The sequence below is a fragment of the Prionailurus viverrinus genome, chromosome A3 (genome assembly GCF_022837055.1).
Source record: "Prionailurus viverrinus isolate Anna chromosome A3, UM_Priviv_1.0, whole genome shotgun sequence".
NCBI lineage: Eukaryota > Metazoa > Chordata > Mammalia > Carnivora > Felidae > Prionailurus > Prionailurus viverrinus.
In genome coordinates this window covers 124,657,887-124,729,975 of record NC_062563.1, presented here as the reverse complement: position 1 = coordinate 124,729,975, position 72,089 = coordinate 124,657,887, and the positions used below count along the sequence as shown (strand labels likewise).

General features: G+C 36.0%; 2 protein-coding genes across 2 annotated transcripts; one reads left to right on the top strand and one right to left on the bottom strand.

The window, feature by feature from the left end:
• Window positions 1–7,257: 7,257 nt before the first annotated feature.
• On the bottom strand, window positions 7,258–7,610 carry LOC125162871 (60S ribosomal protein L36-like). The gene is given in 2 exon segments (XM_047854376.1): window positions 7,258–7,463; window positions 7,466–7,610. Coding segments are annotated over 2 exon segments (351 nt in total).
• Window positions 7,611–28,654: 21,044 nt separating this feature from the next.
• TDRD15 (tudor domain containing 15) lies at window positions 28,655–56,102 on the top strand. The gene is made up of 3 exons (XM_047853202.1): window positions 28,655–34,877; window positions 38,960–39,072; window positions 55,042–56,102. The coding sequence occupies exons 1-2, from the start codon at window positions 28,655–28,657 to the stop codon at window positions 39,016–39,018; spliced, it is 6,282 nt and encodes a 2,093-aa protein (XP_047709158.1). The 3' UTR covers window positions 39,019–39,072; window positions 55,042–56,102.
• Window positions 56,103–72,089: the final 15,987 nt, after the last annotated feature.

The window sequence follows — 72,089 nt, the reverse complement described above, 5'->3', positions numbered from 1 at the left end:
TAAACCCACTCTAGTGCACATTTTTGTATAAGGCATCCATTTTGGAGCCCAGACCCAATGCTAGTAGAACTCAGTATTACATTACAGTCTGATTTACCACAAGGTCTGGCGGCAGAGTCCAGGTATGGTAATCTTGGAATTATCTAATCTGGGAAGGAGCCAACTGGCCTATGGAATACCTGAAAATGAAACACTGTCTACCAGAGATGGGGAAGTATATCCACCTTCGAAACTGTTAAGACACTCTTGAAAACTTAAAACCACACAAATGCCAACAATGTCTTGGTTCCTGTGAAGTTCACTGTCTAGTAATAAAAGGAGATAAAAAATACCAATCTTAAATAATTTAAGTGGTATACTAAGGGTATATCCAGGGCACTGTCAGAACACAGAAGAGGGACACACTTATCCAGCCAGACAATGAGGACCAGGGAAGGTTGCCACTATATCTAGTTATAAGAAGTTCGGAGTACAGTTAATGCATCTTGTCTTGAAGGTGACGCTTGTCCTCCAAATAACTCAGACTCTTCCCAGAACCATTCCAAAGGACTTAGCTCTTCCCATAAATGCTCTATGTATTTATTCATCTCCATCCTCAGTGAATGGAAGAAAGGTCAGAAATTTGTCACTGCTTTGTAACCTAAGGTCTTCTGCCTTGTCTACTGAATGAGTTACTGAATTAATATTCCTCCCTACACAAATTTTTCTTTAAAAAGTCTGTCCTTTCCTGCCTTGCAGTCTGAGCCCCTACTTCTCTGTACATAATTCTTCACAGATCTCTATCTAACCACTTAGACAAACTGTTTAACTTCATTTGACATTATTTTTTCTGGAAGAGTAAAGCAAAATTGCCTTAGATTTTTTTTTGGTTTTACATCATGAAAAATTTTACCCCACTTGCTATTTGCTGTTTTCCTTTTCCCATCTTCTGCATTCTTCCAGGAGGCCTCCTGAATAGTCCATGCTTAAGCTAAAGAAGACTGACAGTTATTTTCAGTACCAAGTCTCACCTAATAACGAAAAACCTAGGCACATTTTCATTTCCTGTAAAGTTAGCTGAGTCAGGTGAGCTGAAAATCAGAGAACGGTCTCTTTCTGGGGCTTCCGGGAAAACTCAAGGCCCTAAAAGTGAATGTTCTCTTCTAATTGCCTGACAGAGCTATTTAACATCCATGACTTAGCGTTTTACATCCTGGACAGGGTCTGACCAGCCTGACTTAATGACAAAGTTAGTTTTGAAAGCCTCTTATCCATTTGTCTTTTCTCATTGGCAATGTCCATGAGTCCATTATTCCTACGGACTAGAGAGGAACTCAGGAATGACAAGGATGGGCCCTTTTGGTTAGTGGCTGGCTAGGATTTTGTAGTGTATCCTCTGAATGCATTCACTGTCCTACAGTGGGTCTCAGGGTGTGGAATGATTTGTTATTGAGTAAGAGCCATGCTTAAAGTTTTCCAGCCCGCGTTTTGATGCAATGCAGGGTCACTTCAATTACCTTGGAAATGCGAGTGCTGGTAACCAGTGTAGAGACTATTTTGGAATAAGATAATAACATTATCTAAAGCCACTTCCAGTTTGATAATAAATATCATGTACTGATTGATATGATGGTGCAGATTTTCTTGTTAGATCTGCTTATGGAGTGAATTACACCAACAGAGGTTTTAACAACATTGTTGAAATACAATTCCCATACCATGCAATTCACCCAATTAAAGTGTATAATTCAATAGATTTAGTATAATCACAGAATTGTATAGTCATCACCACAATCTAATTTTAAAAAATTTTCATCACACCAAAAAGAAACCCCATAATCATTAGCTATAACCAACCAATGTCCTCATTTCACACCAGCCCTAGATAACTGCTAAACTACTTTCTGTATCTATAGATGCCTCTGTTACAGACATTTCATGTAAGTGGAATCATATAGTATGTGGTCTTCTGTGACTGGCTTATTTAATTTAGCATAATGTTTTTAAGGTTCATCCTGTTGTAGAATATATCAGGGCTTCATTCCTTGTTATTGCCAGATAATATTCCATCGATGCATATACATTTGTTTATTCATTCATCGTTTGTTAGACATTTGGATTGTTTCCACTTTTTGGCCATTATGAATAATGCAGCTAGGCAGTGTTGTTTACAAAAGCCAATACATGAAAACAATCTGACTGCCCATGGACAGATGAATGGGTAATGAAGATGTGGTAAATCTACAATGTAATCTTATTCAGCCATAAAAAAGGAAATCCTGTCATTTGCAACAACATGGATGAACCAAGGACATTATGCTAAGTAAAATAAGTCGGACAGAGAAAAATAAATACTGTATGATCTCAGATACATGTGGAATCTGAAAAAGCAAAAAACAAACTCATAGGAAAAGGAAAGATTTGTTGGTTACCAGAGGTGGAAGGGGGATCGAAAGAAGGTCAAAAGGTACAAACTTCCAGTTATAAGTAAGTACTAGGGATGTAATGTACAACATGATGACTATCATTAACACTAATGAGTATATATGGAAGTGGTTAAGAGAATAAATGCTAAGAGTTCCCATCACAAGGAAAACACTTTTTTCTTTCTCATGTTCTTTTTTTTTGTGTGTGTGATTATATGAGACAGTGAATGTTAACTAAGCTTATAATGGTAACCATTTAACCACATATGTAAGTCAAATCATTGTACTCTATACCTTAAACTTATACAGTGCTGTATGTCAGTTATATCTCAATAAAACTGGAAAAAAACAAAGCAGCTATAACACTCATGTTCAAGTGTTTGCATGGACATACACGTCTTCATCTCTTTTGGGTATACATCTAGGAGTGGAATTGCTGGGTCATATGGTAACTCTATGTTTACCCTGTTAAGAACTGAGAACACCAGACAGCAATGGGAATTTTTCCTAAGAAAATGTTAAGGACTGATAATTAAAGGAGATCAAGATTGGGACTGAAGGGGGCTATCTCACCAGACTGCTTTAAGTCTCATAATACAGATATGAAAGGTAGTAACAGAAAATATTACATAGACAATACTTAGAAAGCAAAGCTGCAGGTAAACTTTCCATTAGTCATAAAATCCCAAGAGTTCTTCCGGTTCAGACAGGAAGGTAAGTAGATTTTTCTATTCTTGTAAATTATTTCTACATGGTATGTTTCAGAAGCACTTAGGGTGACATTGTATATAGATTTCACTGCCCAGAGTAGATCTGAATCTTGTAAAGTTGTGCTGTCCAATGTGGTTATATGTGGCTTTTATAATTACATTAGTTAAAATAAAATAACACTTAAAATTCAGGTCCTTAGTTGTACCAGCCACATTTCAAGTGCTCAATAACCACATGTGGCTTGTGGCTACCATCTTGGATGGTTCTCTCATTGTAGAAAGTTCTATTAGACAGGGCTATTCTAAAGCAGTGGTTCTTAAATGGATGGTGATTTCAGCCCCCAGAGAAATATGGCAATTTCTGGAGATATATGGTTATTTTACAACTTATGGAAGGGAGGGTGTGACTGGTATCTACTGAGTAGAGGCCAGGGATAATGCTAAGTATCCTATAATGCTAAGGGCAGCATCCACAACAATTAACCTTCCACAAATATCGGTAGTGTCTAGGTTGAGAAACCCTATTCTGCACCGTATATTCAAACTTGGCTAGCCCTTTTATAAAAGTAATCAAAAGAATTACCTGTTTAGCTTTTAGAAATCCATGTGCATGAGATGTACCCCTAAGATTCTGATTAAGGATGTGTGAAGAGAATCCAGGGATCTGTGTTGTTCAAAGCTTTCCAAGTGATTCTTCTGATTGCCCAGATCCAAGAACCATTGCGTGAAAGTAGACTGGCTCTCAGCTCTTAGTTCAGATGAAAATCACCTGGTAAACATTAGCAATACTCCCAGAATAGATTAATGGCTCCAAGGCCATTACCTCTTCTGTTTAATTTCTTCAATTACCTATCTCTCAATTAATGGGGTCATTAAGCACTTAAGACTTGCATTAATTTCCCTTCTTTAAAAAAATTCCTTCATTCTGTGTAAATCCAGGTTGCAAATGATTACATCTTGTTAATTATTGTACACTTTCTGTTTACAAACAGAACAAATGACCTAGAAAATGTTTGGCAGCTGTCTTTGTTCACTGGTGTTTAATGGAAAATAGCTGAGCAAACACGCACACTGGCCGTGTAGGCGGTCCGGCGCAATGTGTCATGGCCCATTGCTTTGCTACCAACTGACTAAATACATGGAAGTGGGGCTTCATTTTAAACAGTTTGAAGTGGTATACTTTAAGGTCAATATAATTCTGCTGAACTTAGAAAAGTATAAAAATAAATTAATTTTAGTTGTAAGACTTTTTTTTTCTATTTTCCATCATTCTGTAATAAATTACAAAAAGGGAACAGTCCTTGCTCTTAAACCTAAAAGGTAGCAATGAAAATGAAACATCAGCAGAAGTATCTGTAAGAATAGATGTTAAATATTGTAAGAGGATACAAGTTTGAGAGGAAGAGATCCTTCTGGCTGGAGAGAGCTGGGGAGTTTTCATGGAAGTAGCAGCACCTTTAGCTTTCCCTTCACTTATTCAATATGTTTGTGGATTCCTACCTCATGCTGGGTCCACCATATTAAGAGCTAGGGATAAGTAGGCACAATCCGTCTGTTTATGGAGTTTCATTTCCTGGAGGCTAATAAGTCAGCCAACAATTATTTACTGTGTCCCTACTGTGAGCCAAACATACAGACAGGTGATGATGATTCCAAGTGATCAGTGTTAAGGAAGGACACTGTACAATTAATTATGGGTTGGATTTTTATCACACTGAATCCTCCTTTCTAAGCACAGACATATCTCTGACCTCACTTGCAAGGCCAGTATCATAGGGTGCTCACTCACCCTCAGTGATAATTTAATCACGCAGCAGCAGCAGATATTTAATAACATTCTGCCAGGATCTGGTGGATCACTAGGGTTGACTGGCATCCTCCAGGGAATCAGTAAAGAAGTGTAATCAAGAAACTACTGACCTGGGTGCTGGGTGGCTCAGTCGGTTAAGGGTCCAACTCTTGGTTTCAACCCAGGTCATGATCCCTGTGTTCTCAGATGGAGCCCTATGTCAGGCTCCACGCCTAGTGTGGAGCCTGCTTGGGATTATCTCTCTCCCTCTGTTCCTGTCCCCTGCTCACACTCTCTCAATCTCTCTCTCTCTCTTTCTCTGAAATGAAAAAAAAAAAAACAAAACAAACTAATGAACTGATCCTCAGTTTGTTAATACTTCTGATGAAGTTTCTGAGAGAACTAATATGTATTGACTCTTGTCTGTAAATCTGAATTCTGTGTCAATTGTGAGATAATTTCAGGAATATGATTACCATATTGGACACTTTGTAGTGCTGGCTTTATTCAATGTCAAAATAATATGAAATTATAAAACATTTCAAACATCAAAAGTACCAAAAATAATATAACAGATACCTATAGATACTCCCTATAATGCCTAAAAGATCACTTTTTTTTTTTTTTTTTGCCTTCAGTTCCGTCTCTGTCATTTTCTCTGGGACATAAATGAAATAAAACATTAAAGATATAGCTAAAGTCTCTCCTTGCACCACCCCCCCCCATTCTTCCTGCCCAAGGAGACCAATAACTTGAAGCTGATCAATTAGCATTCTAATTCTCATGTATTAAATGAGAATTTAAAATAAAATTTTTAGCTGAAAAATCGAAAGTTTTCTATATATGTAGGCATGAATAAACAATATATACTGTTCTTTGTTTAGTGTTTATATAAGTGTACAATATCGTACATAGCCTTTGGCAACTTATTTTGATTCAAAGTTATATTTTTCAACATATTTAGCTTCATGTTCATTCCTTTTCACTGCTGGACAGGAATCCATCCATTCTACCTTTAGGTCTCTTTTCCCTGGAATATTCTTTATATGGGTTTTCTTTTCTTTTCTAGGTCAGTCCTGCAAGAGGTCTGTCCGCATTATTAGTTTTTTCAGATAGGTATTTATTTATTTATTTGTAGCAATTTATATTTTCTATTTCATTACTTCTTGTTCTTTATTAGTTTTGAATGTCTTAAAAGGTTCCATCTTTATTTTTTTGTCAGTTTTTTTGAAGTACAATTCACATACAGTAAGATTCACTGGTTTCAAATGTATAGTTCAATGAATTTTGACAAACACATGCAGTGGTGTAACCACAAACATGATCAAGAACATTTCTATCACCCCCAAAAGTATTCTCATGACATTTTGCAGTCAATTTCTTCCCTCCTACCCATAAGCCCTGTCAATTACTCATCTGCTTTCTGTTATTACAGCTCTACTTCTTCTAAAATTTCATGTAAATATAAACAATATATAATATTTTGTGCTTGTCTGCTTTCAGTTAGGATGATGCTTTCAATTAAGATGACCCATGTTATTACATGTTACCAGTAGTTTTTTTTTAGTGCTAAATAGTATTCCATTGTCAAAAGTGACCCTCTTTTTTTTTTTTAATTAATTCATTTCAATTCAAGTTAGTTAACATACAGTTTAGTCTTGGTTTCAGGAGTAGAACGCAGTGATTCATCACTTACATAGATTACCCAGTGCTCATCCCAACAAATGTCTTCCTTAATGCTCATCACCTGTTTAGCCCATCCCCCCGAACCTCCCCTCCAGCAACCCTCAGTTTGTTCTCTGTGTTTAAGAGTCTCTTATTGTTCCCTTTCCCTATGTTCATTTGTTGTGTTTCTTAAATTCCACATGAGTGAAATCATATGCTATTTGACTTATTTTGCTTAGTATAATACACTCTAGTTTCATCCATGTTGTTGCAAATGGCAAGATTTCATTCTTTTTGATTGCTCTCAGCACAGAGCACACTGTCAGCTCAGAGCACAGTGGGCCTGGATCTCATGAACCATGAGATCATGACCTGAGCCAAAACCAAAAGTCAGAACCTTAACCAACTGAGCCACCCAGGCGCCCCTCATCATTTATTTAGGTCTTTAATTTCTTTCAGAAACAGTTTTATAATTTCTAGTATACAGGTATTATATATATTTTGTTAAACTTATCTCTAAGTATTTCATATTATTGATGCTACTATAAATATTTAAATTTTCAGTTTCTAATTGTTCAGTGCTAATACACAGAATTTATTTTTTATATTGACTTTGTATTCTGATATTTGCCAAACTTGATTGTTCTTTTTTTCCAAAAAGGCTTTATTACATACAGAGGGGAGGGGTTCAGTCCTTCTTAGCTGCAACTTTCTGCATGGCTACCAGGACTTTGCACAGCAAATCTCTCTTGCTCTTGGCAGGGATGTGTGTCCCCACCCTTTTCTTGATGAACTTGAGAGAGAGCCTGTCCTTGGAGACCTTGAGCTGATTCATGGATCTCCATGGCTCCATGGCCATGGCTCCATGGCTCTATGGCCGCTCATACGGGGCTTGCTGCACACCTCTAAGATCCTGTGCTGCTGGAACTTGGAGTGCTTGGTAAGGCTCTGGTGATGGTGGCTATGCCTCGGCTTGCTCACGTTCTTGGTCACCTTGTGGCCCTTGGTGAGGCCCAGGGCCATAGGATAGTGCAGAGCCATGGTTGCTAGTCCTTAAATGGCTCCTGCGGTGGAAGCACCAAACTTGATTTTTTAAATTCTAATGGTTCATTTGTGGATTCCATAGACAGCTTTACTTCTTTTTTTCCATATATGGATGCATTTATTTCTTTTTCTTGCTCTATTAAGCTGGGTAGAACCTGCATTACATTCATGAATAAAAATGGGAAGCATGAATGTCTCTGCCTTTTTTTCTGACCTTATGAAGAACATATTCAGTCTTTTATCATCAAATATGATATTAGCTGCAGATGCTTTTTATCAAATTGAGGAAGTTCCACTCTATTCCCGATTTGGAGTTTTCATCATGAATGGGAGGTGAATTTTGTCAATGGATTTCTGCCTTTATTAAAATGATTATATGGTTTTTCTACCTTAATTTATTGATTTGGTGAAATACATTGATATTTACTTATTTTTAATGTTTATTTATTTTGAGAGAGAGAGATAGAGCATGTATGTGCATGAGTGGGAGAGGGGCAGAGAGAGAGGGAGACAGAGAATCTCAAGCAGCCTCCAGGGCTGTCAGCAGAGAGCCCAATGTGGGGCTCGATCTCACCAACCATGAGATTGTGTCTTGAGCAGCAATCAAGAGCCAGACAATCAACTGACTCAGCCACCTAGGTGCCTCAATAGATTTTTAACTTTTAAAACCAACTTTGCATTCCCAAGATAAATCCCATGTGGCAGTTTCCCTTTATATATTTCTGGACTTGATATGCTAATATTTTGTTAGGGATTTTTGCATTCATGTTTGTGAAGGATTTGGATTTGTAGTTGTTTTCTAATGGCTTTATCTCATTTTGGTATTAAGGTAATGCTTACCTCATAAAATAAGTTGTTAAGCATATTCTCTTCTATTTGGGGGAAGATTTTACATAAGATTGATTTTTTTTTTAATGTTTATTCATTTTTGAGAGAGACAGTGAGCATGGGCAGGTGAGAGGCAGAGAGACAAGGACACCCCTGTCCAAAGGAGGCTTGCTGCTGATAGCAGAGAACTCACAAACCAGGAGATCATGACCTAAGACAATGTCTGAGGCTTAACCAGCTGAGCCACGCAGGTGCCCCAAGATTGATATTATTTCTTACTAAAATGTTTGGTATCATCCACCATGGGAAACTTATGGATCTAGAATTTTCTTTTGGGGGAAGTTTTAATCTACAAATGCAATTTATTTACATGGCCTAGGGCTAGTCATGCTATTAGTTTCTCTTGAGTGATCTTTGGTAGTTTGTCTTTCAAGGAATTTGTCAATTTCATATAAATGGCACAAATTGTTCCTAGTATTCCTTTATTTTAAACTATGTAGTATTTGTAGTGTTGTCACATTTATCCTTTCTTATTTGTATCTTCTTTCTTATATACTTGATCAGTCTGACTGATCAAGAGTCAGACTTGTGGGAGTTTTGTCAGTTTTATTGGTCTTTTCAATGAACCAGGTTTTAGTTTCACTGCTTATTCTTTGCTATTTATTTTCTGTTTTATTGATTTCTGCTCTGATGTTTACTATTTCCTTCCTAATACCTATGAATTTAATTCATTTAATTCACTTTTTTATTATCTTAAAGTAAAGGTTTATAATATTAAATTGAAAGCATTTAATGATATAAATTTCCTTCAAAGCACTGCTGTAGCTTTGATTCATAAATTTTGATATATTATATGCTATTATCATATATATTACATGCTATACATGCTATATTATATGCTATATATAATATGCTATGTATCATATATATAATGTGCTATATTATATTACATATATTATATGCTATATATCACATATATTATATGATATATGCTGCTTCATAATTTTCATTTAGTTCAATGTATTTTCTAATTTCCCCCATAGTTTCTTCTTAACTCTTATTTGGAAGCATGTGTTTAATTTCCAAATGCTTAGAGCTTTTCCAAATATCTGTTTGTTGATTTCTAATTTAATTCTACTGCGGTCATAACACATACTTTTTATGATTTACTCTTTAAAATTTGTAGAGACTTGTTTTGTGTTCTAGAATATGGCTTATCTTGGTAACTGTTTTGTGTGCACTTGAAAAGATACTGCATTCTGCTGTTGCTAGGTGGAATTTTTATTAAATGGCAAATAGGTCAAATTGATTGATGATAATGGTCAGGTATTCTACACCTTCACTGATTTTCTTTTTACTTTGTCTATTAATGTTAAAATCTCCAACTAAAATTGTGAATTTGTCCATTTGTCCTTTCATTTCTCACAGTTTTTGCTTCAGGTATTTTGAAACACTGTTGTTATTTGCATACACATTAAAGAATATTATGTCCTCTTACCGAATTGACCCTTATATCATTACACAGTTACCCTCTTTATCCTTAGTAATGTTCTTTGTTCTGAAATCTGATTCCTCTCATATTCTTATGCCACTTTAGTTTTCTTTAGATTGTTAAGCATAGTATATATTTTCTGCTTCACTTTTAACCTGCGTTTTTATATTTAAAGTGGGTTTCTCTTAGACAACATATAATCGATTCTTGTTTTTTTATCCAATCTTACAACCTGTGCATTTAATTGGAACGTTTAGACCATTTATACTCAATGTGTTTATTGATATGGCTAGGTTTATATCTAAACACCTGCTATTTGCTTCTTATGTTCCATATGTTTTTTTTTTCTCCCTATTTTCCTGGGTTTTTTTCTTCCTATTTACCTACTTATTTCAATTAGAATTTTCATGGTGTGGTAGATTAATTACAAAAACCCTTTCTTGTCTTTATGCGTTCCCATACCACACACTTTGCAAAATGACTGTGAAGATCTAGCCATCAAGTGGAAGAGTTTATTTTCCTTCCCCTTGAATCAGGGCTGGCCCCATGATTCACAAGGTATATATTTTTTATCTCTTCAATTTCAATCTGTGCATATGGTGCTCCTTTTGTATGTATTTTATAAGTCTCATATAGCTGGATTTTATTTTATATTATTCTTTTATATTGCCTATAGCTATGGTCTGTAACTTTACATTCTAAATCAGTCAATAAACCTATTTGTACTTATATATTCTTACTTTGTCTGAAACTAATCAATTTTATAGTTTCTTTATACCAAATAAGATAATTCTTTTAATTGATTTTAACTTCATATTTAGCTATGCTAAATCTTTTCTTCCAAATCATGTTGACATTGTCAACAGTGTTAATTCTACATAATCATTAAATTTGTTTAAATAGTATTCTACTTTTATTTTGAGGAATCCTCAATTACATATTATTTCACAGATGTGTCATCAGTGATTATTTAAATTTATGCTAATTATTGAATGAGCAGAGATTCTTTTCTTCTCATTTAATCCTTCTGGTATCAGGAATTCTGTTGGCTAACATGGATCAAATCACAATGCCAACCAGTATTTAAGGGGAAGGGAAAAAATTCTCCCACTTGGTGGTAAGATCTGCAGTCTTTGTGCATTTTAACTCTTCTGATACTTACTTGCCCCCAAAAGGTTAGAAATCACTGGTATGTCTTAAAATTGATGGTGTTTTAAAAATGAGTTTGCTACATACACAGTAATGCCAACTTAGCTCACTTCATTAAGTGTTCATTAAGACATTACTCCTTCATTAAGAAATATGCATTGAGTATCTGTGTGCAATACACTGTATTAGGTACAAGAGATACCAGCTGTGAGACAGATGTGATTCTGGTCCTTACCTAACCTACAGTGGGTCTATAGTCCATAGTCACGAGGTCCTGTCAGTTTGATGTTCTACATAATGTTGAATCTGACCCCTCTCTATTTCCTACCTCTGCTCTAGTCTAGCTCAAGCCCTTATGTCTCATATCTGTTGGTTCAACAACCTCTCTCTCTACAGATCCATTTTCTACAAAACTTTGTGATTTGACTTCATCAGTTCTTAAACTTAGTTCCAGGGTGAAATTTAAACTCTATAGAACATCATGCTCTGTCCTTCGTAATCAAGTCCCTGCTACCCATAGGCTGTATCTCTGAACAAGCTTCTCAATTTACTCTTGTGTGCCACTGACCTGATTTTAGTTCTCTGTGCATTTCCTGCTACGTTTCTCTTTTTTGCCCTGGTCTCTATTATTCAGACATACCTCCATGTCCTCTCTCTCTGCCAGGCCAACTCCTCCCTATCCTTTGAGGCTTACTTCACAGCCACCTCCTGGAGCTTAGAAGAAGGGGCAGAGTGGAGGCTTCAGGAAATATTGTGAAAAGGGACTTGAAGGCAATGAGGGTAGAGCTGGCAGCTAGACTGAGGAAGGTCTGGGCAGGAAGGAAATGATGCTGGAGCCATGATGGCAGGATGAAACCTGGGCTTTGGAACAGGAACAGGACAGAGAGCTCCTAAGGATGATGGAGAAAAGAAGAGTGTGGGTTGGTGTGGGAATTCTTAGCCTTCTAGCTGTTTAGGAGGAGGCCATGATGAACCAGGATGGTTCTGGGAAATGGGAGCAGATACAGTGAAATGGAAACAGTGTCCTTCCACACACCATTGACATTGTCCCATGTACCACATCTTGTGATATATATACCACTTATTTGGAAAACATTTCAACGATATCCTTTTTAACAGCCATATAGTAATCCATTATACAATCTGAATCCCTTATTGATAGACCTTTACATGGTTTCTAGTTTATGTTATTTTAAGCAATGATGCCCTGAATGTCCCAGTAGCTAAAATTGCTCCCAGCCACAATAATCTCCTTAAATGAAATGACAAGGGGTGGGAGAGTGGTTGTGGGAAAGGAGAATGCTAGAGCAAAGGATATTAACAATTTTAAGACTTTAACTATGGAGTTTTCAGATCGTCCCAAAGATCACTTCCATTGAAAGTACTTAGCAGTGTCTCCTCCCCCCATGTCCTCATTAACATTGGGTATTATTTGAAAAATAAAAAGGTCAGGTTTAATTGTATATTAAATAAAAAGACATCTTCCTTTAAGAAGTGGCAGAATATAGATATGAGATCTTTACTAACTATGTTCGTGCTGCCTTCTGGTGGCACCTGAAAGACCTGGACAAGGCAAAAAACCCAGTCAAACTGAACTACCTGAACAACTCATCATTGTTAATTAATCTAGGGCTAAAGTAATAGAAAGTGGGTAATAGACACATAGAAAAAAAAATAGACCTGACTCTAGGATATTGGAGGATATGGAAACCAGAGGAGAAAATTCTTACCCACATGATATAGCATGTGGTCTGATACGCAGGAGGCACTCAGAGATGCTTTGCTAAAAAGAATGATAGAAGAAGAAAATTAATGTTTAAATGGCTAGTTGCTGGGGTGCCTGGGTGGCTCAGTTGGTTGAGCATCCAACTTCAGCTCAGGTCAGGATCTTGTGGTTCGTGAGCTGGAGCCCCACAAAAGCTCACTGCTGTCAGTGTGGAGCTGGTTTTGGATCCTATGCCCCTCCCCCCTCCTCTGCTCCTCCCTGCTTGCACTCTCTCTTTCAAACATAAATAAAACATTAAAAAAAAATAAATGGCAAGTTCTCAGGGGGCATTTTGTGCAGCTTCCTTAAAGGGGAGGAGGGAGCTACTATATTTTATGCATTAAAATTTTTTTTTATGTTTTATTTATTTTTGACAGAGAGAGAGACAGAGCATGAGCAGGAGAGGGGCAGAGAGAGAGGCAGACACAGAGTCTGAAACAGGCTCCAGGCTCTGAGCTGTCAGCACAGAGCCCAATGCGGGGCTCAAACTCATAGACCGAGAGATCATGACCTGAGTCTAAGTCGGATGCTCAACCAACTGAGCCACCCAGGCGCCCATATATTTTATGCATTTAACATCCATTTCTCCTATAGGATGGTGAAGACAATAAAGATCAAAGGGATTGAGAAATTTGCCCAGTGCCATAGTCTTCTAAGGTAATTGTTTCACTAAAAGAACGCTCTTAATGGTAGTTGTCTACTCTGGATCTTAGATTGGTTTAGCAAAGCAGGGTCATTTTTACTTTTGTATTGTTCCTGTATGCAAGACACTATGCTCCTTATTAGGGATGAAGGAGGAAAGGACAAGGAAGAGCTGAAAATGCAGATGACACAGGTGTGGCCCTAAAAGGAGTTGCTAACCTACTTCTGTTTTCCAGAGTTCCATCCTATGCTCTGCACACACATTCTGGGTAATCACATCACGCCTGGGGAAGTCAAATACCACCTGTACAGTAATGCGTTTGCCCATTTAATCTTTCCCTTAAGATTCACTGAGGAAGGGGTGCCTGGGTGGCTCAGTTCCTTAGTCTGAGTCTTGATTTCGGTTTAGACCATGATCTCATGGTTTGTGAGTTTGAGCCCTGAGCCCTGCTTGGAATTCTCTCTCCCTCTCTCTCTGCCCCTCCCCTGCTCACTGGTGTCTGAGCACATGCATGTACCCTCTCTCTCAAAATAAATAAACCTAAAAAAAAGATTCACTAAGGAAAAGCAATTTGCTCAGTATGTCTCCTATGAGACTTGATGTTGTAGGATAAACAGACATCAAATAGTCACACAAATGAATATATATTCGTATATTATGATAAGCAAAGGAAAAAGTCCATGTTGCTATAACAAAATATAACTTGGTATTAGTGGTATTTAAACTTTATTGCTCTTATATTCTTAATGCTCTCATATCTATAACGATTGATTGAGGGGCTGACTAGATTCTTCAGTCTCCTTCCCCTCCTCTTCCTCCTTGTCCTTCTTTTTATTTTTAGTGCTAAAATTAGAGACCACTTGACTTGAAAAAAGATTTCTTACCTAGCCTTCTCAGAATTATCTACTTTCTGAATTTCTGGGAAGTTTAACAAAAAGGCCTTATCATAAATTACCAAATTATATGTGTTATTCTTTCATTTAAATGTGACTTAGCAGATATATTTATTTTTTATATTTTTAAATTTTTATTTTTTATTTTATTTTATTTAAAACATTTAAAAAAGTTTATTTATTTTGAGAGACTCTCTCTTTGAGAGAGAAGCGGAGAGAAAGGAGGAGAAAGAAGCTGACAGTGCAGAGCCCAATGTGGGGCTCGAACTCATGAACCATGAGATCATGACCTGAGCCTAAACCAAAAGCCAGACACACCTGTCTGAGCCACCCAGGCACACCATTTAGCAAACATATTTAGAAAATACATTGTTGATGTTAACATTGCTTTCCAAAGGCTTTTTCTTCTTTTTTCATTGAGGTATAACATATATAAAGTGCATTCGTCTTAATTGTAAAGATCAATGAACTTAAAAAAATTTGTTTAATGTTTATTTATCTTTGAGAGAGAGAGAGAGAGAGAGAGAGAGAGAGAGAGAGAAAGAGAGAGAGGAGAGAGGAGAGAGAGAGAGAGCGCGCACATGACCAGGGGAGGGGAAGAGAGGGAGGGAGACACGGAATCTGACCTGTTAACACAGAGCCTGACTCGGGGCTTGAACTCACGGGCCGCAAAATCATAAGCTGAGCTGAAGTTGGACGAGCCACCTAGACACCCCCAGGCCAATGAACTTTTAACATGAAGACACAGGTAGCCATGAAATCTTTGATAACATTTATTTTTATAATGTGTTAGTTTCTATAAAACCCTGGAGTTGAAGATTTGGTGAATTCAATATCTGAAAAGTTCCCACATGTAACCTAGTTGCCAAAGTGAGTTCTCATTTTCAAATCATTTAGCCAAATCTGCCTTCTTTTCCATCAGAACAAGTCTGACTTTATTTTTCATTTCAAATCAACATATTAGTAAGCATCACTATGATAACCATCTTACTTTGTAATTCTAATTGTAAGACAGATTGCTAAATAAGGAAAAGACCCTTGCCACGAGTTTGTAGTCTGGTTGAAATAAAGTGCCTCTGCTTTAAAACTTCTTTCCTACATTTTTGGGTTGGTTTTGCTCTAATAGAACTCTCTCTTGGGAACATTGTATTATTTAAAAATGTCAAAGAGATGAACTAAAAAATGAGAGTTGTTCTTAATACTAGCTACAGTTGTTGGGTAAAATACAGGATGTGCAGTTAAATTTGAATTTCAGAGACTAATAATTTTTCAGTGTTTTAGTATATCTGGGTAATCTGTATATTAAAAAAATTTTGCTATTTGAAATTCAAATGTAACTAGGTTTCTGTATTTTTAATTCCTAAATCTGGCAACTCTACTCTTGTTTTACTCCATATTATATCTGCTTATTAACAACATAACATGCACCAAAACACTCCATTTCTAATGCTTTGCCTTTCAGAAAAATATGAATAACACAGGGAAAGACAAACATGGAAGTTTCACTGATGCTAATATTTTGAATTACTGACTGGTGTTTGAGAGGAATTTATTTTTTTAAAGTTTATTTATATTTGAGAGAGAGAGAGAAAGTGTGAGTTGTAGGGCGGGGGAGAGGCAGAGAGAGAGAGAGAGAGAGAGAGAGAGAGAGAGAATCCCAAGCAGGCTCCACACTGTTAGCATGGAGCCTGATGTAGGGCCAGAACCCACAAAGTGTGGGATCATGACCTGAGCCAAAGTCAGACACTTAAACCGAGCCACCCAGGTGCCCTTGAGAGGAATTCATACTCAAGGGCCAAACCAAACACTATGGTAAATAAAGGTAATAGAGACATACCTTTTTTTTTTTAATAGAGATATAGGAACTAACTATCTGATTCAGGCTTGTGGGTAGCTTGTTTCTCAGGCAGGTAAATATTAGGGAAGACTATATATAAAAGGTGACGATCCAGAAATTGAATCCTCTAAAACTATTATGACAGTGCCCCTTGGGAAGTCTTTGGGTATTTCTAAATACAGAGTAATCCAGTTTGATGACTACTGACCCAGACTCCAGGGAAGTCTGAGAGGAAGCTGAGAAATGAAGGATGAGTAGGAGTAATTTAAGTACAGGGGGTAGATAGTCTGCCAGATGTTCACAGAAATTCCTCCCAGCAGATCTCAGGAAAAATCATATAAGTTAGAAAGGGAAAGGCGATAATTGAAGTTAAAATGTCCCCAGGTCTTTGTATCATTTAAGAGGAGGATGAAGGAATTGACTCATTTCAGAATTCATTCCATTAAATAAATGTTACAAAATGTAGGGCAAACACTAACAGATAGTACCAGAGTGAATAACTGCCAAAGTAGTAGAGAAGAAAACGGCAGGTGTGGGTGTGGGTGGGGTAGAGAAGGATAAGTTAATTTTTTTTCAACCAATCTCAAAGAAAACATTAATGGAGAAACCTAGAAAAAGTATAAAAACCTTAACACTTAAAATGGTAGGAATGAATCACATAATATTAGAAATCACAATCAATGTCAATAGACCAAAGGTAAAAAGAAGCTTCTAAGTCTGAATAAACATTGAACAAACAGAAAACGAGTAAACATTGGGCTACATGTTATTTACAAGAGACACTTAAAACATAAGACACAGAAGATTAATAGGAAAAAGGAGAGAAAACAATAAACAAACCAAAGCAAAAACAACTAAATGAAAGCTGGCATGACTAAATCAATACCATGCAAAATGAACTTTAAGGCAAAACTTTCTGGACTTGAAGAAGTATATTAAAATTGGTAAAATGGTAGATTCATCAGAAAGAAATTTTACACGTTTATGCACTTTATAAAATATATTCAAAATATAGAAAGAAAATACTGGCAGATTTACAAGAAGCTGACAAAAAAAATCACTTTCTATACCTTATACTTGGGCAAAATTAACAACTATTCTAATGGATATATGTTTTAAAAATGACCAGACACTAGGCCATAAAACAAGTACCAAGAAATTTTAAGTAATCAGTATTATATAGACCATAGTCTCTGATCACAATGCAATTAATACAAGTTATAAATTTATATCAAAAATATAACAATATACCTCATGTTATCTAGAAATTTAAAAAAAAAAGTATCTTTGCCCCATAGACTACAAAATAAGTCTCAATAGGAATTAGAAAAATTTTAAACAGAATAATGAAATTATCATATTTTATCATTACCATATATTATTACCATAAAAACTTAAGGGATATAACTAAAACAGCTGTTACAGTACATTTTTTAGGAAATGAGAGGTTAAAATAAAGCCACTAAACATTCAACACAAGAAGCTAAAATAATTAATAGAACAAACTCAAAGAACTTTTTAAAAGGGAAAGAATATGATATAAAAAAGAAATATGAACTAGAGAATAATTAGAACAAGAAAATCCAAGAAGGATTAACAAGATCTGTCAAGAAAAAAAGTGAGAAGATATAAATACAGAATAAAAGAGGAAATGGTCACAGACACAGATTTTATATTATTATTTTTTCTCTTTTTTAAAGCTTTTATTTTGATTCTAGTTAGTTAACATACAGCATTATGATAGTTTCAGGTGTGCAATATAGTGATTCAACAATTCCATATATCACAAGGTGCTCATCGCACTGTATGTTAACTAACTGGAACACATAAGGGTCCATGTAATCCCTTCGAATTGGGGTTTTTGTATTCTTTGGGTAAATACCCAGTAGTGGAATTACTGGATCACATAATATTTCTATCTTTATTTTTTTGAGGAACATCCATACTGTCTTCCACAGGGGCTACACCAGTTTTCATTCCCACCAACAGTGCGTGAGGGTTCCTCTTTCCCCACATCCCCACCAACACTTCTTGTTTCTTGTGTTGTTGATTTTAGCCATTTTGACAGGTGTGAGGTGATAGCTCATTGTAATTTTGAGTGGCATTTCCCTTGATACAAGTGATGATGAGCATCTTTTCATATGCTGTTGGCCGTCTGTACGTCTTCTTTGGAGAAAAGACAGACACAGATTTTAAAATAATGTGGTTGTATTATTAAGACTATATGTTAGGGGTGCCTGGGTGGCTCAGTTGGTTGAGCATCTGACTTCAGCTCAGGTTATGATCTCACAGTCCGTGGGTTCGAGCCCCCTCAACAGGCTGTGTGCTGACAGCTCTGAGCCTGGAGCCTGCTTCGGAATTCGGGTCTCGGAATTCGGGTCTGGGAATTCGGGTCTCCCTCTCTCTCTGCACCTCCCCCACTCTCACTTTGTCTCTCTGTCTCTCTCTCAAAAATAAATAATCATTAAAAAAATTCAAAGACTATGTTAATAAATTAGAAAATCTAGGGGAAATGGAAAAATTGATAGAAAAATAAAATGACAAAATTCATGCAAGGAATAGAAAACTTGACTAAACCTGCAGAAAAGAATTTATACGGAACTCAAGATTTTATCTTCCCCCAAATACCCATACCTAAATGATTTTATAGCTGAGTTCCTATTCTTTCAAGGAACTGTTAATTATTGTGTAATATAAAGTGGTACAGAATGCAGAAAAATAGTGACAGTTGCATAGCTCATTTTATGAAGTTAGTATAATTTTTTAAATTAGATTTTTCTTTTTCTTTTGAAATAATTTCAAATTTGCAGAAAAGATACAAGAAGAATAGAAAGAACATGCTCCCCACCCAATAATCTGAAAGTATATTGCTGACATCATAACCCAATCACCCCCAATACTTTAGCATTTATTTATTACCAGCAAGGATGTTTCCTTGCATCACCCCTATACATTCATTGAGATCAGGAAATTAACACCATAGAATACTACTATCTAGTTAATCAGCGATCCAATTCAAGTTTCTCCAAAACAGAGATACATAATTAAATGCAATAATATACCTAAGTAAGTGATTAATAGGTGCTCAATAAATGGCCATTACTTTCACTAATCTGTAAATTCATTAGGGGCTCCTGAGTGTCTTTCTTGGGCAGCCACAGGGTAGGTCTGCCCACGTACTCCACAGTCCTTACACAACTAGAGAAGTGGGGTGATCCTACCCCAATGTGCCACACCCTCATGACAAATTTACATTCTCTACACCACCTTAGTCTGGCTCTGAGACCCCCTACAAGGCTGTCATGGAGGCTTTAGCCTATCCCAGATAAATAAAGCTGGGAGGTCGTCCACGTGGAGCTTGTAGCTCAGATTGGGCACTGCCCTTCCTGGGCCCCACGCAGCAGTCTCTGCCTTGCCCTGGGGCAGGAGGAATTGTACCCACCTGTGAGTCTCTCACCCCTCCTCTCCTGGTAGTGTCCACGCTCTGCACATGCGCCCTGAGACCTATAAGGCGGGGGCGGGGAGGGGGACGCCAGGCGTCAAGCTTGGTGCCATCTTGCGCTCTGGCGCTCTTCTAAGAGCTGTGGGAGGAAAGGCCTGGCCGGTGCTTCTTTGTAAGTCTGCATTTTTATTGTTAGCCTGCTGACACTCACCTCACCTTTTTCCTTTGAACTGTCGGGGCTTTGGTCCCAGAGGAGTGAGCAGTGGCCCCCTGCCTCCTGTGGGGGATCCTCCAGTCCCCCCTGCCCTCCCTGTCCTCTAATGGCGTCAGCTGTTCAGCTTGCTGTGACAAAATGCCGTTTTCAGGGAGGGTGTCTCTCAGGGTCGTTTCCATAATGGCTGAGACTATGGCCAGGGGTTTTTACTTGTGGAGCCGGAAAGACGCCAAGAGCATGGAAGTGCTCTCTTGAAGAAGCTTATTTTTAGAGTCACGTAATTGTAATACGTTAATACACATTCAGAAATAACTTTACCTTTTGGAATTTTGAAAAACAAATGCAGACCCTTTGCAGCGTGTCAGCTAAGTAGAAGGTAAAATTAACCCCCCTTCTGTTCTTCCATGCCACTCTCCTCGTTTACCCTTCATGCCTTTTGGGCACCTGCAAGCACTTATTCATGTACCGCTGTAGGATATCGTGTTAGTATTCTCTACATGTTGCTCTGACCCTCCTCCCCGCCCCCCCAACTTTATAGGATTCCTAAGACCTATTCACCAGAGCCAATGAAGGTAGATTTATTTTTAAAATAATAATTGAAAGGATAAGAGGTGTTCTATAATTATTCCACCATTAATATACATTTAGGTTGTGTGGTGTGTGTGTTTTATAGCTTTACTGAAGTATAATTGTGGTACAAACCACCCATGAAGTATGCAATTTGGTGATATTTGGAACAGGTACTCATGAAACCACTGTAATCAGGAAGATAAACCTTTCCGTTATCCCCCCCAGTTTCTTCTGGTCCCTGCCCCTAGGCGCACTGATCTGCTTTCTGTCACTATAGTTTGTATTTTCTAGAATTGCATATAAATGGAATACAGTATACATTCTCTTTCTCCGGTTTCTTTCACTCAGAATAATTATTTTGAGATTCATCTATGTTGTATGTATCAATACTTTGTCCCCTTTCATTGGCGATCGTTTTCCATTGTGTGTCCTACAACCATTGTATGGTTCCACTTTGATAAGAGACAAACTGTGGTTATTCAGATTTGAGTATTTTATAGACATTTCTGCAAAAGTGAGTGAAACAAGCTTGATATGTTAAGGAAAATGGACAATATTTATTGATGATAAAATTCATGCTGTAAAGCCAAAATTATAAACTTGGAAAACTTGTGCCTGTCACTGCAACCTTTAGAGCTTCCCAATATCTGTTTTCTGATGAGGTTTGTTGTGATATTTGATTTTTGAAATGTTGGGTAATTGCGGTATGTCAGTATGCAGAAGTTCTGCATAATTCTGAACCAGTATTTTCAAACAAATCAATGTAGTACCTTTAAAATCATTCGTGTTTTAAAGTTCCATTCAAAGTTCGAGATTAAAGGATTTAAAAAAAATTTTTTTTAACGTTTATTTATTTTTGAGACAGAGAGGGACAGAGCATGAACGGGGGAGGGGCAGAGAGAGAGGGAGACACAGAATCGGAAGCAGGCTCCAGGCTCTGAGCCATCAGCCCAGAGCCCGACTCGGGGCTCGAACTCACCGACCGTGAGATCGTGACCTGAGCTGAAGTAGGATGCTTAACCGACTAAGCCACCCAGGCGCCCCCGAGATTAAAGGATTTTAAAGTAAAATTACAAAAAGTTCACTTACATGGTTTTCTGTATTGTATTTCCATACTGTAAGTAATGTCTAAGAAGTCACCCCTCATTGAGTTTTTGTGACTATCAAAGAAGAGTCTCTTCGGCTATGTGAAAAAGCTATTAAAATACTACTCGCTTCTCTAATTAGGCATCTGTGTGTGGCCAGATTTTATTCACATACTTTACCCAAAGCAGCCTATTGCTACACACATTATAGAAGCAGCTGTGAGAATCCAGCTATTTTTCTGTTATACCGACATCAGGACTTGAAAAACTGTAAAGGCATGACCCTCTTCTCACTATATTTTTTGGTTTTGAAAAATATCCTTCATGAAAACATTAATATTTAATGGGTTTATTACGCTTTGAAATGAATACTTTCAAAATGTTTTCTTTTTTTTAAATATATGAAATTTATTGTCAAATTGGTTTCTATACGACACCCAGTGCTCATCCCAAAAGGTGCCCTCCTCAATGCCCATCACCCACTCTCCCCTCCCTCCCACCCCCCATCAGCCCTCAGTTCTCAGTTTTTAAGAGACTCTTCTGCTTTGGCTCTCTTCCACTCTTTTTTTTTTTCCTTCCCCTCCCCCATGGGTTCCTGTTAAGTTAAAAATGTTTTCTTAATATGGTAAACATTGTCAGAAGCTACATAAACACTCTTTGGGGTCTGTCTTGTCTTGGGCAGCTCTAACAAAACACCTTACGCTGGATGACCTAGTAAACACCAGAAACTTCTTTCTCACAGTCCTGCGTGCTGGGAAGTCCAAGATCAAGGTGTTAGCAGATCTGGTGAGCACTTCCTGACTTAACAGATCTCAGATGCCCATGTTCTTGTGATCTCCTCATATGGCAGAGAGAAGTTCTCTTATGACTCCTATAGAGGCATTAATCACATTCCCAAAGGCTCCATACTCATGCCCTCTAGTCCTGATTATCTCCCAAAGGCCCCATGTTCTGATACCATCACATTGGGAGATAGTTTCAATATAACTGGGGGGGGGGCACAAAAACTCAGTCTGTAAGAAGGTCCTCATTTTTAGGAATATAAGCATTCTGAGACCAAATATTTGAAAACCATTGGTTTAATAGAACTGTTTTTGGTGTTTGAGAAAGAGAGGTTAGGGAGGAGTCTAGAAACTTCTAAATTAGGGGAAGGCTATAGTTTAAATGGAGTGGCCAGGGAATGCTTCACCTAAAAGGAAACCTCTGACAAAAACTTGAAGGCCGTTAGGAAGCACACTGACCTCTGAGAGCAATAAACCCAAAACCCAGACTCGGGAAGGTCAAGGAATGGAAAGGCACTGTAACAGGTGTAATGAGTGTAGTAGGAATAAGGTAACAGAAAAACGTGTGCGGAGGGAGAAGGGGAGTCCTGGTGGTAGTGGTTACATGTTGTAGGACTTCTAAGCCATTCTGATGGCTTTAGTTTTCACTTTGAAAATAGCTACTGAAGTTTTTGAACATAGTAGTGCATGCGGCATCCTATATTTTAGACAGGTCCTATGATCCCACTCATGTAGAATTTAAGAAATAAAACAGATGAACATATGGGGGGGGAGAAGGGATGGAAGCAAACCGCAAGAGACTTTTAACGATAGAGAACAAACTATGAGTTGATGGAGGGAGTGGGGTGCGAAATGGGCTAGATGGGTAACAGGTACTAAGGAGCGCACTTGTGATGAGCACTGGGTATTGTATGTACGTGATGAATCACTAAATTCTCCTGAAACCAATATTGCAGTGTATATTAACTAACCAGAATTTAAATTAAAAAGGAAGGGGCACCTGGGTGGCTCAGTCAGCTGAATGTCTGACTCTTGATTTCGGCTCAGGTCTTCATCCAGGCTCTGCGCTGAGCGTGTAGCCTGGTTAAGATTGTCTCTCTTTCCCTCTGCCCCTCTTCCCTGCTCTCTCGTGTGTTCCTTTTTCTCAAAACAAAAATAAAGAGAAAAAAATGTCACTTTACGTCACAAGGTTGATGTGAGGATTAAGTGATTTAAAAAGGTCATTCTGGTTACAATACTGAGAATCATCATGGATGGGTAGGGTTAAGGATAGAAGCAGAAAGACAAGTTAGGAATCTAGGCTGTATCTGCAGAGATGGAAGAAAGTGTGTGTGTGTGTGTGTGTGTGTGTGTGTGTGTGTGTGTGTGTGTGTGTATAATTTTTTAAATGTGCTTTGGACATAAAGCCAGTAGGATTTTCTGGTGGGTTGTGTGTAGGATGCAAAAAAGTGGAATCTAGGATGATTGAAGATAGTTGGCCTGAGCAAATCTTACATGTGGTAGATTATATTGATTTTACTTTTGTTCAAGCTTCATTTTTTTTGCCAGTGACTTTATACATGTTTAACTAGGTTTTGTCTCTTGAAAGCCTTCTTTAGCAAAACAAAATTTCTATTTCCTCTTAATTCTTTTAGGTAGTTTTAAAAAATTCTTTTATCTGTCTGGTAGTTTTGCTTTTAGTAAAGCCATGTTTCATAGCCTTCCCACTATTGACATTTTGGGCTGGAACTGAGTTCTTTTTTGTGGGGGGCTCTTCTGTGCATTCTGTGATAATGCCTAGCACCTGGTTTATATGTGCTACATGCCAGTAGCTACCCCTGCCCTCATCCCTGCCCAGTTATGACAAGCAAATCTATCTCTAGACGTTGCCAAATGTTTATTTACTGTAGGACAAAAAAGGGCCATGGTTGAGGACTAATTCAATAAAGAATGTTAAATGGAAACTCTGAGTTTGAAATATGCAGATTAAAAAAATACTGTTTTATTTCCACTGCATCTGTGTCCTAAAAGACCTGAATCTAGAAATCAATCTGAAAAGAGAGGAGGAGAACCAGGGCACAGATGCTTAATCTGAACCAGTCTTTTGCAACACGGTAACTTTGCCAGGGTACTAGTCAGAGTTTTATCAGAATGATCTTAAATTTTGAAAAAGGGACAATTAGTAAGCTGATTCTATCACAAGGGTGCTTTACCTATTTTTATTTGTATGTTTTTGCATTTGTGTCTTTCACTTTTAGTTCTTGTACATAATTATGTGATTTAGTTGAAAGAGCAGTGTGAAACAGTGGGAGTTGTGTACGTAGAGAACTGGACTGAATCAAAACCTAAATTCAAGCTCCTGAATCCCTTTTATCTTCACTGTTTTTTTTTTTAAGTTTACTTTGAGAGAGAGAGAGAGAGAGAGAGAGAGAGAGAGCGAGCACGTGTGCAAGCTGAAGAGGGGCAGAAAGAGAGGGAGACAGAATCCAAAACAGGGTCCAGGCTCTAAGCTGTGAGCACAGAGCCCAACATGGGGCTCGAACCCAGTCTGTGAGATCATGGCCTGAGCTGAAGTCAGATGCTCAACTGATTGAGCCACCTAGGCACCCAGGTTGACTTCACTGTTTTGAAATGAAAAGTGACAATCTCAGTTAAACTAATGTACTGAAAACCTCTAAAAATATTAAAGTGTTATAATAAGGAGCTATTAATACAAAGAAAGACATTTACATTTCTTTTAGAAGATTTAAAACTTAAAAATTTAAAGTTACATATATGGATCAACTATATTTCTATCAGGTTACACTGGTCTAGACTTTCTGGATGTGAACTCCTAGAAGACAGTTGCCAAAATGGTCAGAGTGACATCTGTAAGATCTATTCTATAGAATTGGGGAATTCTAGTGTGGAAAGTGCTTTCCATATCTATTTTCTTAGTGTTCATAGATAGTATTTTCCACAAACCCTACGGGAATTGTGATGCTGTGAATTTTTAAATTTAATTCAGAAGTTTGAATTTTTGAATTTAGTTTTTAAAAATAGCCTTTTTAAAAAAGAAAACATTAAAATACGATAAATTTAAAAGCAGATACAAGCACTAATTAGCATCATCAGATAAATTTGATTATTTAAGGTGTAGATTTCTTTATCTGAGCCTGTCTGTATCTGATCATATGTTGTGGAACTATTGCATATGTCTGACCTTGATTTTCTCAGTACAGTGCTATCAAACACGATAATAAGGCAAATTATTTTATATGTACGTATAGCCTTATAAGACAAGTGATAATGTTATCATTTGTTGGTTTTATAATTGTATCAATTTATGAAATTATTAGAAAACCACTTATGAATCCAGTTTATGGAAGTTTTATGTTTTCTATTCCTGCATCTTATATTAGGTTAAGAAGGATTTTTGCTGCTGTTGCTGCCAAAAAAAAAAGTTTGAAAGTCCTAATTCAACTCTCTCACTTTAAAGATTTGGTATGATTCTAAGAAACAGTTCCCCAAATCTCACACAATTGAATCTCATAAAACTCCTTTCCTGATGTCTTAATCTTGTATACGCAAAAGTACTTTCCATGAATATGGTAATAGTCTAAAGAATAGAATATTGAGTAAAGATTGTTGGATGTAGAACTTCTTAATTTAAATTAGGTCTTTAAAGGCCCATTCTATAGAACCATTGTTTAAAACCAATCATGTAATTTTCTCTGAATTGTTACAGTTTGACCTTCAGAAACACAAGGGTAGGAGCTTTATCCGTGACATTGGAAACTTTCTTCATGATCCTGATGAGCAAGTATTGAAGAGGCAGGTGAAAGAGACTGACACCCCCAGAACAGGTTATTCTGTCTACGTGCTCAAGAATCTTTCCCAAAGTAGTGCACTTTGGTAATCATCACACAGGACCTACGAATTTACGTGTCAGTTCTTTGGGGCCCAAACACCTTTTTCCTCTTGAGATTTCTTTATAATAAATCCTGTCTTCTCCTGCAGAATTAGCATAGATTCTTATGGCCATCAATTTCTTCAGGCAAAGTAGATGTACTGTTAGTTCTGTCAACTGTGACTATCTGTTTCTCAGACAAGGCCTCCCCAAGTGCTTCAGCAATCTGTTTCTAGATGTTCCTGGCGTTGGGTGAGAGCATATGCAAACCAGGCTCAGATTTTTTTTTTTATCTCCTCCCTTCTGCTGTGAAACTCCACATGAGGCCATTTGTATTGTTTGAGGGAGGGTTAGGCTTCTGGTAGTTTATTCTATTCAACTTCTTTGTGTGTTTGGGCTTTCTTTGGCTTATACTGTATATACGCCTTCATTTAATGAAGGCATCTTGGCAAATCTGCTTCTTATACCTGAAGAGTGGTATGTTTCCTGAAAGACAAGTATTTTTTTCCTTTTCCTATGTTCTCAGGTGAGTGGTCACATCACCCTTTGGGTGCATGCCAGGAAGAATGTTCTTGTGTTCTAGCACAGGATCCTTTCTTGAGTACTTGGTCTTCCCTTTATGTAAGGAATAATAAACCTATAAATTGACTTAAGTCTGGGAATTGGGTAAAGGCCTGTGACTTTAAAGGTTTAAGGTGGTTTAAGGCCTTTCTTGTCCTGAAGACAAAGTTTATTCTTGTTTTTGGTTAATTCTAATGAAAGTCTTTAATGTATTGCCCATTGATTCTTTTATTCCTAGACACTCCAGGATCAAATAAGCATAGGCTATAATTTATAGATCAGACCGTGATGATTACCTCCAAATTAATTATTTAGGAGGAAATAAAAACCATAGTTGTACCCAGATGTTCCTAAATCTTAACTCTTTCTCTAGCCTTGCAGTGGCCTGTTTCAATTTTTGGACTTGGGTTTTAAAGGTTAGAAAGGGCTTCTGTTTATCTTTGAGATCATATTTATACTTGGATAAGTTTTATTTTTTTGTCCTATATGTTTCTCTTTCATGTTTTTACCTTTTTCCTCTGAGTTTTGGGCTTTCTCTCAAAATTCTAGTCCATTTATCTTTATTGTGTGTTCACTTTCCCCATTGCAGTCTTAAATTTCTTCCATGTATTTCTTTGTAATCTCAGTTGTTGCATCTTAATGACTACTTAGTCCTATAAAAGTGTGGTGCTCTCTTTTGGCCTTTTGAAAACAAACCAGACTTTTGAAAAGCAATTTTTTTCTGTTTCCTTCAGCATATTTATTCCTTAGGGGAGCATTTCCTTGGTTTCTTTTAAGTGGTTTTCTCGCTCTCTTTTTTGTTAGGTCCAATGTTTTTCTCATCATGGAAAGAAATTGATAGTTGTGAAGTGTTAACTCCAAGTCAAATAGAAGTTGAACTGAGCTGTGACCTATCACAATAAGTGTTGGTTCTTGCCTGAATCGGGGGAATATTTTATCCCTGAATATTTGTTTTACTATTTTTAGAATTGTAACAATCTAGAGAAAATTAGCTGGAGCCATAGTTAACAGCTTTACCTCTGGGCTAAAGATTTCTTTTCCTTCCACACTTTTTGTGGCCAGCCATGCCAAGGAAAAGGTCTGGATTTACTTAACCTGCCTTAGGGTCTTAATAGGCCTGGTTTTCTTTAATGGTGTCTAGGACTTAGCCTATTGCCCTCCATCAAAGAAGTATACGGGAGTTGTTGTATAATGATGCTGATAGGGTCCAAATGTTACTAATTGATAGAATGGGGAGTGCAAACATCATGTGTCCTGTGGGTTCACCATCTGCCATTGCTGGTGGCATTCACCCCTTTGAGTTCTGTGTTGTTAGAAGAAGTCTGCATGAGGGAAGGTAGTTTTCTCACAGGATTAGAAGGAGGACTTTATTTGGCTTCCTTCTATTACACCACATCTATCCAATATCTAGTAGAAACTTAAGTTTCTAGAAAATAAACATTGCACTCCTGTCTTTTCCAGTGATTGTATGTATGTGTGTGTATATATATATGTATAATATGTATATATAATATATAATATATATAAAATATATAACATAATATACATAGCATATATAGTATGCTATATAATATATATTATATATTACATATAAAATATATAAAAATAAATATATTTATAACATATATATATACATATTTCCTATTTTTTCATGTTCTCAGTTATTTCAGTAGACTTTTTTAAAAGCAGAAGGCAGTGAAGTTATGTTTTGTCTCCATCTTGTCTAACGAAATTTTTTTTTTAACCAATATGTTCAATTTGATAAATACAGGCATATAATGATTTTAAGGTTTATGTCTACATACCAAATTTATGTAAGGCTAGTTTCAGGTCTCTATGTGGCAAATTTCATTTAGTTGTGACAGTTGCCTGTGCAGAAGCTAATTAGTACTTATTATTTGCTTTTTAGAAAATGGATTCCACATCTCTGTTACCAATGTTTTTAGACATGGATCTGACAATATCACATATAGAATGTTTTCCTAAGGACGTTCTAGTGAAATTTAAAGGCAGAAATAATACTGAATGTGAGTTTGACTACCACATATTACAGAGGGAAATTCAGCATATTCCAAAAGTAAAAGCTAATGTGGACATTGATGAATTTTGTTTGGTGGAAGAAAGAGTATCTGGAGAATGGCAGAGAGGAAGAGTCATGGAAAAGAAAAATGAACTCTATACAGTGCTCCTCATAGATCACGGAAAAGAACTAAGAGTTGATAGTACACAGGTTGCTTCAGCCTGTGGCAACTTATTTGAGCTACCACCACGGGTAATATTTGGTATTTTTGCCAACATACTACCAAATGGGGAAAGATGGCCTCTTAAAGCTTTGAATTATTTTAAGTCATTAGTTGGACTACAAGTGAAAGGTTGTGTACAAGCTGTGTTGCCTCTTCAAAGGACTCTTCTAGAAGTACCAAAAATTACATCCCAGGTTCTTGAGTTACAATTAGGCAGACTTATTGATGGGGATTCATTTCGTCTTATTGTGGAAATGTTAAAAGAATTCCCACAAGAAATGCCCGATTTACTACAACATAGAAGACCTGAATTGTTAAGTAAGAATGATCCTCCAGTTGATGTTCAGCATGTTCTGGATAATTTGCAGCCATCTTTGTCAGTAGGCAGTATTGAAAGTATAAAGGTATCCTCTGCATTGAGCCCAAGTAAATTTTATTGTCAACTAATTAAATGGATTCCAGAGTTAGAAAATTTAACAGCGTGTATGACTTTGCATTATGATGCTATCGGTCAAGTAAGTAGTCCCACATGTGATAACTTTGGACTACTTTGTGTTGCCAAAAGAAGAAATGGACAGTGGTATAGAGGAATTCTTCAGCAGCTCTTGCCCAATAATCAGGTGAAAATTTGGTTCATGGATTATGGCAGTACTGAGGCTATACCTTCAATCCACGTAAAGAAACTTAAACAGGATTTTATTTTAGTACCATTATTTTCATTTCCATGTTCTCTGACATATTTAAACAGTCCAGATAGAGATGCCAGAAAATCTCAATTGAGTGTATTTAAACAAGCCTTGTTAGGACAAACAGTATATGCACACATCGATTGGTTCAATAAAGATGAACATGTGTTTTATGTAACACTACAAACTCAGGAGTCTACAATTAATTCTAAGTGTCTGCTGAAGACTATAGGCACACAAGTAATCTGTCCAGTGTCTGAACCAAAAATCTCTAGTATGTTTAAAGAGAACAGTGCTGCTGATGTAAATGGCTTTGCAGTTGAGCATTTTGTTGGAAATACGGAATTGTCAATAGACTATCTAAATAAAAACTCTTTGAAAGTAGGTTTTCCTATTAAAACTGTAGAGATGGAGATAGAGGCTGCCTATATAGCTTTTGTAGTATATGTATTAAACCCATCAAATTTCTGGGTACGTACTAATGAACATCAGAATGAACTTCAAGATATAATGAAAAATATAAACAAATTTTATGATTTGTGTGAAAATAGTGAACTGATTCTAAGAAATCCAGAACCTGGATTATTTTGTTGTGCTAGATACAGCAAGGATGGACATTTTTACAGAGCTGTCATCACTGAAATTAATGGCTGTAAGATTAATGTTTATTTTTTAGATTATGGAAATACTGATTCCATACCATTTTTTGATGTAAAAGTTTTGCTTCCAGAGTTTTGTGAGTTGCCTGCCTTAGCCATGTGCTGTTCACTTGCACATATATTTCCTATTGAAGATTTATGGGTGAAGGCAGCAATTGACTATTTTAAAAAAATTGTCTTGAACAAAGAAATTTTGCTGCAGGTTCTAGCAAAAAAAGATGACAAATACATTGTAAATATTCAGAGTATTGAAGCCTCAGAAATTATTGATGTTGTCCCTCTTATGTTACAAGCTGGATATGCAGAATATTGGGAAGTAGAGCCAGAGTGTTATCCCAAATCTGCAAGTGAATATTCAGTGTTAAATTTAAAATTTAAAAACAAAGTTAATATTAAAGTCCTATCTGCCTTTCTTGAAGGACCTAAACTTTACCATTCAAATAAGCTAAAAGAAAGTAGCTTGTCTTTGGTAAAAACCCCAGCTGTTAATTTCTCAGACTTAAAAAGTCCTTTCACCTTGTCTGTGGGGACTGAGTCACCACGACCTTATAAAGAATATATGTTTAAACCAGGAACAGTCCTTGAAGTTAAGTGTTCTTCTTATTGTGGCCCAGGTGACTTCTCATGCCAGCTTCAATGTAAGTTAGAAGACCTAAAATTACTAATGGAACAAATTCAGAATTACTATAGCATTCATTCAGATCCTTATCAGATTGGGCAGATTGCTTGTGTTGCTAAGTATTCCAAAGATGGGAAGTGGTATAGAGCTGCTGTTTTGACTCAAGTATCACGAAAAGAATTTGACATAGTATTTGTTGATTATGGTTACCAGCAAAGAGTTTTAATTAAAGATCTTTGTGCTATTAACCCACATTTTCTTAGGTTAGAAAGCCAAGCCTTCAGATGTAGTCTTAATCATTTAGTTGAACCCATTAGTTGTAAATCATTCAGTTGGACAAGAGAAGCATGCAGAGACTTTGGGAATTTTATTTCTTCATCTAAAGGATTGACTTGCACCATTTATGCCTTAGTTCTTACACATCCAAACTCTTTATGTCACTTAGTGGATTTGCAATCTCCACTTACTAGTGCAAAAGAATTTCTTATGAATCATGGCTCTGCACAGTATACTACATTATCAAAGCCATTCCCATCTTCAGTTAGTCTTTACAGTTACTGTTATTCTTCCTTTAACATAAAAATTGGAAGTGAGGAAGAAATATACATATCTCACATACATAGTCCCAGAAGGTTTTATTGCCAACTTAGTAGAAATCATAAAGACCTGGAGATGATAGAAACAAAAATCACAGAGATTAGTAATCTCAAAAATTGTCCAAAATATGATCCTAGTAAAATGAGACTGTGCATATCTAAGTATGTAGAGGATGGTCTCTTTTATCGAGCTTTAACAATGCCAACAGATTCATTAACTGACTTTCTGGTCTATTTTGTGGACTTTGGAAATAAGCAATTAGTAGAAGGAAGTACATTGAAGGCTATTTCAGATCAGTTTCCAGAGTTGCTGTTCTCACCTATGCAAGCTATTAAGTGTTTTTTGTCAGATCTTAGAGATGTAGATGTTCCAGCAGAAATCAATAGCTGGTTTAAAGATAATTTTTTGGGAAAACGATTAAGGGCAATAATATTGTCCAGGGAGTCAGATGGCCAGCTTGGTGTAGAATTATATGATGGATATCAACATATAAATCAGAAAATTAAAATGTTGCTTCATGCTTATGGAAAAAAACATTGTGATCAAGCACGCTGTGTGGAAAAGGGTCATAAAATAAGTGATAATAAGAGACTTACTATTTCTTTGAAAGGCAAAACAGAAAACCACTATCCCAATAATATAAATAAGACTCAGGTAGTAACATATTCTGAAAGCAAAACAGATCAGTTAATGAATCCCAGAAGTACATATGCCAAGCTTTTGAAACCATCGGCCTGTTTTAAAATTGAACCTGTGTCAAAAAACAAAGTGAAGTCTTTGAGTGATGGATTCAAAAATAAAGGTGTAAAAATTGTCCCTGGATCTGCACATACTCTTGATGAAAATGATGTGGGCCAGAAATCAGTAAGGGTTGTATCACCATCTTTTATCCAAGAATTAAATCAAGCAGACTTTCAAAACCCATATAATCTTACTAGACCACAGATCAAGGATCTTCCTCAACCCAAAATTTACTTGAATGCCAAAGTTAAAGGATATGTTTCTAGTGTCAGTAATCCAGCAAGTTTCCATATTCAGCTTGTTGATAATGAAAATGTAATCATCAGACTTGCAGATGCTCTAAATGAAAGAAGAACAAAGATAGTGAAAGAGAGAAAATCAGTTAAGCCTGTGGTGGGAGACCTTGTAGTTGCCGAATACTCTGGTGACCATGCCATTTACAGAGCAGTCATTAAGAAAAATTTGCCAGGAAATTCTTTTGAAGTGGAATTTATTGACTATGGTAACACTGCGGTAATAAGCACATCAAAAATTTATGAATTTCAGAGGGAATTCTTAACAATTCCTCAGCTAGGAATCCATTCTTTTCTTAGTGGAGTCAAGTGGAATGAGCCTGATGAAATATGGGACAGTAAAACTGTGGATTATTTTGCATCAAGAGTAAGTAACAAAACAGTTGCATGTGAATTTTTGAAAAAGCATGAGCAGAAATGGGAAGTAAATATCATTTGTGATGGAACATCTGTTATTAATGAACTACTGAAATGGACAGCATGTTCAAAACTTCAGCAAACAGGATTGCAGATGCCAGCGGTTTTCTCTGAAAAAGTGAGTTCTGGTGAGGATAATGAAATTAAGAAAGGAAGATCAAATGAATATGAAGGTTCTATGATCCTTCAACCACCCTACCAACAGCTGGGTAATATTCCTTTTGAAGAGTTAAAACCTGGCCAACTGGAAAAGGCTGAAATACTTTATGTCTCAAAAAGTGGGACATTTTATGTGAAGTTATCAAAAAATAAAAAAATCTTATCAGATTTAACAGTATTAATTACTAAAGAAGTAAAAAAACCTTTATCAATGGGAACTATTAAAAAAGGCCTAGAGTGCTTGGCAAAATCTAAAAAAACCTTGAAATGGTATCGATCAAAAGTAGAAAAGAAGTGTTTTGATAATAAAGTGCTTGTTTTTTTGGTAGATCGTGGTAGGTATGAAATAGTACCTTTAGGTAATACCAAGGTGCTTAGTAATGAACTAAGAAATATTCCAAGACAAGCTGTGGCTTGTAAATGGATTTGGTTTGAAAATTTTAGAAACAGGTCATTTGAGTCTATTGTGTGTTTATTTGGTCATCTGGAAATAAATATTCTTTTCCTGAAATATTTAGACTCTGTGTGGGAAGTAGACATTTTGGTAGATGGCCTGTTACTTTTTGAATATTTAAATTTAAATACAGTTCGTGTTGAAAACAAACTTAGATCTTCAGAAACGATTTTTAATATGGAATCTAAGTCTCCTGTGTCATGTACAATAAGATCATATACTTGGGCCCAACTCCAAAATGGAAAGCGGTATTCTGGTATTGCCACTGCTATTTCTGATCCATCAGATTTCTGTGTTCAGTTAGAAGATTTCTTTGACACAATGAAATCTCTCTTTGTGTTGCTTTCTGATCTACCAGAAAACTTACAAACAGTGCCTCAAGAGTGCATATCTCCTGGTGCTAGTTGTTTGTTCAAATATGAACTGGAAGATCAGTGGAATCGAGTAGAAATTTCTGAAGTCTCTAATCAGTCTTTACTACTTGTGTTGATCGACTATGGATTTTCTGTTTACATACCTTATTCAGATACAAAAAATCTCAAAGTTGTTCCTGTGGAACTTCTGAATTTACCAAGGTTAAGTTATCCTTGTATCTTAGGTGGTATCTTACCTGCTAAGGGGAAGCATTGGAGTGAAGAAGCCAAAAGCTTTTTTCAAGATCAGCTAAGTAAACCAGGCTTAGTTTTTCAGTTGAGGAGGTATAATTTTGAAACAAAACTGGAAGTAGATGTCATTCATGAGAAAAACAGTTTGGCAGATATGTTGGTTGTATCTGGTTTTGCAGTATATTCTAAAGATTCAGATCATCTTAATGATGGAGTTAGTACTAGTGGATCTACTGAAATCCAGTATCAATTACAGAGTAAGCCTGTTTTCCCATTGTTAGATCAAAATTGTTACAAAAGAGAAAATACAAGCTGTATAATCACTGAGAAACAAAAACTAAAAGAGAAAACCGTAAAGAAAGAGGTCTATAAGAACTTAAGGAAAAGCAATATCAGTATGCGATTATATTCTAGAAATTTAACTCTGAGGAAGGCTGACATTGGAAAACATAATCCCCGAAGTACCATCACATTTGATACATGTACAGCAGCTTCATTTTGGGAACTACTGAATGATTTGAAGAATAACACTAATTTCATTGAAAACATTTTTGAAAAACTACCAACTGAAGAAATACAAGAAAATAACACAGTGGATTTGAGAACAAGGATAAAAGCACTGCGTGTTAATGAAAAAATTATATCTGAGGAACACTTAAAAGGTAGGTACCTATTTAAAAAAAACAGCTTTTTTTTGTATATTGTTTTTTATTCCTTGAAAGTTTATTATATGCTAAGATTATCCAAATTGAAAAAAATCATAGTGCAAGAAGCTCACTAGACAATCAATAAATGGATAAACTGGGAGTGATTACTTAATTATAAAATGATACTTGAGGATATTTTCCTGTTTTGAATGGTAACCTTTGAGAATGTAATGAAAGTGGAGAGAATTTTTAACCATATGTGCATGTACACATAGATGACATTTTATAGATACTTTCAAGGGTTTCACAAAACTAAAGGCCCATAGATCTCTAGTTAATAAATCTTGCTATTAGTGAGCTCCTGGGATCATTTTGGAGAACCAATTTTCTGTTATGTGTTTATCAGATGAAATATATCTTTATTTAGATTTTTTGAGTGTGCTTTTAGCATATTGCTAATAAAGTTAAATTTATAGTATAAACTGACTTGAACATATTTCCTCTTAAATTTTTTAGATGTCAAACTGATTCTATAATAAATTTTAATATTTTATGTTATCTGATTTTGCTTATGCACATTGTATTTTATTTTCTGTATGGATTAGTTACTGATGAATTCGTAGGCTATAAATGTTCCCTGCTTTTAATGAATGTTTGTTCTGACTATAAATCTATTATTCCATATTATCTCTAGTATTATAGCCGGTTACATTCTTTCAATGAGGGGAGGGATCTTGTTTTTATTGATGTATTTTAGAAGGAGTATTTCATTTGAATTCATATTGAGGTGTTTTATAGTTAATTGATAAAGGCTTTAAAATTGGTCCTCTTATTTTTGAGTATTTTGTTATTAGCAGTTATGGTAGAGTGCTTACTATGGTCTAGGTACTGTGCTAAGATTTTTTGATGTATGACGTCTTTTAAAGCTTACCAAATTCTATGAAGTAGGTGGATATTAAGGTTTAAATGGAGTCCAATAACTAGTACCCATTTCTTTGCCTGAATTCTAAACCATTTTAGAGATGGACAAAGAGAGAAACCATTGATGAGCAAAATATCACATTGAAAACAAAACAAAACAGCCAGTGGGCACCTGGGTGGCTCAGTCAGTTCAGCTTCCGACTTTGGCTCAGGTCGTGATCTCGCGATTCGTGAGTTTGAGCCCCACATTGGGCTCTGTGCTGACAGCTTAGAGCCTGGAGCCCGCTTTGGATTCTGTGTCTCCCTCTCTCTCTGCCTCTCCCCTGCTCGTGCTCTGCCTCTGTCTCTCAAAAAATAAAATGTTAAAAAAACCCACCCCAAACCAGCATTGATGGATGTGGTTTTGTATCAATGGGAAAGGGGTTTACCAACACCAAGTCAACAATTTAGACTTACCCACAGAGGCGAATTTCTCCATATTGGGGGTCTACCCATGTAAAACTTACAGGTTGAGGCGTTTATCTCCAAAAAAGAAAGGGAGGGAAGGAGGAAGAGACTAAACTGACCTATACCTTTGTCCTTCTGCATGGCCCTACTCCAAGTGTAAGTAAGGGAGTGAACAAACCAGAGTATTAGGCTAGGAGAATACCTCACCCGTGAATACTTGTACATGGAAGGAAACCCCAGGAATGGGAAGAAGCACCCCTCCCCCAAATTATTATCACTATTTTATGAATGATGCTCAGGAAAATTAAGTAAATTGCCAATGGCTCTAAAGAGAAAAACCTCAGTTCCTTGTTTACTAGCAACTCTGATGTTTCCACATCCAAAGTCTTTTATTAATTACTGATACTGCCTTTTGGAAAGGAGTTAGATATTTGAGGAAGAGTTTTCTATAAGCTTTTGACCATCAGCCCATACACTTTGGCATTTCTATACCTTCTGTTGTTACTTTACATGTGTTTATTTCCACCTTCTTTGTTTTTCCTTAAGAACCCACTCTTGGTCCCCATCTCTATCCTACCTCCTGCATTCCTAGTACAGAGTGAACCAGTAAGTGAATTAAGTAAAAGTAGCTATTATGAAAACAAAGAACCAAACATTAAATTAAAAAATCTTCACTAGGGAAAAATCATAAATTTGAGACAAATACAAGAACCATGGTTTCATGGACTAAGAATTTTCTAATACACTTGCCATGATCCATGTAAAACAAAAAAATAAGAAAACATCAAGTGGTGTCATTGCCTTGTGTACTGTCCAAACTCCTAGCCCCGATTACTCGTCCAACAGTGGTAGTGTAGTAGCCACTGCTGTTTGTTACTATTGCCTGCACGTGCTTTGAATCTAGGGCAAAATGGTTTTAGTTCTTGGTTGAAGTTAGCAATATTTGAAATTGTTGCCTATTAAGGAAACTGGAAAAGTGGCTCTAATGGCCATGCTGTTGAATTTATACTTTGCACTGACATTAAGAAAGAAAGCTTTAAAAAATTCCGATGCCTGGGTCTCACTTTGAGATTGTTTTAATTGGTCAGGCTACCGCCTCCATGAGGATTTTAAACCCCCCTGGGTGATTGTAATGTACAGAGAAGGTTGAGAACCACTGTTTTAGAGACGATTGTGGATAACTTTCTGAATTATTTTGTGAGAGAAAACATTTCTGGACTTTGTGAAAAGTCTTAAAATCTATTCCTCCTTTATTTGGAGGCCAGACTATACATAGTGAATTACAGCAATTCTGTGCTAAACTTAATTTGAAATAAATATAGTAAAAATGCCACGATGTTAGAAATGACCTCAAAGTATAATACATTTATTTTGCCTTGCCCAGGTATTGTTTTAATTATAGAAGTTGCTGCCTCTTATGTTTAGAAAATTGGCTTAACTTTCCCCTAGTTTCACCCTACTGTAACATATCAGTATTAAAATATTCAAACTAGTTGTTTTTGTTTGCAGATTGTTTTCTTAAAAGTTAATAGTCTTTTCCCAGGATGTTTTTGCAGGTTTTTGTTGTTGCTTGTTTGTTTTTCCTGGAAGTCCTTGAATAGATAATTATGGGAACTAAAGAATGTAACAACCCTTCAAAAAGCACAGAAGTATCTAGTCACTCTTTGGTAATGAAGTACTGCGTTATGTTGATTTGTGCTACCTTCCTATGCTTCCTTATTTAACTGGAGGAATTTTTTGAATCTTTCAAATTCTTTGAAAGAAATTTGGAATGGCAACCAACTTTAGAGGAGAATTTTGTCTGACATTTTACATTTGAAATAATACACCTAGACATCAAAGGAGAATGGCTGACAGGCATGTAAAATGTTAGACTGAATTTTGAAAATACGAGACTTGTAGGTGATACACACTTATGAATCACTTGCATCGGATGTAGCATGGTATTTAAAAGTAAGGTCAGTGAGGCCCCTTGCTCCCTGAGTTTGAATTCCTGCTTCATCCCTTCTTAACTGTGAAACTGTAGGTAAGCTTTTTAACGTGGCTGTGCCTCAGTTTTTTCATCTGGAATATGGAAATAATAACTATGCATTTGGCTTCTTGTGAGGAATGAATAAGTTAAAATGTGTAAAACCTTTTCACTAGTATCTGGTGCAGAGTAAGTGCTCAGAAATTTTAGAAATATCAGCCATCCCAATAAAGCTCTAATGTATTTGTTTTGTAAATCTTTTGTGAAATTGCAATTTGAAAAATTGCTGATGCTGCTCTGCAAGAAACTGAAATATGTAGGGCAGTGTGTGTGTGTGTGTGTGTGTGTGTGTGTGTATATCTATATCTAAATTTATAGTACAATGGTTAGATTAACAGTTAAATTTCTATTTGGAAGATAGGATTTATGATTGAGATAATTATAGTTCTAAATAAAGATTAGAACAGGCTATATGTATTTTTTCCAAAATGGGTATATATTAGTGATTGTTTAAGAAAAGATCTTTTCAGTTGTTATGTACAATTATATGTATATATTATAGTATATGTGTAATCTGATTATGCCATACTTCACTCCTCCTTTACCTTTTTCAATTGTGACTTTTAGAAATTGTTAACTAAAAAAATTCTGTTCATAGAAGGTATTTTCAAAATAAAATCTTGACTATGAATTAGACCCATAATGCTTGGAAAATTATATTACAGCATATTAATTATTACTGTTTTTGCTTGTGTTTCAGTGAAGGGAGATGAAAGCTCAGATCCTCTATGTATCAGTTTGGCAACAAATAATACATAGGATACCGAATAATTACTGTTTTGTTGTAGATGCTCCAAATATATAATAAAAGTGGTAAGCATATGACAATTTCTAATATTAAAGGTATCTTCAAGGCATCTAGATTGTTCAAATTATTTCCCTAGGAGACAATGATTAGAATGCTACAGAAATTCTATGTGACCAGGAATTGTGATGATTTGTTTGTAGAAGATTACTTAGGAAATGTGGTTCACTCCTAAAGTATTTTAAACATTTGATAAACCATTCTTTGCTTGTGTTTCCAGTCATTAGATAATATTTTACCATTATCTGTATTTTTCAAGTGTCTTTCCTGACTAAAACCTTTGTTTCAGTTGCTGCTTTGTAGGGACATCATTGAAATCATGGAAAATACATAGAGAGTTAAGGCTATAGGACTGCATTCCCAGGAAAATATGGGTGCTTTTAGGACTGGCACTTATTAATAGGATATGGAAGAGAAGTCAGAGTTAATCCTATTCTTCCCTTTCTTTAGATCATACAGTGGGATTTTTCTTTCATTTTATTTTGCAGTCATACCTTTTTTTAAATTTGGTTTTACACTTTTGGTTGTTCATTAGTTGTAGATATTTGTGCCATTCAAGAACACTGCTGTTTGGTTGGGGGGGTAGATATTTTGTCAGTGTATTTAACTGTGAATTAGAATTTATTTTTCAAGTAAACATTTATTGAACAAATTTAGAGTATTGTTTTGGTGCCAGGATAGAACCATAAAATCATGCAAATGTACTTAAGAGTCAGTGTCCACCAAATAGTTTTGAAGAACTAGAGATTTGGTGATTTAGAGACTATTTGGGGAAATTTAGAAATTTCCTAAGCTAGGTATGGAGAATCCAGTTTATCATTGTACATGTATATTGAATGTATTAATACTGTCATTTTTTTGAGGTTAGGAAGTAATTTCTAGAAATGCTGTTGTTTATGAATATATAGGAGTTTAAGTTGGGTATCTTGAAAGTTTATTCAGTGCAGGGAGGCTTCATATTTTTACACTCCAAATTAATCTGTGGCTTGTGATTATTTTAGAGCAGAGAATTTAATATTTACTCTTTGTAATCGAATTTCTTTGAATACTTTTGTGTCATTTTCCTCCAAACTTCACCAGATCTCACAGATTATTTTGTGCAATTTAGAAAAGTACTTCTATTAGAAAATGAATTCACTTTATACAACTTCTGTGACTATTTAATACTGGGTTGCTTTTGTTGTTTTGTTACCATAAAACATGGCAAAGTTAATGATTTGGATAATTAAACAAAAATGAATAAAGTAAGATAAAGTAGTATTAATGGGTGTTTTTTGGTACCAGTTTTATCATGAAGGGCCTCATACCTCTTCAGTTTTTCAGAGTTCTGTTAATTTCATTTATGTGTCTTGAGGTACAGTATTTTATGTTTAGAAATAGACAAACTTCACAAATTTATTTATAGCATTTATGTTATTAAATACTGTAGAAAATGTTTTTACAAGACTACGTTTCAGTTAATTCCTAACTGATTTTTTATTAGACAGAAGCCCAATCTAGAAAGTAACTGAAGAAAGGATTAAAATTGTTTCCTTTTAAGATAAAAAGAGCTTAATTTAAGACCATTTTCCTCTTTTTTATGGAGCTACATTATTATTTTTGTTCTACATTAGCTAGTTTGTTATACTGTAAAATTACAACATGGAGGATGTATAGTAATATAGTTATTCAGAGTACTTTCAAGCAAAAACAAATAGCGTATTCATCTTAAAATTTATATTTTCTTAGGATTAAGTTTTATTAGATTTTACAGATAAGTCAATATTAAAATAATGCTTTTTCCTACTCTAAAACACTTGTATGAATTTAAGTTAGTAGAAGCTGTTATTTTATGAATGTTGGCGATAGACTATTGATTCAAAATTTGGGAAGTAGTAGCACATTTACATTTTTAGATTAAAATATTTCAAAGTTGAGGATTGCTAAGCTTTACTTTTTAAATTTATTTTTAAAAAATTTTTCTCAGAAACATACTTGATAATTTTTTTAAGTTTATTTTGAGAGAGAGCACTTGTGCATGCTCAAGCAGGGAAGGGATAGAGAAAGAGGGAAAGAGAGGATCCCAAGCAGGCTCCATGTTATCAGCATAGAGCCCTGTGTGGGGCTCGATTCCATGAACCATGAGATCATGACCTGAGCTGAGATCCAGTCAGATGTTTAACTGACTGCACCCCTAAATTCATTTGTAATTTTGCTTTACTCCTATAAATTAAAAAATGTTATTTTTTGAACTCATGTAAAATTTTATAAGAATAGAAAAAGTGTTCTTTAGAAATGATAATTGATTTGGTTTTTAAAAAATATTCACGTATGCATTATTCAAATATGTATGTGTATTCAATTTTTTTTAAACATTTATTCATTTTTGAGAGTGAGAGAGAGCATGAGTGGGGAAGGGGCAGAGAGAGACGGAGACAAAGAATCTGAAGGGCCTCCAGGCTCCAAGCTGTCAGCACAGAGCCTGATGTGGGGCTCAAACTCACAGACCACGAGATTGTGACCTGAGCTGAAGTGGGACGCTCAACCTGCTGAGCCACCCGGATGCCCCCCTTTTATTTTTTTTAAGTTTATTTCTTTTGAGCGTGGCGGAGGGGCAGAAAGAGGTGGGGGGACAGAGAGAATCTCAAGCAGGTTCCATGCTGTCAGTGCGAAGCCCAAAGTGGAGCTCGAACTCTTCATGAACTGTGACATCATGACCTAAGCTGAAATCAAGAGTTGGACACTTAACAGCTGAGCCACCCGGACACCCCTATAACTTTTTCTGACTTTTATATATGTATTTAACTCTGCTATTGCTTAAAAACTTCTTTTGTTCTAGTTGTGTACGCTCAGGGGAAATTATTTTTGTTTTGTATGTTGAGTATTTTGAGTTACTTTTTCACAGTAAAACATTATAAATATAGTTTGCTAAAATCTCAATGAGTATGTTTTAAAAGGGCAATATAGCATTAACAGAATCATACCTTGTGCATATAGTGATGAAAAATTGAATTCACTTTAACATTTCCTTTAACCAAAATTAGTCCTTACTCAGACACTCGGCACAATTTTTTTTCTCTTTAAAGGTATTTCTAATTCTCAAAACAGTTTTTAATTTTTCATTTTTTTTCACTTTTGAAGGAATGCTGGAGTTTTAAAAATTATAAATCTTTTTATTTGGCCTATAATTTGGATATATTTCTCAACTTTTTAAGAGTCTCCCGCATTATATTTATTTTCTACATTTGACTTCTAGAATTTTTCTTAGGTTATATCATGATAGCCATACTAAGAGTATTTAAGATTCTTATAGAAATTCCCCTTTGATGATACATTAACATCTTATGTAATGGTTTTAATGTATTTTCTTAGTTTTCTCATAATTTTTCATTAATCACAAAGTGATCAGTTATTGACTAATGTTATAATGCTATTTCATAATATATTTGTCTCTGTGTCCTTGAACATATTGATAATCTCTGAAAATCTTCTCCTTAGTACTAAATAAAACCTTATCTTTTATAATCTTGTTACAGTCTTCTATATGGTACATTCATTCATCAAACTGTGTTAGATATAGGAGATACAAAAATGAGTCAAATTCTGGTTTTTAAGATACTTACATTATAGTGGTGGAAGCACATTAGTAATTATAACAAAGAATGGTACATGGTATGTAATAAAGGTATATAATAAGGTGCTTTAGGACCACAGAAGACTGTGCACTTTACTTCCTGGGATTGGGGGACCAGTTGGAAAAAGACTTTAAAAATATGACCTGTGATGGGGCGCTTGGGTGGCTTAGTAGGTTAAGCATCCAACTTCAGCTCTGGTCATGATCTCACAGTTCCTGGGTTTGAGCCCCACGTCAGGCTCTGTGCTGACAGCTCAGAGCCTGGAGCCTGCTTCAGATTCTGTGTCTCCTCTTCTCTCTCTGCTCCTCCTTTGCTTGTGCTCTCTCTCTCAGAAATAAATATACACTAAAACAATTTTAAAAAATGACCTGTGAGCCTGATTCTTCAAAGATATGCTAGGGAACTTAGACCTACAAGGAAGGAAATTAGAGGCCACATGGTACAGCCACGCACAACTGACTCAGTACAATCACCCTATTTTATTTTGATCGCCAAGGCCTGAGGGGAGTTGGGAATATAGAAAGTGACTACTCATGGGTGTGGAGTTTCTCTTTGGGGCTCTGAAAATGTTCAGAAGTTAAATGGTGACAGTAGTTACACAATTCTTTAAATATACTAAAACTTATTGATCTGTACACTTGAACAAGGTGAATTTTATGACCCCTGAATATTTCAGTAAAGCTTCTTAAAAATTACATGTATGAAGCTTATGCATAGCTTATGAATTCAGTAAGCTATTCCTTGAGACTGTTTAGAGAAGAACAGAGAAATGTAATGAAATTCTGATATCTAGTTTAGGGATTTCAAAATTAAAGGGAATAAAATCTCAAACCTCAAGAACCAAAAAATAAATGAAAAAGGAGATCGCTAGGGTGGGGAGAATGGCATCCTTAGTCTAGATCATTCTATGCATGTTATTATTAGCTATTGGTCATAATAATAGCTATTACTAGCTATTAGCATTTTTAAACCTTTGTTATTTAAAAAAAGTTTTTTTAATGTTTAGTTTTGAGAGGGAGCAGGAGACAGAGTGCAGGTGGGGGAGTGGTAGAGAAAGAGGGAGACAGAATCTGAAGCAGGCACCAGGCTCTGAGCTGTCAGCGTAGAACCGGATGTGGGGCTTGAATTCATGGACTGTAAGATCATGACCTGAGCCAAAGTTGGACACCTAACTGACTGAGCCACCTAGGCACCCCTAAACCTTGTTATTTTCTTAAAAAATGTTTTTAATGTTTATGTTAGACATCGTGTGAGCGGGAGAGGGCAGAGAGATAGCGAGGCACAGAATCTGAAGCAGGCTCCAGGCTTTGAGCCTCTGTGCTGACAGCTCAGAGCCTGACACCGGGCTCAAACTAACAAACCGTGAAATCATGACCCGAGCCCAAGTTGGATGCTTAACCGACTGAGCCACCTTAGGCACCCCTAAACCTTGTTATTTTTAAGTGTAGACCTAAAAGTGTACAAAACCAAGATATATAGCTACAGGCTTTCTGATAAAACACCTGTGTAACTGCTACACAGTGCAAAAATGGATCATTACCAGGACTCCAGAAGCTCTTTTCCTGTCCTCAAATATTTATGCCCTCCTCTCCAAAGGAACTACTACCCTGACTTTTGTGGCACTATGTTCCTTTTTTTGTGTCTTTAAAGTAGTTTTACCACCTAATTTTGCCAACAACCAAGAAATAATGCTTTTTTCTTTTAATGGTTATATATGGAACTGATAGTATGCTTTTTTTTTTTTAATTTAAGTTTTTACCTGAGCCAAAACCAAGAGTTAGACACTTAACTGAGCCACCCAGGCACTCCAGTAGTATGTTTTTGTTTCTTTTTGCACAATTTTTAAGTACGAGATTTATCCATTTTTTTGGTGTGTGTAGTTACAGTTCATTTATTTTAATTTCTTAAAATTATGTATTTATGTATTTATTTATAACACAAGCAAAAAGGGGAGGGGTGGAGAGAGAGAATCCCAAGCAGGCTCTGTGCTGTCAGTTCAGAGCCCTATGTGGGCTTGAACTTATGAACCATGAGATCATGATCTGAGCTGAAACTGAGTCAGACACTTAACCAATTGAGCCACACAGGCACCCCATTCGTTTTCATTTCCGAATAAATAATTTTTCTTGTAGGGTATAAATTTATTCATTCTACTCTTGACAATTTTTCTAGTTTTCAACTATTGCAAATAATAAGGGAAATAACTGCGTGCCATTTCATGAACATGTATGTATATTTCTGTTGGATGTGTCTGGGTTTCATTGCTGGAATTGTTGGGTCATTGTACACTAGAGGTAGAGAATAGAGGTAGGATGAAACCCTCTGGATGGGTAAGTCTCTTCATCTGGTTGAGTGTTACTTCTGTGGAGGATGCCTATGGTAAGCATTGAGATGAATCACCAAGATTGATATGCCAAGATTCACATGGTCATTACCACTGGCTCATCCAAATGCCTCTTCTGCAGGTTTCCTTATCTTTGTCTTCCATACTTGTACCTTCTGAGCCCCAGCCAACCAACTTAACCAGTTACCACTGTGTGGCAGTCTATATGTGGTTACCTTAGGTTTCTTCCATTTCCATTCAGAAAGGATGTAGGGTGTGCCCAAAGGGAAAGTTTCTTAGCATCGTTCCTTCAGGGATGTCCCTGAATGGGCATGTAGTCAGGCAGTAGTGCATGCTGGCTTGCAATGGCATACTGTGTTGACCAATTTATGGATCATACTTGATTGTTAAAATATCCTCTGTCAGCTGGTCATAGGAAACCTTCCTGGGAAGACCAAAATATGATTTTTGAATGTTAAAACACCCTTGCATTTCTGGGATGTCTCATGTAGGCATGTTATGCAATCTTTTTAATGTCTTGCTATATTTGGTGCTAGTGTTATTAAAGGAATTTTGTTTATAAGGAATATTGGTCTATGGTTCTTTTTTCCCCACTTTGTTATGTCTTCTCTGGATTTGGTATCAGGGGAACAGAATGAGTTGGGAAAGGTCTCCTCTATCATCTGAAAATTTTTATGTAGGGTTATATTTCTCCTTTGAAAGAAATTCCATTTTTTCCCCATGGTTCTTCCATTTTCTGTTTCATTTCTGCTTTGACTTTTACTGTGTTTGATTTGCTTTTTCTAGCTTCTTAAAGTAGCTATTATTTTAGATCTTTGTCTTTTGTAATAGAAGTGCTTAATGCCAGAAACTGCTTTAAAGTTTATATGTTGAGAGAGAGAGAGAGTGAGAGAGAGGACGAAGAGTAGGGAAGGGGTGGAGATAGAGGGAGAGAGAGAATCCCAAGCAGGCTCCGTACTGTTAGCACAGAGCCTGATGCAGGCTCAAACCCATGAACCGTGAGATCATGACCTGAGGCAGAACCAAGCATCAGACACTTAACTAATTGGGCCACCCAGGCACCCACAGAAACAACTTTTTAAGTGTTCTTCAGGTGCAGCCCATATATTTTGAAGTGTGTCCATTTTTTAGGTTATTTTTTAATGCCCCTTTATTTATATTAATTTGGATCCAATAACAGTGATTTTCTCAGCTTTTGTTTTCCTCTGAATATCTTTAACTTTAGGCATATTTTCATATCATATGATAAGCTCTTTTCTTTTTTGATAAGCTCTTTTCAGATGTACAATTCAGTGTTTGGTATTTGTCACAAGTTGTGCAACTATCCCCATTAAAAACTTTTACAACATCTTATTATTCAATATTCCTACATACATTTACTGTTAATTCCCATATCCTTTTCTACCCGCACTCCCTGTTTCAGGCAAACATTAATTTCTGTCCTTAACACTTCTCTTTTCTGGACTTTTGATATAAATGGAATCGTGATATTTGGTCTCTTGTGTCTGGCTTCTTTCACTGAGTAAAATGTTTTTGAGCTACATCCATATCATAGTGTGTATCAGTAGTTCATCCTTTCTTATAGCTTAATAGTATGTCATTGAATAAATATACATATTTCTAAGTTTTGACTGTTAGGATTAATGCTGCTAAAAATATATATGTACAAACCTTTATGTGAATGTGTTCATTTCTCTTGGATATATACCTAAGAGTGGAATTACTGGGTCTTTTGGTAAAGTCATGTTTAATGTTTAAAAAATCCAAACTGTTTTTCAAAGTGACTGTACCATTTTTATATTCCTATTGACTATATGGAGGTTTTGCTGATTCTCTGTATCCTTATATCCTTGTCAATATGTTGTGTCTTTCTTTAAAATCCACCCACCCCGCACCGGCAACCACTGTTTCTCTCCATTTAAGGTCTTTTTTTTTTTTTTTTTTTTTAAATTCATTTTGGCTTAATCTCTGACCTATTTCACTTAGCATTATAGCCTCTAGGTCCATTTGTGTTGTGTACCTGGGAAGATTGCTGCCTTTTTTTTCTTGAGTGACTGATATTTCATTGCAGATACATGTACCAGATTTTCTTCATCCATTCGTCTATGGATGGACTCTTGGGTTGCTTCCATTTCTTGGCTATTATAAATCATGCTGAAATAAACATAGGAGTGCATGTATCTTTTTCAAATTAGCGTTTTTATTTTCTTTGGGTAAATACCTGGTACTGAAATCATTGGATCATATGGTAATTCTGTTTTTAATGTAAGAAACCTACATACTATTTTCCCTAGTAGTGGAACCAATTTACATACCCTTCAACAGTGCATGAGGGTTCCTTTTTCTCCACATCCTTGTTTACACTTGTTATTTATTCCGTTTTTGATGTTAGCTGACAGATGTGAGGTAATATCTCATTGTGATTTTAATTTGCATTTCCCAGCTGATTAGTGATGTTGATCATCTTTTCGTGTGTTGGCCATCTGTATGTTGTCTTTAGAAAAACTCTATTCAAGTCCTCCACTCATTTGTAATTTGATTGTTTGTTTTTTGATGTTGAGTTATAGAAGTCCTTTATATATTTAGGTTATTAGCCCCTATCAGATATGTCATTTATAAATATTTTCTCCCATTCAGTAAATAGGCGGTGGTCTGCTTTGTGATGGTTTCCTTTGCTGTGCAAAAGCTTTTTATTTTGGGGTAGTCCTAGTAGTTTAATTTTGATTTTGTTGGCCTTGCCCAAGGTGACCTATCTAGAAAAATATTTCTATGGCTGATATCAAAGAAATTACTGCCTATGTTTTCTTCAAGGGGTTTTATGGTTTCAAAGTTTCACATTTGGGTACTTAATCCATTTTGAGTTTATTTTTCTGTATGGTGTAAGAAAATGACCCAGTTTTATTATTTTTCATGTAGCTCTCCAGTTTTCCCAGCACCGTTTGTTGAAGAGACTGTATTTTCCCCATTATATATTCTTGCCTTCTGCATTGTAGATTCATTGAACATGTAAGTGTGGGTCTGTTTCTGGGCTCTCTATTCTGTTTCATTGATCTGTGTGTTTGTTTTTGTGCCAATACCATACTGTTTTAATTACTATAGCTTTGTAGCATACATTGAAATCTAGGATTATAATACTCCAGCTTTGTTCTTTCTGAAGATTGCTTTGGCTATTTGGGGTCTTTTGTGGTTCCATACACATTTTAGGATTATTTATTCTAGTTATGTAAAAAATGTTGATTATTTTGATAGGGATTGCAGTAAATCCATAGACTGCTTTAGGTAGTATGAACATTTTAACCATGTTGGCTCTTCTAATCCATGAGCATGGAACATCTTTCCATTTGTTTGTGTCTTCAGTTTCTTCCATCAACATTTTATAGTTTTTGGAATATAGGTCTTTCACCTCCTTGGTTAAGTTTATTCCTAGGTATTTTTGGTACAATTGTAAGTGGGATTGTTTTCTTAATTTCCCTGTGCTATTTCATTATTAGTGTATAGTAATTAAGTAGATTTCTATATATTTTGTATCCTGTGACTTTACTGAATTCATTTAACAGTTCTAGTAGTTTTTTTTTTCCTGGAGTCTTTAGGGGTTTCTTATACACATTTTAATATAATCTGCAAATAGTAAAGTTTTACTTCTTCATTACCAATTTGGATGCTTTTTCTTTTTCTTGTCTAAATGCTGTGCACAGACTTCTATGTCAAATAAAAATGGTGAGAGTGACCATCCTTGTTCATGATCTTAGAGGAAAGGGTCCCAGTTTTCACCATTGAGTATGATGTTAGCTGTGCATGTTTCATATATGGCCTTTATTATGTTGAGGTGTGTTCATTCTACATCGACTTTGTTGAACATTTTTTTATCATGAATGGATGTTGTACTTTATCAAATGTTTTTTCTGAATCTGTTGAGATTTTCTCTTCTTAATGTGGTATATCATTTTGAATATATTTATGAATATTGAGCTACCTTTGCATATCTGGAATAAATTGCACTTGATGTGAATGATTTTGTTTAATGTATTATATTTGGTTTGCTAATATTTTGTTGAGGAATTTTTTATGTTTATCACAGATATTGACCTGTAGTTTTCTTTTTTTTGTAGTGTTTGTGTTTGGTTTGGTCTCAGGGTAATGTTGCCCTGCTAGAATGAATTTAAAAGCTTTCTTCCTCTTCTGTTTTTTTGGAATATTTGAGAGGAATGGGTACTGATTCTTCTTTAAATTTAAATCCTTTAAATCATGTAAATGTTTAGTAGAATTCACCTGTGAAGCTGTCTGGTCCTGGATTTTGTTTGTTGGGAGATTTTTTGACTACTGATTCTATTTCATTGCTAGTAACTGGTCTGTTCAAATTTACTGTTGCTTCCTGATTCAATTTTGGAAGGTTATGCTTCTAGGAATCTATCCATTTCTTCTAGGTTGTCCAATTTGTTGGCATAATAGTCTTACCTTTTATTTCTGTGGTGTAGTTTGTTATTTCTCCATTTATCATTTCATTTGAGTTCTCTTTTTTCTTGATGAGTCTGGCTAAAGATTTATCAGTTTTGCTTATATTTTCAAAGAACCATCTCTTGGTTCTTCATCTGTCATTTTCATTCTTGCCATCCTAGTGGATGTGAAAATGTATCTTTTGGTTTTAGTTTGCATTTCACTAATGATATTGAGTATCTTTCCATGTGCTTCTTAGCCATTTGTATATCTTCCTTAAATAAAAGTTTTCAAAAATTGTTACCATTAATATTTTTTTTGTCTCTTTATTGTTGAGTAGTAAGAGTTTGTTTCTGGATATAGGCCCCTTATCCTGTATATGGTTTACAAATATTTTCTCCCACTTTGGGTTGTCTTTTCACTTTGATCTCCCTTTGAAACACAAATTATTTAATTTTGATGGAGTCCAGTGTGTATCCATATTTTTGTTGCTTTTGCATTTGCTTTTGGTGTCATACATAGGAAGTCATTACCTAATCCAAGATGGCGAATATTTATAAAAGTTTTTCCTAAGAGTTTTAAAATCTTAACTTATATTTAGGTCTCTGATCTATTTTGAGTTAATTTTTGTATGTGGTATGAGGTGGGATATAACTTTATTTTTTTGCAGGTGGATTCCCAGTTTTTACATCACCATTTATTTTTATTTATTTTTTCAATATATGAAATTTATTGTCAAATTGGTTTCCATACAACACCCAATGCTCATCCCAAAAGGTGCCCTCCTCAATACCCATCACCCACCCTCCCCTCCCTCCCACCCCCCATCAACCCTCAGTTTGTTCTCAGTTTTTTAAAAAAAAATTTTTTTTTTTAACGTTTATTTATTTTTGAGACAGAGAGAGACAGAGCATGAACGGGGGAGGGGCAGAGAGAGAGGGAGACACAGAATCAGAAGCAGGCTCCAGGCTCTGAGCCATCAGCCCAGAGCCCGATGTGGGGCTCGAACCCACGAACCGCGAGATCGTGACCCGGGCTGAAGTCGGACGCTTAACCGACTGAGCCACCCAGGCGTCCCTGTTCTCAGTTTTTAAGAGTCTCTTATGCTTTGGCTCTCTGTCACTCTAACCTTTTTTTTTTTCCCTTGCCCTCCCCCATGGGTTTCTGTTAAGTTTCTCAGGATCCACATAAGAGTGAAACCATATGGTATCTGTCTTTCTCTGTGTGGCTTATTTCACTTAGCATAACACTCTCCAGTTCCATCCACGTTGCTACTAAGGACCGTATTTCATTCTTTCTCATTGCCATGTAGTACTCCATTGTGTATATAAACCACAATTTCTTTATCCATTCATCAGTTGATGGACATTTAGGCTCTTTCCATAATTTGGCTATTGTTGAGAGTGCTGCTATGAACATTGGGGTACAAGTGGCCCTATGCATCAGTGCTCCTGTATCCCTTGGGTAAATTCCTAGCAGTGCTACTGCTGGGTCATAGGGTAGGTCTATTTTTAATTTTCTGAGGAACCTCCACACTGTTTTCCAGAGCGGCTGCACCAATTTGCATTCCCACCAACAGTGCAAGAGGGTTCCCGTTTCTCCACATCCTCTCCAGCATCTATAGTCTCCGGATTTGTTCATTTTGGCGACTCTGACCGGCCTGAGGTGATATCTGAGTGTGGTTTTGATTTGTATTTCCCTGATGAGGGGCGACGTTGAGCATCTTTTCATGTGCCTGTTGGCCATCCAGATGTCTTCTTTAGAGAAGTGTCTATTCGTGTTTTGTGCCCATTTCTTCACTGTTATTTGTTTTTCGGGTGTGGAGTTTGGTGAGCTCTTTATAGATTTTGGATACTAGCCCTTTGTCCGATATGTCATTTGCAAATATCTTTTCCCATTCCGTTGGTTGCCTTTTAGTTTTGTTGGTTGTTTCCTTTGCTGTGCAGAAGCTTTTTATCTTCATAAGGTCCCAGTAGTTCATTTTTGCTTTCAATTCCCTTGCCTTTGGGGATGTGTCAAGTAAGAAATTGCTACAGCTGAGGTCAGAGAGGTCTTTTCCTGCTTTCTCCTCTAGGGTTTTGATGGTTTCCTGTCTCACATTCAAGTCCTTTATCCATTGTAAGTTTATTTTTGTGAATGGTGTGAGAAAGTGGTCTAGTTTTAATCTTCCGCATGTTGCTGTCCAGTTCTCCCAGCACCATTTGTTAAAGAGACTGTCTTTTTTCCATTGGATGTTCTTTCCTGGTTTATCAAAGATTAGTTGGCCATATGTTTGTGGGTCTAGTTCTGGGGTTTCTATTCTATTCCATTGGTCTATGTGTCTGTTTTTGTGCCAATACCATGCTGTCTTGATGGTTACAGATTTGTAGTAGAGGCTAAAGCCTGGGATTGTGATGCCTCCTGCTTTGCTCTTCTTCTTCAAAATTACTATGGCTATTCGGGGCCTTTTGTGGTTCCATATGAATTTTAGGATGGCTTGTTCTAGCTTTGAGAAGAATGCTGGTGCAATTTTGATTGGGATTGCATTGAATGTGTAGATAGCTTTGGGTAGTATTGACATTTTGACAATATTTATTCTTCCAATCCATGAGCATGGACTGTTTTTCCATTTCTTTATATCTTCTTCAATTACCTTCATAAGCTTTCTATAGTTTTCAGCATACAGATCTTTTACATCTTTGGTTAGATTTATCCCTAGGTAATTTATTCTTCTTGGCATCACCATTTATTTTAAAAGGCTATTCTGTGTTCACTGAGTTGTTGTGGAACCTTTGGCAAAATCACTTGACCCAAAATGATTTATTTATGGACTCTTAATTCTCTTCCGTTGATCTATGGGACTAGTCTCTTGGCTGTACGTCACTGTTGTGATTACTATAGCTTTGGAATATTTTTGAAATCAAAGGGTAAGTTCTCTCTCTCTCTCTCTCTCTCTCTCTCTCTTTTTTTCCGGATTGCTTTTGCTGTTTTGGGTCTATTACATTTCCACATGAATGTGAGGATCATTTTTTATTTCTAAAAAAAACAAAAAAGCTAGATTTTACAGCAGTTGATTCAATCTATAGATTCTTTAGGGGAGACTTGCTATCTTAACAATATTGAATCTTCCAATCCATGAACAGGGAATATCTGTGTGTTTATCTTTAATTTCCATCTACAATGTTTGTAAGTTTTAGTGCAAGAGTCTTGAAACTCTTACTCTTTATTTCTAGATATTTTCTTCCTTTGTTGCATGAAATATATTGTTGATTTAATTCTCTAATTCATTGTTTACTGGAATACAATTGATTTTGAATTTTAACCTTGTATTCTGTAACCTTTCTGTACTTGTTTATTCTAATTTATACGTGTATGAGTATAGTTCTTTGGATTTTCTGCATATAGAATGTTGTATGCAAGTAAAATTTAAGTTTTCCCTTTCCATTTGGATCCTTTCCCCCTTTTTTTTCTTGGCAGAGAGTACTCCAGTGTAACGTTGAAAAGTGGTGAAAGCAGGCATCCATGTCTCATCCATGTTAGGAGAAAGGCCTTCTGTCTTACACCATTAAGTATGATATTTGTGATAGGTGTTTTAACCTTTAATCAGGTTGAGGAAGATATTTTCTAGTCCAAGTTTGAGAGTTTTTATCATTAATGTCTACTTTAATAATTTCTCTTGGTTATCTGTCGCTTTTTCCTCTTTCTTCCCCTGGTTTTTAATTACATGGAAGACACTGTGTATGTATATTGTAGTTTTGGATTATGTTATCCTTTAAGATTTAAAATTTTTGTTCTGGTAGGTGGTTAAATTGCTAATGGATCACTTGGATTTTATCAAGATCTAGTTTAAGGGCACACCTATTTAATTTTGTTTTCATGCTTTTTGTATCTTCTATGGCATAACTTTTCTGGGGTCTCCGCTGAATGCCTGGGTGGTTTTTCCAGGGTGCTTCTATTCTGGCTTGGCCCAAACTGCAAAATCTCCCAAGCACTCTGTTGCCTCCAGAATCTCTTCTCAGCTTTCAACCTCTTAACATAGCTACACTAACTATGGAGTCTTGCCCTGTAGCTTTGTGGACTAGGAGTTCACTGAGGACCTGGAGAATTACCATGCGGGCTTCTGAGTTTCATCCTCTGTGGCTCTAACTGTGGCACACAAATCCCAGTTGCTATAAATAGCCTTGAGCTTTGATTTCTGCATCCTTAATTCAGTAAAACTGCTCCATGCTTGACCTCACTTCCTGCCCATTGTTCAAATAATTTTGGACGAATCACGCATGTTACCTTTCTCAAGGATTGTAGCCCTTCCATGGGTGCTGTGCAACGCCTGCAAACAGTTTTATATGTTCTCTAGGTTTTGTGTCCAGTTGTTTATCAAGGGCAGTTACTTTTGCAGCCAAGACAAGACTTCCCTAGTTTGTCATTAAACTTCTACCATTCAATAAGGAAGCACTTGGAGGTAATACAGGCAATCATTTGAATTCTGGGAATAGTCTTCTCATCTCTTGTTTAATTTCTACCCTAGTTCTCTAGTAGAAGCTGGATCAGGCGCCTCAGTCAATATATACAACTCTTCTTCTTTGTTCAGTGCATGAGGAACCCAAAGTGGCTTTTTTTCCCATGTTATTTTTTTCCATGTTATTTTAATAGGATTTTGAGAGACAGAAAAAACACATGTGTTATAAGCATTTGTGTTCCCTACTGTCATTGTGCGTATTGCCTGTAGTACTTTGTTTTCATCACTCATTTCTAGATAAACTGACAGAGAGGATTTTAGTTTCTGAATTTGGCCACAACACTATCTCCTGTCTCCATACCCTTTTCAAAGAGTATGGAGAAGTGATGGTGCTTGATTTGTGAGGTACATATTAGGCTATGTACCTCTGACTTGTTCACTAGAATAGTTATGCTTAATGCTGGATTGCCATGTAAGTAATCCAATTACCTTGAGGCCTCCATGCTTTGAGGGAACTGAAGTTACATGAACAGGTTATGTTTAGATCATTTTTTTTTTTTAATAGTTCCAGTGTAGGACCATTTGAGTCTCCCTAGATAAGGCCCAGACATTGTGGAACACAGATAAGCCAACTTTTCGATGTTTTTCCAAATTTCTGTCTCATAGAATCTGTGACATAATATTATTATTTTTATCACTGGGTTTCAGAATAAGTTGTTACATGGAAATAAATAATAAATGGAATAGACTTTGGTACCAGACATGAGATGTTGCTATAACTTTTGGACTGAAGAGTGGGCAGAAACTGGAAGGAAGCCTGAAGGTCCTCAAGGAGGCTGTCAGTGAGGGCTTTAAGGAAGTTGAGGAAAATGTTGAAAGCTGGAGGAAAGGAGACTGGAAATCTTTGTTATATATATTAAAGAAAATCTAGCAAAATTGCCACTGCCATAGTATGGAAAACATGAAAATCTATCTAATGAACTGACGATTTAGTTTCCGAGCAATTTGGAAATTCAAGAGATTTCCAAGCAATTACTGCATGTGTTCTGATTCTTAGTTTTGAATGAGTGTGCCTATAGAAGTTGTTCTATGCTTGCCCCACAGTGGTATGTTGGATGTGTGTGGGCTAACATGCCACTTTGTTTCATAGGTCTTCAGATCAAGAGGATTGTCGTTGGGGAACTACTTCTGGGAGCCTAATCTACACTTGGACCTGATTTAGATGATGAGGTCTGAGACTGTTCTGATGCCATAATGGATTGAGACTTTGGAGGTCTTGGGGGAGGGTGTAGTATATTCTACATATGGGAATGATATGAACTGGGGCCAGAGGGAAAACTGCGTCACACTTTATTATCCAAAGATTGTCTCGGTAATATTTTCTAAGTTTTCATCTACTTTGACTTAGCTGTTCCCATCAAGAAGGGGAATATAATTATCCTTCCCTTGGATCTGTGCAGGCTTATGAGTGCTGTGACCAAAGCATAGAGTAGAAGTGATGCTGTGTGATCTTAAAAAGGTAGTTCACAAACAGTAACATAGCTTTCACCTTATTTTCTGGAACACTTGTACCTGGTGTCTTGGACCATCATGCAAGAAATCCAAATACCACATCCAGGTTGTGAGGAAACCCAAGCCATGTGGGGAGACAATGTGTAGGGACTCCTGTCAACTGTTCCAGACCCCAGCCATTCGAGTTTTCCTTGCTGAAGCCATGGGTATTGATTGTACAGAGACAAGCCAGCTCCATCATGTTCGTATCCAAATTCCTAAGCTTCAGGACCCATAAACTTAATAGAATAGTTGTGTTTTATACACCAAGCCTTGAGGTAGTAACTGGAACAACTGGATAACTTACAAACCATGTTAGAAAGAATCATCAGCGCTCTTGGTGTGTAGTAAGAGTAGAGGCCTGGTAATGAGTAAAGTGAATTTCAGTGAAAAAGTCTGACACATTTTATCTGCCTAATGGCTTGCTTATTCATTTATTTGGTTTTGGGATGCTAAGTCCTTTGGCTATCTGAATTCCAGAGAGTAGATGTGCCACTGTACTAGTTTATTTGTAAACGTTCCATTTAGTTTGCATTGTGTTCTACTTGATTTAAAACTCAATAAATATGATTCCTTCAGTTTGCCTCAATATTTTACACATAGATTTGAGATGAATACATATTAAATATTTTGTCAACTTTTTCGAGGGCATTATTCATGAGTTTTAAAAAATGAAAATGACTTATAGATGACCTAGGATATAGGTAATTATATATTAATGTTAACCTCTTTTATTAATAAGGGTTAAAGTCTATATTTTAAGGGACTTTATTCGTGATCTATATATACAAAACTTGAATACTTTTATGAGATGAAGATAAAAGCAAGTTTTTCTAGCAGGTAAGAAAATGTTTCTATAATTTGAGGGTTTTACTGCCATCTAGTGGCATTCATTTCTGTGGTTTAAATTCCTTTTAGCTTTATTTCTACTCCTCTTTTAGGATTATTTTCTCAATACTTAAGACTTTTTTTTTTTAAAGGAAAAATATATTTCAGCTGTCTAAAGAGATGATAGATTTTTTTGAAGAAACATTGTATTCTACAGAAGCCTCATATATATGTATATATATATATAAATTTAATATAAATGAATAAATATGACCATGTTATTCATTCTTAGGTATGTTTTTTTTCTGCACTTTATTGTCATTTGCTTGGGTTCCCCTTATTTTTCCATCCATAGAATTTCTGACTCCTGCCCCATGGTAGATCATAAGTCTAGGTTTTCTTCATGTGCATATAATTCAGTGAATGAATGAATATAATTATGTAAACAAACACAATGTACATGCTTTTGTTATGTTTTAGAAAAAAGATCACGTGTAATTTTCTGCATGTTACTTTCCTTACTTAGCACATCAAAAACCTAAGTAATGCAGTTCTGTTAAATGGGTGCGTGATTTTAAAAAGTACAGATGTATTTTAATTTTGTTTCAGCAACTTCTCTTTTGATAGACATTTTTTTGCCACCTTGAATATGACTGTGATACATATCTGTGGATGTATATCATTATATAGGGGTAACTTTGTTTCTCTGAGATAGCTTTTTAGTAGTGAGATTGCTGGGTGAAATAACGTATTTTTAATCGAATACGTGTTTGAATAGATGTTACTATATTGCTTTTAAAAACTGTGTATGAGAATACCTTTTTCCCTACATTACCATTAATACATTTTATAGCATTTTAAACATTTCTGCCTGTATTAGAAGGTTAAATGATTATTTTAATTTCCTGATTACTAGAGAATTTGAACAACTTTACATGTGTGTTGATCCTGAATTTTTCTGAGTTTTCTGACTTTAATGCTTGCACTTTGTATATTGTAAGATGTTAACCCCTTGTTTATCACCTCAGTTTACAAATATTTTGTACACAAGCCAACAAAGTTTTAACACTTCATACAATTAAACAGGTGTATCTGTTTTAGGCACTGAATTTCCTAGGCATGTAATTAAAGTCTCTCTCACACATGGATTGTATATTCCAAGTTCCTTCCCTGCCTTTTTTTCACTTTGCAGAGTTTTTATTGTCTGAGTTTTAAGTTTAAATCTTAATCCATCTGGAGTTATTAAACTTTTCAAAATTGAAAGATAACATATACACAGCAAAGTACATTATTAAAGGATTATCCCAAAGTAAACAGACCCATGTAATCACCAGCCAGTCACTGAGAATAATTTGTATTTTTTTTTAAAGTTTATTTATTTTGAGAGAGAGCACACATGCATGTGTTGGCTCTTGTGGGGGAGGGGCAGAGAGAGCTGGACAGAGAGACAATCTCAAGCAGGCTCTGTGCTGTCATTGCAGAGCCCAAAGCGGGACTCGATCCCACAAACTAGGACATCATGACCTGAGCCCAAACCAGGAGTCAGATGCTTAAACAAGTTACTCAGGTGCCCCTCTTGTCTCTTTGTAATTATTAAAACTGCATTATCCTCGATATCCTTGTCATGATATCTATGATCATTGCCTTCCTGGTTTTCTTCCTATTTTTGCCTCCTAAACTGGATCCCTAAACATTACAGTTCAGTTTTTTTGCTCATTGACCTTAATATAAATTAATACAATATGTATTTTTTATATTCAATATCTTCTTAAAATTTCATTAGTGAGTGTTATCTACATTGTGGTGTGCAGCAGTTCTCCTTGCTGTGTGGTATTCCGTTGTATGAATATGTAATTATTCCACTGTTGATGGATATTTGGATTTCTGTTGCAGTGAATGGCTACATGGAATATGGCTATGAACATTCTTGACTATTACTCTTGATGCTTTTGTGCATATATTTCAGTTGGATATATATTTCAGAGAGAAACTGATGGCTCATAGAACATGTAGATTTCTAGCTTCAGTAGGTCAGTAATTATTGTCCCAGAAGTTTTCCAAAGTCATTGTACCAGTTTATTCTTCCACTAGTGAGTAAGAATTACATTTCACATCCTCACCAACACTTAGCATTGTCTTTATGGGTGGTTACAGGTATCTGACTGTAGTTTTGGTTTCCATTTCTGATAAAGTAGAACAACTTTTCATATGCCCAGTGGTCACTAAATTAAGAATTGTTCATTGTTCTTTCTGGGCCACTTTCTTATTAGGCAGACATTTTCTTATTGATTTGCAGGAATTCTTTATATATTTTGAATCATGCCCTTTGTCTTCCACTTTTGGTCATCCTTTTCTTTTTTAACTTATTATGGTTGTACATATTTTATGATTATTGCAAGCTATTAATTCTACATTTATTTTCCTTTATATTTAGTGCTTTTTGTGTCCTGTTGAAGAAATCTTAAAATACCCCAAATTAATGAAAAAGTTTCCTAGAAGAATTTATTGAGTTCAATTTACAATTCACTTAAAATTTTTGATGTTAGTTATGGGAAAGTGGTCAATATTCACTTTTTACATATAGAAATTCATTTGACTTCATAGCATTTATTGAAAAAGGCTGTACATGCTCTATTGAACTGATAAATCCTCTTGAACATAAATCAAGTGTTTACTATCCTGGATGTGTTTCTGGACTTGGTGTTTCTTTCATTGACAATACCATAAAGTTAAGGACCCTACTGTATTTAATTACTGTAACCTTACACTAAATCTTGAAAGCTGCCTGTATTCACTAGCTTTTTAAGGATTGCGTTAGCCCTTGTTGGCTTTTGCATTTCCATAAACATTTTAATGATAGCTTTTTAATCTTTTCTTTTTTAAAATACATTTTTTAAAATGTTTATTCATTGGGGCGCCTGGGTGGCGCAGTCGGTTAAGCGTCCGACTTCAGCCAGGTCACGATCTCGCGGTCCGGGAGTTCGAGCCCCGCGTCGGGCTCTGGGCTGATGATGGCTCAGAGCCTGGAGCCTGTTTCCGATTCTGTGTCTCCCTCTCTCTCTGCCCCTCCCCCGTTCATGCTCTGTCTCTCTCTGTCCCAAAAATAAATAAATGTCGAAAAAAAAATTTAAAATGTTTATTCATTTTTGAGAGGCAGAGACAGAGCATGAACAGGGGTAGGGCAGAGAGGGAGACACAGAACCTGAAGCAGGCTCCAGGCTCTGAGCTGTCAGCACAAAACCCCATGTGGGGCCCAAACCCGGGAACCTGGAGATCATGACCCGAGCCGAAGTGGGATGCTCACCCGACTGAGCCACCCAGATGCCCCTAGCTTTTTAATTTTCTATAAAAGTACACTGTTGTGATTTTTATTGAAATTTCATTCAATCTCTAGATCATTTAGAGAAGAATTACAGCTTCATAATATTGAATTTTCAAGTCTGTGAATATGGTATGTTCTTAAACTTAGCTTCTTTAAAATCTTCTAAAAATATTTTATAATTTTCGTAAGAATCTTGTACATCTTTAAATAGACATTTCTAGGTGTATTTTATATATTAAGTGTTATAATTTTTAAGGTTTTTTTCTGTAGAAGATATTTGTCTTTTCTCCCCCATTTAAATATTTCATCATTCCTTTTTATAAGTGTGGACTCATGGATATTTACTTCATACTTTAGGTTATATTCCAGTGCTGTGTACTTTATTATTCTAATTGTTCCGTCTTTGGCTGTTGAACCCTCTTTCATTTGCCTCTTGTGTTCCTTTGACATAATCCCATTGTTTTGTTCTTAAGCACTTGTTTGTTTATCTTTAAAAGTTATTTATTTATTTACAACCAAGTTAGTTAGCATATAGTGCAATAATGATTTCAGGAGTAGATTCCAGTGATTCATCTCCTGTGTATAACACCCAGTGCTCTTTCCAACAAGTGTCCTCCCTAATTCCCCTTACTCATAGCCCATCCCCCCATGCACAACCCCTTCAGCAACCCTCAGTTTGTTTTCTGTATTTAAGAGTCTCTTATGGTTTGTCCCCCTCCTTGTTTTTATATTATTTTTGCTTCTGTTCCCTTATGTTCATCTGTTTTGTATCTTAAACTCTTCATGAGTGAAGTCATATGATACTTATTTTTTCTGTCTAATTTCGCCTAGCATAATACCCTCTAGTTCCATCCATATAGTTGAAAATGGCAAGATTTCATTCTTGATTGCTAATACTTCATTGTACGTATATATGTGTGTATACATATATACACACATACATATATATATACACACACACACATGTATGCTTATATACCCACACGCACACATACATGTATACCACATCTTCTTTATCCATTCCTTCATCAATGGACATTTGGACTCTTTCTATACTTTGGCTGTTGTCGATAGTGCTGCTAGAAACATGGGGGTGCATGTGCCCCTTCGAAATAGCACACCTGTATCCCTTGGATGAATACTTAGTCGTGCAATTGTTGAGTTGTAGGGTAGTTCTATTTTTAATTTTTTGAGGAACCTCTATACTGTTTTCTAGAGTGGCTATACCAGTTTGCATTCCCACCAGCAGTGCAAAAGAGATCCTCTTTCTCCACATCTTCGCCAACATCTGTTGTTTCCTGAGTTGTTAATTTTAGCCATTCTGACAGGTGTGAGGTGGTATCTCATTGTGGTTTTAATTTGTATTTCCCTGATGAGGAGTGGTGTTGAGCATCTTTTCATGTCTGTTAGCCATCTGGATGTCTTCTTTGGAAAAGTGTCTATTCATGTCTTTTGTCCATTTCTTCACTAGATTATTTGTTTTTGGGTGTTGAGTTTAATAAGTTCTTTATAGATTTTGGATACTAACTCTTTAATATGTTATTTTCAAATATCTTTCCTCACTCCATCAGTCACCTGTTAATTTTGTTGATTGTTTCCTTTGCTGTTCAGAAGCTCTTTATCTTGAGGGGTCCCAATAGTTCATTTTTGTCTTTACTTCCCTTGCCTTTGGAGACAGGTTGAGTAAGAAGTTTCTGTGGCTGAGGTCAAAGAGGTTGTTGCCTGTTTTCTCCTCTAGGGTTTTGATACTTTCCTGTCTCACATTTAGGTCTTTCATCCATTTTGAGTTCATTTTTGTTTATGTTGTAAGAAAGTGGTCCAGTTTCATTCTTCTGCATGTTGCTGTCCAGTTCTCCCAGCACCATTTGCCGAAGAGCTCATTCATTTTAATTGCTATATGATACCCTACTATATGGATATACCACAATTTTTCTGTTTGGACATTGGTATTTTTTCTAGTTTTGGTGTTCTACAAATGATGCCATAAGACATTTTTGTATAGGTCTCTGCACATATGCAAGAGTGTCTTAGAGTTTATTCCTAGGACTGTAGCTGCCAAGCCATATTGTGTGGCAATGTTCAATTTTATTAGTTACTGCCAGACTATTTTACAGATTTTTAAAATTACACTAGCAGTTTATGAAAATTGGTATTTCTTAATATGCTCACCAACACTTAATATTTATAGGTATTTAATGTTTACTAATTTGGATGTAAAATGAATCTCATAATTTATTTTGAAATTTTAAAATTAAATACTTCTACAAGTTTTTCCTTTTAAATCTTCACCCAGATTTCTCAATTTACCATACTTGCCCTGTATTTCTGAGTTTGTATATGTATGTATGTATATGTGTACATACATATATGGATTTGTGTGTATGTATATAGAATATGGATGTATATAAATATACTTAGATATGCAACCTATTCTCAAATAGTTAATTTTAATGCTTCAGTGTATATTTCCTGTAAACAAGGACACTGCATAAAATCAGGAAATGGACATGTAATCCCTACAATCCAATCCATAGACCTACATTCACAATTTGCCAATTATTCTAATGGTGTTCTTTATAATTGCTCTCTTTTTGATCTTGGATTAAATCTAAGTCATGTGTTGCCCTTGGTAGTCATGTTTCTTAGTCTTCTTCATTCTGGAGTGCTTTCTCAATTTTCTTGACATTCATGACTTTGAGAGTTTTGAAGAACACAGGCCAGTTTTTGTAGAATGACTCTGAATTTGGGTTTGATGTTTTCTTGTGATTAGATTTCTGGTATGCATTTTGGCATGGCATGAATTCCATAGGAATGATACTCTGTTCTTCTGTACTTCTATGAGGAAGCACACAATATTAGTTTGTCCCCTTACTGATGATGTCAACTTGTATCATTTTCCTAATATCATTTTCCTAGGGTAGTCTCTCCCAGATTTATCTGTAATTTTTATGTTTGATTAATGAGTAGTTGTAATTATTTTATAAGGTTGTATAAATAGCCTCTTATTTCATCATTCACCTACTAGTTTTGGAATCCTTAATTCTTGTTTAATCAAATATGACTATAATGGTTGCCAAATGATTTTCTAATTCCATCATTCCTTCTAGATACACAGATTATTAACTTATTCATTCCTGTACTCATATCAATAATGACTCATGGATTTCTATTTTATTTTAAAAGTTGTAATGATTACTATTATTATGCATTTTGATCCCTAAATTGTCACAGGAATGGCCAGTGTGAACTCCTCTGAACTGATTGCTCTATTTTAATATGTACCCATAATACTTTGAACCCTTCCTTACCATAGAGTACCTTAACCTTAGAATCAGCCATTTCAAGGAGTCCTGCTATCTTTTAGTGAATAATAATTATAAACTGAGATCTGGACTTTTGTGTGTTGATTTATACTGTCTGTCTTGTTTCTACCCCTTTTAGTTGGTAGTTATATTTGTATTAACATGTATATGTCTACATATACATTCATATCTACTTCTACATATATCTTTAAATATTGAAAGTCACAAGTATTTACTGAACTCTAATTATACCTTCCCCTTTTTCATAATTGTAATGAGATACCGGCCTCCACTAATTCTCAGTATGTTTACTTAATTGTTCAGTCCCATTTTTTTTTTTTTTTTTAAATTTTTTTTTTCAACGTTTATTTATTTTTGGGACAGAGAGAGACAGAGCATGAACGGGGGAGGGGCAGAGAGAGAGGGAGACACAGAATCGGAAACAGGCTCCAGGCTCCGAGCCATCAGCCCAGAGCCCGACGCGGGGCTCGAACTCGCGGACCACGAGATCGTGACCTGGCTGAAGTCGGACGCTTAACCGACTGCGCCACCCAGGCGCCCCTGTTCAGTCCCATTTTAAGTAACCAATCACTTGACCAGCAGGTCATGTTCACCACCTCAGTTCTTCTGATATGGTGGTCACAAAGGCCCAACTCTCCATCTTCTCACCATGGCTGTGTTCCCACTGTTGTTTTAGTGGGCATTTCTTAGATAATAAATTAGTTACACCTTTGGGTTATTGCCTATTTATGCTACTGCCTTAATAAAATCCCTGTTCCTTTATTCCCCCCACTGCCCCCCACCTTCTAGTTGGGTTGTTGTCTTTTCTGTATTGATTTTAGATACTAATACATTTTTTTTAAAGCTTATTTATTTTGAGAGAGTGCGAGGGGAGGAGGGGCAGAGAAAGAGAGGGAGAGAGAGAATCCCAGGAAGGTTCCTTGCTGTCAGTGTGCAGGCCAGTGCGGGGCTCAATCTCATGAACCCATGAGATCAAGACCTGAGCCAGAATCAAGAGTCAGATGCTTAACTGACTGAGCCACCCCAGTGACCCTTGGATACTAATACTTCTTAATTTGCATTGCAGTTATTTTCTGGATTCATTGGTGTTCTTGAATCTGTAAATTGGTGTCATTTGTAAGTCTGAAAAATTATCACCATATTCTCTTCCAGTATTTCTTCTCCATTCTCTCTTCCTTTAGGAAATTCATTTAGATACAAATTAGATATTCTCATTCTAGACCCTTTTTCTTTTAAAAACCACCTTCTATGGTTTTAACTTCTTTGTTCTGGATAATTTCTAGCAGTGACTTTTGATCATCAATTCTTTCTTCAGATGTTAAAACCAAGCCATTCAGTTTTGTCACTGATGACAAATGTCATCATTTTGGATGATGGATACCTGTATCCATCTCTCTTCCTGTCTCTATCTCTATCCCTCTGCCTCCCTTCCCTCATATGTCCTTTTTCCTCTTCCTTTTCCACAGTTCTTTAATGAATCCTACATGTTCCAGTGATGGATCTTGGTGATAATTTTTAATATATGTCATGAATAGGATTTCTGAGAAGGAATACATATATTTGAGAAGTGTTAGATTGCTTTCCAGAATGGCTTCCCTAGTGTACGCTTCTACATGATTGTTCCTATACCTTCACATTCTCATCAATACTTGACATTGCCCAACTTTGATTTTTTTTAGTATTAATGGTATAATAATGATACAGTATTTTAGGTTTTAGTTGTGTTATTACTACTTTTGAGCATTAAAAAAAATTCTTGTTAACCTGTACATGTCCTTTTCCTAGTTTACTATTGGGTTTCCCCCCTACCCCCTACTGATTTGCAGGAGTTTCTTGTATACTCTGGATCAGAAATATCCAATAGAACTTTCTGTGATGTTGGAAATTTTATTCTGGTATTTCCACTAAAAGGATCACTAGCTACATGTAAGCTATTGAGCCATAGTAACTACTGGATTGTGGAGTTGACTTTTACATTTTAATTAGTTTAAATTTAAATAGCCACATGCAAATAGTGGCTCCTGTACTGGATTAGTGCAGGCATGGATATTACTTCTTTGTCATTTTGGGACACTGTAAATATCTTCTGCTTGGTAGTGAACTACATTGTACAAAAAGGATTCATTTTGGGGCTCCTGGGTGGCTCAGTCGGTTGAGCATCTGACTTCAGCTCAGGTCACGATCTCACGGTCCGTGAGTTCGAGCCCCGTGTCGGGCTCTGGGCTGATGGCCCGGAGCCTGGACCCTGCCTCCGATTCTGTGTCTCCCTCTCTCTCTGCTCCTCCCCCGTTCATGCTCTGTCTCTCTCTGTCTCAAAAATAAATAAAAACTTTTAAAAAAATAAAAAAAAGGATTTATTTTATGTAACATGTATTTTACTTTCTGTTTATGCTTTGGTATTTTCATCATACAGTTCTATTTTAGTCCTAATTTAAAGTTAACATTCTATAGTGTATTTGACCATGAATGGGGTTGTAGGAGTGTGGGAATACTTAGTTTCAGAAAACATTATCAGATTGCTTTCCCAATGGTTGCATCAGTTTACACTCTCAAAATGAAAAAGGGTTCCTTTTCTCTGTATCTATGGTAGCTCCTGTTGTTGACCTCCTGATTTTTGCTTACTATAAACGTGCTCTGGGTTTCCTCTTTTTTATAGAGTGTAGTGATGGATATTTTCAGGGATAGCTCAAAGTCATCAAAAATGTTTGCAATTTGTTCATTATATCCCACTTAAGAGATTTTTGTTGGGAATCTGAACTAAGTTGGACCTTTGGGGCAGGCACAAAAGAAACAAGAAAAGTTTTATTTGGAGACTTTGCACCAGTAAGCTTTCCTGTAAATATTTCTGGACTGCTTGGATCAGAAATGCAAGGAAAAAAAAAAGGACCATCTGCTTGCTATATCTTTGTTCTCCAGACTAAACTCATTATGGGAAGGTTCCCTAATTCCATGCTGGATATTATCTACCTGATTATAAAAATGGCTCCTCCTTTACATTCTGAATATCACCCTAAACCAAAGAAAGAGACTCAATTAACTGTTAATTCAGCAAACATTTATTAATTGAGGTCCTACCCTACCCCACTCTAGATAGTGCTAAGAATGCAATATAATTTATTAGTATACCTAATTATTTTTATTAAGGATAGAGACTATCATATCAATCTCTAATACTTAAAAAGTATCATCTCAAATTTTAATACTTAATATAGGGCTCAGTATATAGTGAACATTCAACAAATATGTCGAGCAAAAATATGTGTTGATTTAAATGTATACCATGCAGCAGGAATTTTATTAGCCACAATATTGGTCATTCTTTGTCAGAAAACTTGATCTACTTTATCTCCAAAGGAGAAATCTGCACAGTGTGCTGAGATTTTCAGTGTTTGGAGTATAACCTTTTTATCATGAATTTACTGGTAATATTATCTGTACATAAAAGTTTACATTATGAGTATGAAAGCAGCTATCCAGAACAACAAATGTAGTCAAGTCCAGAAATATGAATCTCATATGACTTAAAAATTCACTTATCTGGGATGTTTTTACTTGACTATATTACAGAATTGGGATGTTCATGTGACTTGCTATTTGAAATACTTTTCCTAAATGTGAAATGGAATTCTTAGATGTAATTAGCTTTTTAAAAAAGTGACAAGTTTTGTTTTCTAATTAGCCTTCTGGTCATGTAACTACCATTGTCCTTCTGGCCTTTGTCACTTCATGTGATTCATGCTCATTGTCGTGGATTTTCTTTCCCTGCTATCTTGCTCATTCTTATTGCTTGTTTCATGTTTTTTTTTTTTTTAATTTTTATTTATCTTGTGAGCTTACCAGAACTGAAAGCTTCTGTGTAGTGACTGAAACATTTCTTTCCACATTATATTGCCTGACATTATATAATGGTCAACACGTATGAGGTGCTTTGAAACTAATCAATAGTAAAATTTACCCACATGTCCTGAATTATTTTGCCATCAATTTGACATGTGTTCAACTCATTCTGGTAGATTATACTTAGTGAGCCATTCGTGGTTTCCCGTTGATTAACAACACAAGTTACAAAACACTTGCTTGGGGTTTGTATCTCCATTTTTATATTTCCCTTGCATTGTAGACCCATATATCCTACCACATATTTGAAATTTTCAACTGGATGCCTAATAGTCAATTCAAACTTAGCATGCCTAAAATTCTTATTTTTCTTCCCAAAGCTGATGTTCCCCAGTGTTCTTCATCTTAGTAATTGACGTCTGTTCACCTACTTGTCATGAGAAGAAAACTTTGATGTTATCCTTGATTGCTCTTCTCCTCCTCCTTCACAAACCTCCCTATTGTTCTGCCTCTGAAACGCATCCCTCTTGTACTCTGTGCACTGCTGCCGCCAGAGCCGGAGCTGCTGCATGTCTGACTGGGACTATTGCAGCAGACTTGTAACTGGTCTCCCTATTGCCTCTTTTGCCCTCTCCCCTGTATACCCATTCTGTCTTACAAAGCTGGTGGAGTGAGCCTATTAAAACCCAATATGACTAGGTCCAAAATCTCCAGTGGCTTTACTCCAAATTTGGAATAAATTTCAAAATCTTTGGCCTCTAAGACTGTGCAAGATCTGGCGAATTGCTGCCTCTCCTATCTTTTCCTTCTTCAACCTTTGTCATCACTCAGTCTTTTCCGGCCACGCTGTTCACTTAATGATCTTGAAGCATGTTTCTACCTTAGACCCTTTGTGCATACTATTCCTTGGCCTAAAATACTTTTCCTTAGGAGTGTATACAGTTTTCATTTCATTCAAGTCTCTTATTCCAATATTGCCTGATAGAAGCCAATCCTGACCTTTCTCTATAAAAGAACATATCCTCACTTCCATAACTCCCTATCCTCTTACTCTATTTTATGTCATAACATTGATGGCAGACTGATCTTATGGTGTATACTTATTCATGTTTCTCTCTCCACAGTAGGACATAAGCTCTTTGAAGGGAAGAAATTTGCTAATCTTCACTATAGTCCCTATACTTGGGGGGAATTGTCGACATATGTGCCCCATAAATATTTGCTGAATAATAAGTGCAATTTCTGTGATAGAATTTCTCAATTCTGTGCTCAATTCAGAACATACTTATGTTTTTGTTTTTCTTGCATGAGATTTGGCTCAATTCTTAAGAGTTGTTGGGCTTTATTTTATAAGTATACCTTTAAATTGTATATTATCAAATTTATAATCTTCTGAATTATTAACTACATGAGTTTGTCCATTCTTTTTAGGATAATTAATCGTGTCTTTTATCTTCTGTAATTCACTGTCAAGAAGATAGACCAAAAAATAATGAGGTCCTTTAGAATTTAAAAATAGAAATTTTGGCCACCAGGTGGAGACCCAGTACTAACTTTTTATGATGAGCTGACTATCCAAGAAACAATCATAAAAATAAAAATCGCTTAAACCAAATGCTTTAATTTTTTTCCTTCTCTTTTTTATGTTTCTGATGATTTTTATTCTTTAGATATATTCTTCCCAGTATTCAGGAAGGTTTGGTGTGGCTAGCAAGTTGTAGTGAAAAAGGAATCCTAGATTATGATTCATTTAAATCTCATTCAAGATCCATACAAAGATCAGGGTACTTGGCTAGTTCTGTGGTCAGGTTGGAAGAACAGGCTCTTGAAGAAAGTCAAAATGTGTGAGTAATGCCAAGTTATAAAACTTCAGGAGTCAAGGGATTAATATTACTAGGAAAAACGGCCAGTCAGGGAAAAGTTTAAAAGGGAAAGTAACTCATGATAAAGTCAGTATAACTAAAGTGTGTTTTCCTGGTACAGCAGTGTGGAGAGGCTATGAAAGTCACAAATGGAGGAGGCTTCCAGAAATTTGTGAGCAGCAAGATGTTTTGAGGAGTTGTCTAACTGGGCAGGTTGGATTGTTTGTTCTTTCCTAAAGGAGTGGAGGAGTTGATGGTTCTGTCACTTTTTCTTTCTTTCTTTCTTTCTTTCTTTCTTTCTTTCTTTCTTTCTTTTTTTTTTGAATTTTTGGTACCATTTTTATGTAGTGCCATTTAATTTGGAAAGTACACATGACACATTTGAAATACCTAGAGCAATGAAAAGGTTTTCCTGGTATTTCTTAGCAAATGTGGTTTCCTCGTACCTGAAAGAAGAAATACCCCAGAAGGGAAATTTAAAATAATTTTTCTGGTTTTCTCACTGGATTTCATTTAGCTGGCTTCTGGAAGTGCCCCCCAAAAACACTCCAAAAAACGTAGTCTTTTTTTAAATGTTTATTTTTGAGAGTGAGAGAGAGAGAGAGGAGATACCAAGTGGGCTCTGCACTGACAGTAGAGAATCCAATGTGAGGCTTAAACTCATGAACCTTGAGATCATTACCTGAGCCAAAGTTGGATGTTTAACCAACTGAGCCACGCAGGTGCCCCCAAAAACTTGAAGCCTTTTTATGGTAATGCTAAGAGAAGAAAAACATTTCATGGCCTATGTGCTATTTGACCTGAACTTTAGAGGAAAGTTTTGCTTTGTGTTTCAGTCACCTCACAGAGGTTGATGAACTCTGCTCTAGTTTGCCCTTTGCAGGGAGTGAAAGAAATCACCTCGTAACTGATTTTTGTTCTCTCTCGTGTCCCATTAGCCTTTTATAATCTTGTCAATCTAATGTGCCTAAAACAAAGGTGACCTGCCCATGTCTGTCAAAGACAGCATTCAGTGCGAGCTAAAATCCCAACTCTTCAGCATGGTAGAGTCCTTTATTACTTGACCCTGGCTCAACTCAAGTTTAGCTTTTAAAGCCTGCCTTAACTGAACAAAGGTGACACAGTGCCCTCTTTGGTGCTCCCATGTTTTTGTTTGTGCTGTTATATTATCACTTGCCTTGTATTTAACTTTATTGATTTAGATCTTACATAGATTTTTGAGTTACCAGAAGCATGGAATTGTGTCTTATTTCTCAGGATCTTCACCAATGTAAGGGCAATTAGTAAAGTAGTGAATTTGTCATTGACTCTGTGTTGTTTCTGTAGAAACATGTAGAATCATTTCTTTCCTGCCATGGCATACAAAAGACTTTAGATAACTAATTTGATTGTTTTTAATTCCTGCTTTTTAATGCTCAAAACTAATATAGCCTGTTGGACAAGATGACAAACCAAAGAGGATATTATCATTTTAACCTCTTAAAATGTAAATAATTCGTCACTTTTATATCCTACTATGGATAATAGTTAATAAAATGTATTTCTCTTTTGAAAGTTACATGCAACTTAGACATCAGTGAAGTCCATTCATAACCTCATAGGATTCCTGAAAACAAAGAATGCATGGTCTCCTCCAAAATACCTACACAAACACACACAGAACAACAGTATACATATTAATTAAAGTATAGGGTGACTTTCTTGGTAAACTCAATATTGAAGAGTGCTTTAAGATTCATTTATTCATTTATCAAAAATTTATTAAGTGCCTACTATTCGTCCAGCAGTATCCGAGGTTCTGGAGAATATAAAGTGGCCAACTTTTAGCACTTGTGGAGCTTATCACCTTATGAAGAAGAAGACAATAAGTAAACAATGAACAGTATGATTTTGGATAATGGTGATTGTTACTAGGAAAATCCAACAGAGTAATAGTTCATAGAATAGCTGGAAGATTGAGTGTTTTAACCTTTTTTCTCATTCGAAAGATTATTTGAGCAGTGATGATAGTTTACTGTAATGAGGCTTAATACCAGAAAACAGTATATGTAGAATATATTTTGGAGGTTGAGCCACCAAGTCTTGCTGATGGATTGGATGTGAGAGGTAAAGAAGAAACAAAGATGGTTTAAAGTTTATTTTTTCTTCGGGGCACCTGGGTGGCTCAGTCAGTTAAGCATCTGACTTTTGTCTCAGGTCATGATCTCACCGCTCATGGGTTCCAGCCCTACGTAGGTTTCTGTGCTGACAACTCAGAGCCCTGGAGCCTGCTTCAGATTTTGTGTCTCTCTCTCTGCCCAGAGACTATGTCTCTGTCTTTCTGTCTCTCAAAAATAAATAAACATAAAAAAAATCAAGTTTGTTTCTTTTGCTGGAGAACCTACAGACTTTAGAAAACTAATTTGATTTTGAAATTCTTGTATTTTTGCACACAAAACTATGAAGATGTAGGGACTGTTAACTGGGAGGACATTCCTTAGAGAAAGAGTGAAAGAGTACCATACAAAGTACTCTTCAGCCTAAATACTCTTGCTTACTCTTCAAGACCATTTTCTTTCTCTTACCTAGGCAGTGTTGTATCTTTGTAGTATTATGAAAAAATGCTGTAAATTTTGGTATCTTAACCCTAATACCTTTTGCCATATAAACCTGAAAATGAACTGAATGACTAATAAGAGGATCTGTTAGAGTGTGCTAGATATTTTCACTTTTTCCCTCCAAATTTATTCTCCACTATTCTCCAACCTGCTTTATTTTCCAAAGTATGACCTTCATAGACTGCACCAATAGGCTGTTTTGCCCTCTGGCATTCGGTTAGGTTTGACCAATGGGATGCACTGGCAGGAGATTAGAAGGTGGGAAGACAGCAAGATTCTTGTGTTTATTTACTGTCTTCCCTGACTGCTATCTTGCTGTAAGTAGGGTGTGTCCCTCTAATGAAGGCCACAGCTTCAACTGAATTGTCCTGTCGTACAGCTACTCTGTCTAGGATTCAATATCCACTCTGTGCCCTTGTTCCTTCACACTTGTTGTTGCTAGTCCCAGGATACTGCACCATTCTTTTTTGATTTCCTTAACCCTTTAGAAAAACCTTTTTAAAAAGTCTCCTCAAAGACCTTGAAACCATTTGTGTCCTTTTAGGATGCTAACTGAATCATAGTGTTCTTATTTGAAAGTCACAGACACACTGGCTGAATTAAAAAGCATAAATTAAAAAGGGTATTACATATCTAGTAGTTATCCAAAATCATATTGCCTGATTTGCCCGATGAGAAAATGTCCACTGTTGCCCTTGTTTCCATGTAACCCTAGATTAAGTTGTTGAATGTTGTTTCCTACTGATGCTAGTTTTGCATCAGGAACAGAACCTTATAATCAGTGATAAATGGCCACTCCTGCCACTGCCACTCATGTAAACCCAAAATCTGAAGTTTTCTGCAGCGTAAGTTTTCTCTTATTGTCCTTTTCTGATTGG

What these genes read in the sequence shown, in the direction of transcription:
- TDRD15 (XM_047853202.1), top strand. Translation starts at nt 28,655, where the DNA reads ATGGATTCCACATCTCTGTTACCAATGTTTTTAGACATGGATCTGACA. An exon ending in ATCTGAGGAACACTTAAAAG is followed by an intron (nt 34,878 to 38,959) that starts GTAGGTACCTAT and finishes CTTGTGTTTCAG; the next exon opens with TGAAGGGAGATGAAAGCTCA.